We start from the raw sequence: 58,703 nt of genomic DNA on the forward strand, positions 1-58,703 counted from the left end.
AGACTTCTTTTTAGTAAATAACTTCAATTTACATGAAACTGGCAGCCAACGTAGAGAGTGCATCATTTTCCAACATTTTAGCAAATGTTAATGTGGTAAATTTTGTAACTACTTTTATTTTTGCCGATTTATTGGGTGGGAAACAGTAATTCTTTGTATGTTACTATAATATAGTGCTTAATTTTCAGACATGTTGAGGAGAAGGATACCTTTCCTTGACAAACCACACTTAAAATTCACAAGAAATATAGAAGATTGTCCAACTACTTGAATACAGAATATTATTTAAAAAATTTGGAGGAAAGGGTACACCCTCTTCCCGACTTTTTTAAGACGAACCGTTTTACATATGCATATCCGCCGTATTTGTACCTATGAACGAAAAAGCAAGTAGTCCGATTTGTTTGAAAGAATTCAAAGGATATGGTTGACTAAGTTAACGCAAAATGTTCCTACAAATACGCTTCGGAAGGCGCAGCGAAGCGGGCCGGGTTACGCTAGTTCAAATATAAAATGCTTATTACATTTAATTTTTAATTGAAAAAAAATGTTCCAATTTTTATAGTTTAAAAATTACGTACTTCAATTATTTATTTTTTAGCAAAACTAAAAAATCAATTTAAAAACTTGATTATAATTTTTACGGTTCTGAAGTAAGAAACTTTGACGAATACCTATTTAGTAAATTTGTATGTTCCATTAATGCATATTTTTTCTCTTTTTCAGTTCAGTTTACTAACGTAGAAGACCCATGCTGCGAATTGGAACAATAAAAGAAACAAATTGTAGTCCCGTGTAGTCTCGGACTATACCCATTCTATTAAAATAGCAGCAGTTACATTGAATGAAGACTGCAATTAACATGAACTATGACCATATAAATATAATTAGCCATACCGCAAGAGGTTCTGTACTTCCCCACTTTGCAACTGCTCTTTGAAGCTTATAACGTTCATTGTTATTTTTGTCGCTTCTCATTGAATGAAGTGAATTATTGGTGACCCGCATATCACACATCAAATGCCATGGCTGTAGTGGTAGAGCCAATGCTATCCATATTAATTTCATGTTAATGAAGTTGTGATTTAAATTTCATTTCGCTACTCCCTCCCTTATTTTTGGAATTTCTTTTTAATATGTATTTTATTTGACGACTACCAGTCACTATCACTGACCTGCTGAGTTGTGTTGTATTTTAACGCTGTCGAGCCGAGTTGAGTGAATGAAGTTGAATTAATTTATCTTTTGTTTTTATTTTGAATATGCACATGGGTATTTGAGTTCCCTGCACCAAAGATATTGGGTATATTCGACTTTGAGAAAAAAATGGCTTTGAGAAAAAAATGGTCGATTTTTTACTGTTTGGTAGAATGGTAGAATTCGTGATATTTTGGTACATTTTGAAAAATACTCCTCTCTAGCAATACAATTTTAACAAAAATTTTCTATAGAAATAAAATTTTGACAAAATTTTCTATAGCAATAAAATTTGACAAAATTGTCTATAGAAATAAAATTTTGTCGAAATTTTCTATAGAAATAAAATTTTGGTAAAAGTTTCTATAGAAATCAAATTTTGACAAAATTTTCTATAGAAATAACATTTTTTTCGTTATTTGTTTTTTGTTTTGACAAAATTTTCTACAGAAATAAAATGTTGACAAAATTTTGTCGAAATTTTCTACAGAAATAAAATTTTGAAATAAGAAATAAAAGAAATAAAATTTTGACAAAATTTTCTATAGAAAGAAAATAGAAATAAAATTTGACAAAATTTTCTTAGAAATAAAATTTTTACAAAATTTTCTCTAGAAATAAAATTTTGTTGAAATTTTCTACAGAAATAAAATTTTGTCGAAATTTTCTATAGAAATAAAATGTTGACAACATTTTCTATAGAAATAAGATTTTGACAAAATTTTCTATAGAAATAAAATTTTGACAACATTTTCTATGGAAATGAAATTTTTACCAAAATTTATATAGAAATAAAATTTTGACAACATTTTCTATAGAAATAAAATTTTGTCAAAATTTTCTATAGAAATACAATTTTCACAACGTTTTCTATAAAAATAAAATTTTGACAAAATTTTCTAGAGAAATAAACTTTTTACAAAATTTTCTATAGAAATAAAATTTGGCAAAATTTTCTATAGAAATAAAATTTTGTCGAAATTTTCTATAGAAATAAAATTTTGACAAAATTTTTTATAGAAATAAAATTTTGACAAAATTTTCTATAGAAATACAATTTTGACAAAATTTTCTATAGAAATAAAATTTTGTCGAAATTTTCTATAGAAATAAAATTTCGTCGAAATTTTCTTTAGAAATAAAATTTTGTCGAAATTTTCTATAGAAATAAAATTTTGACAAATTTTTCTTTAGAAATAAAATTTGACAAAATTTTCTGCAGAAATAAAATTTGACCGAATTTTCAATAGAAATAAAATTTTGACAAACTTTTCTATAGAAATAAAATTTTGACAAAATTTTCTATAGAAATAAAATTTTGACAAAATTTTCTACAGAAATAAAATTTTGACAAAATTTTCTATAGAAATAAAATTTTGACAAAATTTTCTATAGAAATAAAATTTTGACAAAATTTTCTATAGAAATAAAATTTTGACGAAATTTTCTATAGAAAGAAAATTTTGACAAAATTTTCTATAGAAATAAAATTTTGGACAAAATTTTCTATAGAAATAAAATTTTGGACAAAATTTTCTATAGAAATAAAATGTTGACAACATTTTTTATAGAAATAAAATTTTGACTAAATTTTCTATAGAAATACAATTTTGACAAAATTTTCTATAGAAATAAAATTTTGACAACATTTTCTTTAGAAATAAAATTTTTACCAAAATTTCTATAGAAATAAAATTTTCACAAAATTTTCTATAGAAATAAAATTTTGTCGAAATTTTCTATAGAAATAAAATTTTGTCGAAATTTTCTATAGAAATAAAATTTTGACAAAATTTTCTATAGAAATAAAATGTTGTCGAAATTTTCTATAGAAATAAAATTTTGTCGAAATTTTCTATAGAAATAAAATTTTGACAAAATTTTCTATAAAAATAAAATTTTGACAAAATTTTCTATAGCAATAAAATTTTGACAAAATTTTCTATAGAAATAAAATTTTGACAAAATTTTCTATAGAAATAAAATTTTGACAAATTTTTCTATAGAAATAACATTTTGACAAAATTTTCTATAGAAATAAAATGTTGACAAAATTTTCTATAGAAATAAAATTTCGTCGAAATTTTCTATAGAAATAAAATTTTGACAAAATTTTCTATAGAAATAAAATTTTGTCGAAATTTTCTATAGAAATAAAATTTTGTCGAAATTTTCTATAGAAGTAAAATTTTGACAAAATTTTTTATAGAAATAAGATTTTGACAACATTTTCGATAGAAATAAAATGTTGACAACATTTTCTATGGAAATGAAACTTTTACCAAAATTTCTATAGAAATAAATTTTGACAAAATTTTCTATAGAAATAAAATTTTGACATTTTTTATAGAAATAAAATTTTGATCAAATTTTTCTATAGAAATTATATTTTGCAAAATAAGTTTTTTGTTTGGTAGTGTTTTGGTTAATTTTTCTCCAAATATTGGTAGATTGTATTTGGTTCGAGTGGCAACTGTTCTTTAGTGAAAATAACAAAATGGTTTGTTAAATCTTAGCCTATATTTGAAGTGTTTTTATTTTAAACCCAAAGATTCAAGATACCAGTAAATTTAAAGACGTTTTCTTTAAATCGAAAATGTTTTTATTTACTTTAGGGAAATTTTTCCTTACTCTAAAGACATGCGACTTTAACGGTAAGACACAAAATTCATGTCCTAAATTTAATGAAAAAAATTTTTTTTAACCAAAAGTTTTAAATTTTCTTTTTATTCAAATTTCAATAATTAAAGGAAATTTCTCCTTAATATCGTGTAAATTCTGTGTCATAAAATTTAGGTACATAATCGTTTATATTAGCCCAATATGTGATTCACTATACGACAAGCCCATGGTCATCGGTTCCGCGCCAATTTTGGACCACTTCCGATTCCAAATAGAACTACTTTTTTGACAGCGCTGTTTTTGCTGGGATATTACATACTTAATATTTCCCTTTCCTTTATTACATTGGTACTGTTCATAAATATTCGTTTCAACCTGCCATTTTTTTCTCTGGATATCTGGATATTGTTATTGCTTATTGTAATCTTGTCGTTTTTCTGTCACTTGAAAGTTTTAGTTTGCCTTTGTGAGTGTGTGTGTAAGTTTTCGTACTTTCTTTGGATAAAACTTGTAAGCGGTAACAGTTTTGCTCTACAAAAAAGCATGCAGATATTCACTGAGGATATAGCGAAATCAATTAAGTTCAAGGAAGTGGTAATTAATGCGGTAGTAGTGAGCTTCGTAAATGAATTTGACTATAGACACATAGAAAAATTAGATTTATGGAGAACAAATTAGACCACAATTCAATATACACTGAAGAAAATATTTTAGAAAGCTCAAAGATTTCATATCCTTAAAATGCAAATGCTATTTTTGCTTAGCATCAGGGTTGGCCTGTCACAACTGTCACTTTTGCGACATACATTTGCGACGGTATAATACGTATGTTGCAAAAGTCGTAAACCTACTGTAAAAAACCTAATTTTGAATAGAGGAAATCCTGAGTATTTTTTAATTTAGTTTGACAGCAATCGATGTGAGTTTCTGCAGAAATTTGTGAAAGTTTTTCCACGGTCAAGCCTATTTTCTTAGATGGCATCGAAATTGGTGAGTGTGCAAAATACTTTGGGGTTATATTGGACAGTTCACTTAAGTTCACTTAAAGCTAAGTAAGGACGAGAAAATCCACGGTTACCCTGTACTCGTGCAAAAGACAATAGGGAAATGTGGGGACTGAAACCGAAAATTGTGAACATTCCTAAGAATTGAAACTTCTTCGCACATACAATCGTCTTGCATATCATCGAATTCGCTGCCTAGCTGACGCGACTAAAGTTTTTAGAGTTTGCGACTTTTGTTACTTTTTCTACATTTACGACGTGTATGTGACGTTTACAACTTTGCGACAGTCGCAAACCTAAAAAAGTTTGATACAGACCATCTCTGCTTAGCATAGAGGATACATTCCTTTTAGTGTCAGATTTTTCATCTGCTAATTTTAAAGAAAATAATTCTTAAAGCGTAGGTCATCAACACTCTTTTAATTAACATTTGTTTTTTTTTTTTAATGAAATTTGTACTAATATAGGGTAAATTGCATATCTTAATATTTTATGTTAGGTCAATAAATTTTTGGTGTACAGATCTAATTTATCGATTTTTCATTCTCTTCTGGCGATATATTAACAAAGTTATGGAACACAAAAAAAAATGGAAGTTCTTCCAAAGGCACAACTTTAAAAGCACTTCCAGAAGATGTACTCCCAATGATGTTCTTTATTTTAACTACACAGGAAGTTATTTTCATTCAATTTTTTAAAACATGTTTTTGTTCATATTTTTAATGGATAATTTTAACTTTTTTGTTTCAAATTGTTTAAAAACAGTTTAAGAATTCATAAAAAGGTACAAATTATTAAAAATTTTGTCGAAAAATGCAAGACAAGCATTAGAATCCATTAAAAATTATAAAAAATTATAGAAATTATTTATTTGACAAAGTATCACAGAATTTTTTAATTTACATCCAAAACATTGAATTCGGATCACACCTAAAGAAGTGATGCAAATTCAGTGCACCGGCTGTTGAAATGGATGACTTCCGTCAAGTCCATGTTAAATTCATCGCTTCTGCGTCAATTTTGCACCACTTCCGGAACATTTTCATTGCTTTTTTGGCGACGCTTTTTTTGCTGGGAAATTAAAAAGAAAAAAAAACTTTAAACCTATAATGTAAAATCCTTACAATAAAACTTAGCCTAAATTTGACGCATTATTATCTTTAATTCAAAGATTAAATATCTGAGATAACATCAAAAATGTTTTCTTTGCTTCAAAAATGTTTTTCACCGCTGCAAAACTTTTTCTTTGCTTTATGACCAAATTGCTTTACTTGAAAGACATGCGACTTTAACGGAAGGCCGCAAATTTCAAAGATTCGTGTTATAAATTTAAGGAATAAATGTTTAAAACAACATTTTTTTTATTTTAAAGAAAGTTGCCCTAGGTTAGGTTAGGTGGCAGCCCGATGTATCAGGCTCACTTAGACTATTCAGTCCATTGTGATACCACATTGGTGAACTTCTCTCTTATCACTGAGTGCTGCCCGATACCATGTTAAGCTCAAGACAAGGGATCTCCTTTTTATAGCCGAGTTCAAACGGCGTCCCACATTGCAGTGAAACCACTTAGAGAAGCTTTGAAACCCTCAGAAATGTCACCAGCATTACTGAGCATTACTGAGCATTACACCGCTGAAAAACTTTTTGGTGTTCGGTCGAAGCAGGAATCGAACCCACGACCTTGTGTATGCAAGGCGGGTATGCTAAACATTGCACCACGGTGGCTCCGACCATATACTAACACCACGTACCAAATTTCAACCGGATCGGATGTATTTTGCTCCTTCAAGAGGCTCCGGAGGTCAAATCTGGGGATCGGTTTATATGGGGGCTATATAATTATGAACCGATTTGGACCAATTTTTGAATGGTTATTAGAGACCGTATAATAACACCACGTACCAAATTTCAACCGGATCGGATCTATTTGTCCTAAGTATTGTATAAAATGCGTGTCCTAAAGTTTAGGTTGCGTAATCTTCCATATTACGTCAATTTTATTTTCAGTGGGTAAAAAATTACTTGTAAATTTACAAGCAATAACTGACTAGTTTATTTAAAGATTAATTATTTCTCTTTATTTTAAGGAAAATTTGTCCATCTTCAAAAGGGGGTCGTAGATTTCAAAGATCCGTGTCCCAAATTTAATAAAAAAAAGCAATGATTATATTTTTTTTAAGTTGATATGAATTGAAAAGTTAATTGAAGTTACAAACTTTTCCACCAACTAACTTTTTAATCAAACTCGAATTTTTTAAATTATTAATTAAAAAAACAATCAATTTTTTTAATTGAACTAAAAATATTAAGTCAGCTAAGAAACTGACTGAAAATAGTTACGTTTTTAATTTAATAACGTTTTTAAATTAATTGAGTTTAGCAATCACAACAATTATATTTTTAATTGAATCAAGTACAAAATTAATTGAATCAATAAAAAAACTTGATTGAATAAATTAAAAAAAAAATTGACCACGAAATGAATTAATCAAGTATTTTTGGATTTTTGATCTATGATTGAAGGCATTTCAATTAAAAAATTAATTGAATTAATTAATTTCGTGATTGCAAAAGAATATTTTCCTGTGTTTACAATCCTCAAAATGTTGGTTTTATTACAATGAAAATAAGTATTTAAAACTCATTTTCGCTAATTTCTATTATTTCGGTTTTAACCGGTTTTGAAAAAAAAAGGTTTTTAAAAAAATTTGCATTTTCATCTAATCCGAAATCAAGTTAAAACAAGTAAAGAAAGTCTGAAGTCGGGCGGGCCGACAATATTACACCCTGCACCACTTTGTAGATCTAAATTTTCGATACCATATCACATCGGTCAAATGTGTTGGGTGCTATATATAAAGGTTTGTCCCAAATACATACATTTAAATATCACTCGATTTGGACAGAATTTGATAGACTTCTACAAAATCTATAGACTCAAAATTTAAGTCGGCTAATGCACTAGGGTGGAACACCATATTAGTAAAAAAATAAATATGGGAAACATTTAAATCTGAAGCAATTTTAAGGAAACTTCGCAAAAGTTTATTTATGATTTATCGCTCGATATACATGTATTAGAAGTTTAGGAAAATTAGAGTCATTTTTACAACTTTTCGACTAAGCAGTGGCGACTTTACAAGGAAAATGTTGGTATTTTGACCATTTTTGTCGAAATCAGAGCTATATCTAAATCTGAACCGATTTCAACCAAATTTGGCACGCATAGCTACAATGCTAATTTTACTCCCTGTGCAAAATTTCAACTAAATCGGAGCAAAAAATTGGCCTCTGTGATCATATGAGTGTAAATCGGGCGAAAGCTATATATGGGAGCTATATCTAAATCTGAACCGATTTCAACCAAATTTGGCACGCATAGCTACAATGCTAATTCTACTTCCTGTGCAAAATTTCAATTAAATCGGAGTAAGAGATTGGCCACTGTGGTCATATGAGTGTAAATCGGGCGAACGATATATATGGGAGATATATTTAAACCTTAACCGATTTCAATAAAATTTGTCACACTTAACTGTAGTACTAATTGTTCTTCTTGTGCAAATTAGGGTAAAACTCTGGCTTCTGGGCCATATAAGTCCATATCGGGCGAAATATATATATATATGGGAGTTATATCTAAATCTGAACCGATTTCTTCCAAAATCAATAGGGTTCTATTCTGGGCAAAACACATACTTGTGCCAAATTTGAAGTCGATTGGACTAAAACTGCGACCTAGACTTTGATTACAAAAATGTGTTCACGGACAGACGGACATGGCTATATCGACTCAGGAGCCCACCCTGAGCATTTTTGCAGAAAACACCATATGTCTATCTCGTATCCTTCTGGGTTTTGCAAACATATGCAATAACTTATAATACCCTGTTCCACAATGTGGCGCAGGGTATAAAAAGACGAAATCGGTCAATTAGTTGTGGGTAATAAATCCAAATTTGTAAAAATCGGGCAATATTATTATGTAGAGCTACATGTAAGTTTAAATACGATCAGCTAGTACATGAAAATTTGAATAACATAGTTTAATAAATAAGAGTATTATGGCCAAATATGGCAAAATCGAGCGATGCGTATATATGGGACCTATATCTAAATCTGAACCAATTTGTATAATATTTTGCAGGTATGATTGATACCACAGAAGGTTACCTTGTGTGAAGTCCCTATGGTCAAAAATAAGGTTATTAAGGGAAAAATTTTTCAAAATCGGGCGATACATATATATGGGAGCTATATCTAAATTTGAACCGATTTCGATGAAATTTTGCACATACAGTTAGTGCCATAGAAGATTATATTTAGCCAACCTTGGTTACGATCGGTTGATAAATAAGGGTTTTACGGGCAAATTTGGCAAAATCGGGCGATAGAAATATATGGGAGCTATATCTAAATCTGAACCGATTTCAATGAAATTTTGCAGACTTAAAAGGTGATGAAAAAGTTTACTATGTGCAAAATTTGATGACGATCGGATTGTAAAAAGGCGCAACGTGACCCCATATGTCAAAATCAGGCGATACATATATATGGGAGCTATATCTAAATTTGATACGATTTCTTCCAAATTCAATAGCTTTCGTCCTTGTGGCCAAAAAAACACCCTGTACCAAATTTCATCCAAATCGGTTAATAATTGCGACCTGAATCCTGTGAACAACAAATACATGGACAGACGGACGGACACCAAATAATTTGTTTACAAAAAAAAAAAAACTAAGTTAAATTCAGCGTTAGTTTAACTATGTATTTTTTTCTGTGTAACTGTTTATTTTAGTAAAAGAAAGCAAAATGCTAGAAAATTTTCCTAATTTTAATTATTGTTTGCTTTGACATGAAATAAAAATTGTTTTTTTTTTTAATAAATTTCTGTGATTGATACTATCATTGAAATAAATTCAATTAAAACAATCACGTGATTGCACAAATTTTTTCTATGTACAAATAAAATGATGAAAATATCATAACCCTCATACTAAAGTCTTTAGAAATCACTGCTATAATTTTGATCCGCAGTATTGTGGTTTTGATTTTTATATCAGCCACAATGTTTGAGTATGACGATATGGATTGTATTTTATTTTTAGTTTTGCTTTTTTTCTGCTTTCAAACCAAGCTGGGCTCAAATGTTTTGGTTTCATTTGAGCACAACACACAAACCCATATCAGTACATCTTGTGAAGCGTTCACAATTGCATTAAAATATTCCCCGGTGTTTTACTCTAAATTAGAAAAAAGAAAAAAAAAAAACAAAATTTTAAAACGTTAATTATCCCTCAAACACAAATCTACGCGAAAGGTGTCGATTGTGAAGTTGGTATGTTAGGTTTGATCCATCCATGGATATTCGAATAAACCACTAAATCATTGGAGATAAATAAATTCAAACTTGAAACTCTCGTTTGAGTGTGAAAGTCAGTGAAAATTTATGAGAAATATGAAAGTGAAAATACATAGCAGGAAAAGTTGCGATTAGTCTCATCAATATAAGTGAATAAAATAAATTTTACTTAAAGAAAAAAGTAAAAAAAAATATTAAATCTTATAATATTAAGGTTCGATTGACTTGATTGAGAACAATCAGTTTATTTTTTGAACCAATTAATTTCAAAATGTTAAACAATGAAAACTGTGAAACTTTACGATACAAGCTTTTATAAAAATAAAAATAAATTTATAATTTATAATATAAATTATAATTTACTATAATATATAAATATTATAAAAAATAATATAAAATTTATAATTTATAATCTTGCTGGAAAACCAAAACATAGTTTCCACAAAAAAAGTCGTCTTGTGAAACATTTACCTGATCATTGATCATCAATAGTGTTGTTTGTATATTCATGGATATTATCAAACATTTGACACCTCCTAAAAGATTTAGATTTTCTTTCTATTGTGTATTTCTCACCGAGATATTTAAAACGATTCTATTAACCGCAGTTTTCATTGTCAGGAATGCACAAAAGAATATTTACCGAGATAAGGCTGGGTGAACGGTATCAGTATCAGTTTCAATACAAAAGAAGAAAAAAAACTACTGGAATTTAAATTGAAAACCTCTGAAAGTTGACAATGTAATGAAAGATAAACGTACACCATAATCAATTATAAATTAAACTAAAATAAGTAAACACCGAGGTGTGTTCGGTTGCACCGAATTTCAAATGCACCCTAACATGAATATGATAATTAATTTAAAAATTAAAAAAATCTAGATTTTCTAGTTTCCGTGTCGAACAAAGAGACAAATTCGAAAAAGGTGTCATCCGTCATTTTCGCAGAAAAACTATCACCATTTATTACACCCTGCGCCACACAGTGGATCAGGGTATTATAAGTTATTGCATATGTTTGCAACACCCAGAAGAAGACGAGATAGACACATGGTGTCTTTGGCAAAAATGCTTAGGCTGGGCTCCTGAGTCGATATAGCCATGTCCGGCTGTCTGTGAACACATTTTTGTGATCAAAGTCTAGGTCGCAGTTTTAGTCCCATCGACTTCAAATTTGGTACAAATATGTGTTTTGGCTCAGAATAGAACCCTATTGATTTTGAAAGAAATCGGTTCAGATTTAGATGTGGACTTAAATTGCCCCAGAAGCCAGAGTTTTACCCTAATTTGCTTAAAATTTTGCACAAGAAGAACACTTAGTACTTTAGTCAAGTGTGCCAAATTTTATTGAAATCGGTTTAGATTCAGATATAGCTCCCATATATATCTTTCGGCCGATATACACCCATAGAAAAAATCATGAACGACGCACACTGTGTCCGCTGCGGCAATAAATCATTTTGGACCTGCTCTCCGATTTTGATGATTTTTGCACAGTTGGTTAAACTATATTACAAAGGTCATGTGTGTAAAATTTTATGCAAATATCTCCATTGGTTTTCTGTCCCGAGCAGCGCAAAGTTGACATATGTGAACAAGTCTCAAATAGGTTAGTTTTCTATGACATATTTAAAACATTGTTACTTATAAACTATACACCGGGTGTACCTTATAGAATTTTTTTTCACTTTAAATAGGCATCAAGCATTATGTAAGTTAAAAAAAAAATAAAAATTAAAAAAAAAACAACAAATTATTTTGTTTTATTTTGGGCCAAAAAAATAAACATTTATGATTTTCCGTTAAACTTTTAGTTATGTGCGAAGCAGTGCGAAACATGGAGTCATATACCAAATTAAAGCTGAGGGTCTCAGCTAACAGATTCAAAAAAAATTGTGCCCATATTTGCCTGCGGCCAAAAAAACAATGGAAAACCAAAAAATTACAGTAAAAAATATGAGTTATGCGTTATTTTACGAGTGCATCAACAACTGCGCACTCTTTCTTTCGTTAAAGCTTGTTGTTGTTTTGCCTGTGTGCATGTCTATTACTATAAATAGTATATTTGTAAGATAATTGTGTATAAAGTGCTCGTACACTGAAATTAAAATCATATCAGTTATTATTTTTTTTTTAAATAAATTTTTACATACCATAATGAAAACTTGAGCATGAGTTGGGCTCGAGCTCCAGATGTTCGCACACCAGCCGCCAACTCTATCCACTGAGCTATTAAAGACGTTGGGATTGAATGAATAATAACGTCACTTATTATTACACGCAATGTGTAGAATCTTTTAAAATTATAGCAGTTCTTACAGTCATTCTAAAAATAGAACCTATGTTGATGTGCATTTTATTTTTGCAAAATTAGAAAATATAACGCTATATATATCAGTTATTATTTATGGTTTATTTTTCAAAGGAATGTTATCAGAAGAAGCGCAGGAAGCGAGGAATAAAGACTATAAACGTTATAGGCTATATAACTCGCGCAAGACTGGGCGCTGTTCTACTAACGAAGATGTAATGCATCATTTGTTGATATCCTCCGACCCATACATCAATTCATTAAGAACGAAATTGAAGCTTAAAAAATTAGATTATCACGAAGATGTGAAAATGTTGTTAATAAATTAAATAGAGTGAACTGTACAACTTTTGTATGGGGGTTGTACGGGGGACGGGTGTTACAGTGGGCTGATTTTCTTCATATTTTCAAAACAGCATTTAATAGATGCTGTATGCATTTTTGCGAAAAATAAACATTCTAGTTATAAATTTACAGAAGATATGGCATTTTTGAAATATTATTTGTATGGGAAAGATATATACGGGAGCAATATCTAAATCTGAACCGATTTCAATAAAATTTGGCACACTAGACTATGCTACTCATTGTACTCCTAGTGCAAAATTTCAACCAAATTGGGGTCAAACTCTGGCTTCTAGGGCCGTATAAGTTCATATCGGACGAAAGATATATATGGGAGCTATATCTAAATCTGAACCGATTTCAATAAAATTTGGCACACTAGACTATGCTACTCATTGTACTCCTAGTGCAAAATTTCAACCAAATTGGGGTAAAACTCTGGCTTCTAGGGCCGTATAAGTTCATATCGGACGAAAGATATATATGGGAGCTATATCTAAATCTGAACCGATTTCAATAAAATTTGGCACACTAGACTATGCTACTAATTGTACTCTTAGTGCAAAATTTCAACCAAACTGGGGTAAAACTCTGGCTTCTAGGGTCGTATAAGTGCATATCGGACGAAAGATATATATGGGAGCTATATCTAAATCTGAACCGATTTTGTCGATACTTTGAAATTTTCTTAATTCTATTATATTAGGAACTCGTGCCAAATTTCATTACTCTCGTACAACTCCTTCTATTTTTGGCCGTCGAATGTATGGGAAGGACACACTGTGCGACGTGGTCATTTCGAAACGATCCGTTCATGAAAGTGAATCAACACACATGTGTTGTCAAACTGTCAACGTAAAAATGACACCACACGTTGTCAAAACACGAATTTATAAGCAAAATTAAAAAAGATTTCCTCTACCGTGACTCGAACCTGTGTTGCCTGCACGATACGCGTTAACAGTCGCCTTAGCACATTGCACCAACGGCGCAGTTGCCATAACAACGTCTAACGATTATTTTAAGACTTTTCATGGCCAAAGAAAAACGAATGCCGTTCATGAAATCGTGAACGCCCGTGGACGAAATCGTGAACATTCCGTTTTGACTTTTTGTGAACGTTTCTGTTTCATTTTGACAACATCCGTTCACGATTGTGAAACGCAATTTTTTCTATTAGTTTAGACTAATATGGTCTCAGAAGCCAGAGTTTTACCCCAATTTGGTTGAAATTTTGCACTAGGAGTACAATTAGTAGTGTAGTCAAGTGTGCCAAATTTTATTGAAATCGGTTCAGATTTAGATATAGCTCCCATATATATCGTTCGCCCGATTTACACTCATTTGACCACAGGGGCCAATCTTTTACTCCGATTAACTTGAAATTTTGCACAGGGAGTGGAATTAGCATTGTAGGTATGAGTGCCACATTTGGTTGAAATCGGTTCAGGTTTAAATATAGCTCCCATATATAGCTTTCGCCCGATTTACACTCATATGACCATAGAGACCAATTTTTTACTCCGATGTAGTTGAAATTTTCCACAGAGTGTGGAATTAGCATTGTAGCTATGCGTGCCAAATTTGCTTGAAATCGGTTCAGATGTAATCGGTTCAGATGTTAGCCCGATTTACACTGATTTGCCCACAGAGGCCAATTTTTTGCTCCGATTTAGTTGAAATTTTGCATAGGGAGTAGAATTAGCATTGTAACTATGCGTGCCAAATTTGGTTGAAATCGGTTCAGATTTGGATATATCTCCCATATATAGCTTTCGCCCGATTTACACTCATATGACCACAGAGGCCAATTTTTAACTCCGATTTAGTTGAAATTTTGCGCAGGGAGTAGAATTAGCATTGTAACTATGCGTGCCAAATTTGGTTGAAATCGGTTCAGATTTGGATATATCTCCCATATATAGCTTTCGCCCGATTTACACTCATATGACCACAGAGGCCAAATTTTAACTCCGATTTAGTTGAAATTTTGCACAGGGAGTGGAATTAGCATTGTAGCTATGCGTGCCAAATTTGGTTGAAATCGGTTCAGATGTAGATATAGCTCCCATATATATATTTTTTTCTGATTTCGACAAAAATGGTCAAAATACCAACATTTTCCTTGTAAAATCGCCACTGCTTAGTCGAAAAGTTGTAAAAATGACTCTAATTTTCCCAAACTTCTAATACATATATATCAAGCGATAAATCATAAATAAACTTTTGCGAAGTTTCCTTAAAATTGCTTCAGATTTAAATGTTTCCCATCTATAGATTTTGTAGAAGTCTATCAAATTCTGTCCAGATCGAGTGATATTTAAATGTATGTATTTGGGACAAACCTTTATATATAGCACCGAACACATTTGACGGATGTGATATGGTATCGAAAATTTAAACGAAGAGACAAATTCGTATTTATGATTTATTGGTCGATAGATATGTATTAGAAATAAAGGAAAATTTGAGTCAATTTTACAAGTTTTCGACTTAGCAGTGGCGATTTTATAAGGAAAATGTGGGTATTTTGGTAATTTTTGTCCAAATCGGAAAAGCATATATATGGCAGATATATAGAAATCTGAACCGATTTCAACCAAATTTGACATGCATACTTAGTATTTTAATTCTACTCCCTGTGCAAAATTTCACGTAAATCGGACTACAACTTTGAACTCTGTGGACATATGACGGAAAATCGGAAATGGGAGCAGAAACTTGTGCCAAATTTGTAGGCGATTGAACTTAAACTACGACCTAGACTTTGATCACAAAAATGTGTTCACAGACAGACGGACATGGCTATATCGACTCAGGGACCCACCCTGAGCATTATTGCCAAAGACACAATGTGTCTATCTCGTCTCCTTCTGGTTGTTGCAAACATATGCACTAACTTATATTGCGGATCGATTTATCTGATCCTATAACTATAGACCGATATGGACCTAGTTATGCATGGTTGTTAACGGCCATATACTAGCACAATGTACCAAATTTCAACTGACTCGGATGAAATTTGCTCCTCCAAGAGGCTCCAAAACCAAATCTCGGGATCGGTGTATATGGGGGCTATATAGTATTATGGACTGATATGGACCACTTTTGCATGGTTGTTAAATATCATATACTACCACCACGTACCAAATTTAAACCAGATCGGATGAATTTTGCTTCTCCAAAAGGCACCGGAGGTCAAATCTGGGCATTGGTTTATATGGAAGCTATATATAATTATGGACTGATATGAACCAATTTCTGCATGGGTGTTGGATACCATATACTAACATCACGTGTCAAATTTAAACCCAATCGGTTGAATTTTACTCTCCTATGGGGCTCCGGAGGGCAAATCTGGGGATCGGTTTATATGGGGGCTATATAAATTATGGGCCGATTTCGACCTATTTTTGCATTGGTGTTTGAGGCCATATAGTAACACCACGTACCAAATTTCAACTGAATTATATGAATTTTGGTCTTCCAAGAGGCTCCGGCTCAAATCTGGTGATCGGTTTATATGGGGGCTATATATAATTATGGACCGATGTGGACCAATATTTGCATGGTCATTAGAGACCGTATACTAACACCATGTACCAAATTTCAGCCGGATCGGATTAAATTTGCTTCTCCTAGAGACTCCGCAAGCCAAATCGGGGGATCGGCTTATATGGAGGCTATATATAATTATTGACCGATGTGGACCAATTTTTGCATAGTTGTTACAGACCATATACTAACACCATGTACCAAATTTCAGCCGGATCGTCTGCCAAGTTTCAAGCCGATAGCTTGTTTCGTTCGGAAGTTACCGTGATTTCAACAGACGGACGGACGGACGGACATGCTCAGACCGACTCAGAATTTCTCCACTACCCAGAATATATATACTTTATGGGGTCTTAGAGCAATATTTCGATGTGTTACAAACGGAATGACAAAGTTAATATACCCCCATCCTATGGTGGAGGGTATAAAAATATTTTAAAAATTAAAATTCGTCTTTATCTTTTAAATAGCCGTTGAAGAAAGAATTCGCACTCACCTCAATTAATTGCAAATATCACTCAAACTTTCGACGAGTGTACGTGCTGGTTTTCACCAAAAGTCATCAATTGATTTGTTGGTTGTCGATTGGACATATTTAGCGTAGTAGTGAAATAGTGGGAACATTCTAAATTTGCCATTTAATTGTACTTCATATCTGAATACGTTGCTGCAATGAATTAAGCTAGAGAGTGGAATTTGGTACTATATCTTTTTCATTCAAATTGAAGTTCTTAATTCGAACTATTTAAATTTATTTATTCAAATTTATTTCAATTTATTTGGTATAGCATAATAGGTATGTTTGTGAAATTTTCAAATGAGATCAAATGGATTTTATTAAAAATTTTAAAAAGTCGAAAAGACGGGTTTATAGAACTTTATAACGAAAACTTGTTCAGGTCCCAATGATTTTTCATGACTTCTCTATACAAATGGCCACGTTTATAAGGACCTGAGTTAAAACGAATTTATGGTTATAGAAAATCTTTGTGGTTTCTTTAACACATTTTCAATAAAAATATAATTTTTATAACGAACAAAAAAAATTAAATTTTTTGAAAAGTTAAAGCAATAGAAAAATTAAAGAAATTGTATTTCGATCTCAACTAAAGTACTCTCAAAAAAAGTGACCCCTCTATTTCGCTAAAGCCAATTAAACTTTATTTAAAATGTATTCCTTGAAACTACAAAATTTTCCTTAACAAGTGAAAAAATTACACCGAAAAAAAGTGAACTGTTTTATGGGAGGAATGAACTACATCGCACGAAAATTTAACTAAATTTTTGGAAATTCCACAAAGCGTTTCCTGGTTTTAAGGAAATTTTAATGCCCTGTTGTACTTTTTAACTGCAGTTCACGAAATTACATCATCTCATAGAAGAAACAAGTATATACGGCCGTAAGTTCGGCCAGGCCGAAGCTTATGTACCCTCCACCATGGATTACGTAGAAATTTCTACTGAAGACTGTCATCCACAATCGAATTACTTGGGTTGCGGTAACACTTGCCGATGGCAAGGTATCTTAAAACTTCCTAACACCGTAATATATACCACATAGTCCATACGTGGTATATATTAAACTAAAAAGGACGATTAAATACGTATATAATTAAGTTTAAAGTTTCTATAGAAATAAAATTTTGACAAAATAAAATGTTGACAACATTTTCTATAGAAGAAAAATTTGGAAAACATTTTCTATGGAAATAAAATTTGGTAAAAATTTTCTATAGAAATAAAATTTTTACAAAATTTTCTATAGAAATAAAATTTTGACAAAATTTTCTATAGAAATAAAATTTTGACAAAATTTTCTACAGAAATAAAATTTTGACAACATTTTCTATAGAAATAAAATTTTGACAAAATTTTCAATAGAAATAAAATTTGGAAAAAATTTTCTATTGAAATAAAATTTTGACAAAATTTTCTATAGAAATAAAATTTTGACAACATTTTCTATAGAAATAAAATGTTGACAATGTTTTCTATAAAAATAAAATTTTGGTAGATTATTTTTGGCTCGGTGGCAACCATGATTATGAACCGATATGGACCAATTTTTGTGTGATTGGGGATCGGCTATATATAACTATAGACCGATACGGACCAATTTTGACATGCACGCAAAGAAAAAAAACGTTTGGAAAACGTGTACCGAAAACGTTTTTCTTTTGTTAGAGTTTTTTGAATTGCTTCGAAAATTTTAAACTTTTATCACCAACAAAATTCGTTTGTTACAAAATTTTTATTTTTTCAATAAAAAAAGTTATTTTTGAAATAACAACACAGTCCATTTCGTTTATATCAAACACTGTTCTTTTCTGACTTTAGGTCTTTAATAAGACACATTTTACAGTTCAAAATTTAATATAGTACAATGTAATGTTGAACATTTTTTCGGAATCTTCCGAATATATCTGGAATATATGTAAAAAAAAAAAACAAAAGCAAAAAAAAAAACTTTGGCCGAAGCAGGGATCGACCCCATGACCCTTGGCATGAGAGTCGGACGTAGCTACCACTGATCCACGGTGCCAAACTAAATGTTTGTTTCTGTTAAGTAAACTTTGTTTATTCGGTTCGTGGGCGCCGCAAGCTATGCTATATAAATATAACTTATATGGATATTTATCTATTGATGACCATAACAGGTACATAGCTCAGTGGTTAGTGTGTTGGCTTACAATGTGCATGGTCCGCGGTTCGATTCTCCGTCCAGGCGAAAGGTAAAAAAAATTTTAAAAATTTATAAAATCGTATAATTTCTTCTACATTGTTGGTATTACAGGAAAAGGTGTTAAGAACTAAAAATCCTCGTGGATGTGAGAAAGATGTGAGGGACAATGTAATTAGCAAGAAAATAATGTTTTTTTTTGAGCTAGTCTTTATGAAATTGTTTTTACATCCTGGAAAAGAATAAACGTTTATCACAAAAAGTATATACTTTTCTTCCAAATACACTTCCTTACAGCGAAAAGCAAATGAGAAACGAACTTTGTTTGTCTAAAATTTCGTTTGGGAGGAAAGAATTATTTTTTTGCGTGTGTTTATTAGCGGCCTTATACTAACACCACGTTGCAAATTTCAACCGGATCGGATGAATTTTGCTCCTCCAAGAGGCTCCTGAGATCAAATCTGGGGAACGGTTTATATGGGGGCTATATATAATTATGGACCGATATGGACCAATTCTTTCGTGTTTCTTAGAGACCACATTCTAACACCATGTTCCAAATGTCAACTGGATCGGATGAATTTTGCTCCTCCAAGGGGCTCCGGAGGACAAATCTGGGGATCAATTTATATGGGGGCTATATATAATTATGGACCAAATTTCAATCGGATCGGATGACTTTTGCTCATCTAAGAGGCTCCGGAGGTCAAATCTGGGAATCGGTTTATATGGGGGCTTTATATAATTATGGACCGATGTGGACCAATTTTTGCTTGGTTGTTAGAGACCATATACTAACACCATGTACCAAATTTCAGCCGGATCGGATGAAATTTGGTTCTCTTAGAGGCTCCGCAAGCCAAATCGGGGGATCAGTTTATATGGATGCTATATGTAATTATGGACCGATATGGACCAATTTCTGCATGGTTGTTAGATACCATATACTAACACCACGTACCAAATTTCAGCCGGATTGGATGAAATTTGCTTCTCTTAGAGCAATCGCAAGCCAAATTTGGGGGTCTGTTTATATGGGGGTTATACGTAAAAGTGGACCGATATGGCCCATTTGCAATACCATCTGACCTACATCAATAACAACTACTTGTGCCAAGTTTCACGTCGATAACTTGTTTCTTTCGGGAGTTAACGTGATTTCAACAGACGGACGGACGGACATGCTCAGATCGACTGAGAATTTCACCACGATCCAGAATATATACTTTATGGGGTCTTAGAGCAATATTTCGATGTGTTACAAACGGAATGGCAAAGTTAATATACCCTCATCCTATGGTGGAGGGTATAAATAGTTTTTCGAACAGTTCTCACAAAAATAGTAAAAATGAACTACAGCGTGGTTAAAATGAGAATGATCTGGTGCCTAAGATTTTTTCTTTATTTTTAGTTCATTTTGCTTTTCGAGAAAGATGCATTTCGTAACTGTTAGTTAAAAATCCCAAACATATCTGACAATTTTCCTTAATTTAATGAATCTCAAAATCTGGAATACAATTTAGTTCAATTTTTGCCCGCGATAGTTCATTTTTCCCACTTTTTTCTGTGTAAGGACTTTTTCAATAATAATGTAGAATTTTTCCTAGTGTTTCAGGGAAAATTATATCAGTTCATAGGATTTTCGATTCTCCTAACTCGAAGGAGACAACAGCTCTATTGAAAAGTTTACTTTTGTTATAGAAAAAATTTAGCTTCTGCGAATTGCAGCTAAGCAAAAATTGCATTCGTATTTTAACGACATGAAATGTTTTTGCTCACGACAATATTGTTTTTTTTTTGTTAGTTCAAATTAACACCATTTGTTGGAAAACCTTGGATATGGTTTTGTAAAGGTAATGATCCCCATTAGTGATGCGTACAGTCGTCAGATTCTTGGAGAACTATTTATTTGTATAAGAATAAAACTTGAAAGCCAAATTGTTTTATGGTCCATTCCAGATTTACTTGCCACACCCCCCTGTTCACTGCAATCAATGGAAAATTTGTCATAACTTCCCTAAACTAAGACTATCACTTTTACGACGTTGCAGTCTACAGCTAATAATGACGCTCACTTTGTTTTTGTCGTAATTTATTATCAGTGAAACGTTAAAAGTCAATCACCATTTGACACCATTAAAGCTTATTTCAATATTCCCATTTTACGCCACTGATGGTTGCTTCTTCTATTTCTGTGCATTTGCAGGCAGGGCAGCTAATGGTGATTTGCAAAAACAATACCACTTGGACGATATGAAATAATCGAATGTATCAGTGCTACGAAGTACAAACAAGCGTGAATAACTCCCACAAAAAATCTAGCGGGAGAAAGAAAGAAAGTCATCCAATATGAAATTCAAACGTGCTGTGGCGTTACTATTGGCTCAATTGCTTCTGGCCATCACATTGGCAGGTGGAAGTGTTAGTCCGGGAACAGAGCCAGATACAAGGTATGTATGCTTGACATGCTTAATATCACTGACCATATGTAAGAAAAAAAATATTAGCAAGGGAATTTTTACCTGGGTGTAAACAATTTGAGGTGATATGAGCTTTAGAAAAAAAATTCGGTCAGAAATATTCAAATTTGTTTACGGTAATCAAATAGTCGACCTATGACGCCTTTTCGATATTTCAACTTTTTCGAAATTTTAAAAATGAGATATATAGACATTGTTACACCCGAGTCCGAAAGGGGAGGGATAAACCATCGACGAAAAATTTTTTAATGTGCGATCGACGCTGCTCTGCGCACTGTCTGAGAGTTTCTGTGGGTTAGTTACGGAACAGTCGGAAAGGGAAGAGATAAACCACTAAAATTTGCAAAATTTTATTTCTTTAGAAAAGCTTGTCAAAATTTTATTTTTTCAGAAAATGTCAAAATTTTATTTCTACAGAAAATTTAGTCAAAATTGTATTTCTATTGAAAATTTTTGTCAAATTGTTATTCACATAGAATCGTCAAAATTTTATTTTGATAGAAAGTTTTGTCAAAACTTTATTTCTTTAGAAAATTTTATAAAAATTTTAGTTATATTTTTGTTGTCAAATTTTATTTCTATAGAAAATGTTGTCAAAATTTGATTTCTATAGAAAATTTTTGTTCAATAAAATTTTTTCCTATAGAACATTTTGTCAATATTTTATTTCTATAGAAAATTTATAAATAATTTTGTCAAAATTTTATTTCTATAGAAAATATTGTCAACATTTTATTTCTCGATAAAATATTGTCAACATTTTGTTTCTATAGAACATTTTGTCAAAATTTTAGTTCTATAGAAAATTTATAAAAAATTTTATCAAATTTTTATTTCTATAGAAAATACTGTCAACATTTTATTTCTATAGAAAATTTCGTGAAAAATTTATTTCTATAGAAAATTTTGTATAAATTTTATTTCTATACAAAATTTCGTGAAAAATTTATTTCTATAGAAAATTTTGTCAAAATTTTATTTCTATAGAAAATTTTGTCAAAAATTTATTTCCATAGAAAATTTCGTGAAAAATTTATTTCTATAGAAAATTTTGTCAAAATTTTATTTAGACTATTTTATCAAAATTTAGTTTTTATAGAAAGTTTTGTCAAAATTTTATTCATATAGAATTGTCAAAATTTTATTTCTATAGAAAATTTTGTCAAATTTTATTTCTATAGAAAATGTTGTCCAAATTTAATTTCGATAGAAAATTTGTGTTCAAAAATTCAATAAAATTCAATAAAATTTAGAACATTTTCTTAAAATTGTATTTCTATAGAAAATTTTCTTAAATTTTTATTTCTATAGAAAATTTTCTTAAATTTTTATTTCTATAGAAAATTTTGTCAAAATTTTATTTCTATAGGAAATTTTGTCAATATTTTTTTTCAAAATTTTATTTCTACTGAACATTTTGTCAAAATTGTATTCTATAGAAAATTTTGTCAAAATTTTATTTAGACTATTTTATCAAAATTTAGTTTTTATAGAAAGTTTTGTCAAAATTTTATTCATATAGAATTGTCAAAATTTTATTTCTATAGAAAATTTTGTCAAATTTTATTTCTATAGAAAATGTTGTCCAAATTTTATTTCGATAGAAAATTTGTGTTCAATAATGCAATAAAATTCAATAAAATTTAGAACATTTTCTTATTTCTATAGAAAATTTTCTTAAATTTTTAATTCTATAGAAAATTTTCTTAAATTTTTATTTCTATAGAAAATTTTTTCAAAATTTTATTTCTATAGGAAATTTTGTCAACATTTTTTTTCAAAATTTTATTTCTATTGAAAATTTTGTCAAAATTTTATTCTATAGAAAATTTTGTCAAAATTTTATTTCTATAGAAAATTTTGTCAAAATTTTATTTCTCTAGAAAATATTACCAAAATTTTATTTTTATAGAAAATTGTGTCAAAATTTTATTTCTATAGAAAATGTTGTCAAAATGTTAGTTCTATAGAAAATTTTGTCAAAATGTTATTTCTATAGAAATTGTTGTCAAAAGTTTATTTCTATAGAAAATTTTCTATGAATTTTTTTTTCAAAATTTTATTTCTATTGAAAATTTTGTCAAAATTTTATTCTATACAAAATTTTGTCAAAATTTTATTTCTATAGAAAATATTGTCAACATTTTATTTTTATAGAAAACTAGCGTAACCCGGCCCACTTCGCTGCGCCTTCTGAAGCGTATTTGTAGGAACATTTTGCGTTAACTTAGTCAATCATATACTTCGTGCTGAAAACAAATTCGAAAAGATTTGAATTCTTTCAAACAAATCGGACTACTTGCTTTTTCGTTTATAGGTACAAATACGGCGGATATGCATATGTAAGACGGTTCGTCTTAAAAAATGTCGGGGATCTGTATTCAAGTAGTTGAATACATATTTCTATATTTCTTGTGAATTTTAAGTGTGGTTTATCAAGGAAAGGTATCCTTCTCCTCAACATATCTGAAAATTAAGCACTATATTATAATAACATACACTATATTATAATAACATCCAATAAATCGGAAAAAGCAAAAATAGTAAAAAATTTTACCACATTAACATTTGCTAAAATGATGGAAAATGATGCACCCTCTACGTTGGCTGCCAATTTCATGTAAATTTAAGTTCTTTACTAAAAAGAAGCCTGGCAGAAGCCTGTGCAAAAATCATAAAATTATGTACCGAGTTCCCATTTACGGACAACCCCCTACTTTCAATTTAAGAAAAAAAAAACGGACAAACGGGAACCCTCTCCCCACCTTCGCTCCACTACGACCTGATATCGAACTATCACACACCCTATATTAATTTCACAACTACTCAATGGTCCCTATAAATTCTATCGAAGTAAATCGACAAAGTTTATTTCAATTTTCCTCTTCCCCAACCAGATATGGAAAAATCATATAGTAATTTAAAAATCATGTATAAATGTAATCACCTCCTCCCACGTTCCCTGTAAATTCCAAGATGTTTACATTTTGATCTATTGTTTTAAAGGGACGTTACTTTCCCCGATACAATATCGACAAACACCGTAGTGAATAGCACCCCTAATCTTCCCTGAAAATTCTTGAAACTTTCCTTCAAGTGTGGGGCAAGGAACGTTGCCTCTTCGTTCATAACCTTCCACTACTGCCTTTGTAAATTTCAAGAAAACTTAAGAATTTTTGTTTTTTTTTTCAGTTTTAGAGAAGGACCTCCTCCCCGACAACAAAGGGGAGGTCCCCCTCCGCCAACAAATATCGAAATATAAAGTAGCGGATCTTTGTCTAGATGCCAACACAAACCTTCAATGAAAATTTCAAGCAAATCGGTCCACTTTGGTCCAATTTTCAAAAAGTCCGACAAAGGGGATGTCCCCTTCCGCAACCAGGTGTCAAAAAATGAGGTACTCTATTTTCACCACATGAACGCCCCCTACGATCTCTGAAAGTTTCAAGTAAATCGGTTCAGCCGTTTCGGAGCCAACTCGGAACATACAAACAAACAAATAAACAAACATAGTTTGAATTTTATATATATAGATGTTATCAAAATGTTATTTCTGTAGAAAATGTTGTTAAAATTTTATTTCTTTAGAAAATTTTGTCAAAATTTTATTTCTGTAGAAAATTTTGTCAAAATTTTAGTCCTGTAGAAAATTTTGTCAAAAGTTTATTTCTATAGGAAATTTTGCCAAAATTTTATTTCCATAGAAAATTTCGTGAAAAATTTATTTCTATAGAAAATTTTGTCAAAATTTTATTTAGACTATTTTATCAAAATTTAGTTTTTCTAGAAAGTTTTGTCAAAATTTTATTCATATAGAATTGTCAAAATTTTATTTCTATAGAAAATTTTGTCAAATTTTATTTCTATAGAAAATTTTGTCAAATTTTATTTCGATAGAAAATTTGTGTTCATTCTATATATATAAAACTCAAACTATGTTTGTTTATTTGTTTGTTTGTTTGATTGTTTGTTTGTATGTTCGGAGTTGGCTCCGAAACGGCTGAACTGATTTACTTGAAACTTTCAGAGATCGTAGGGGGCGTTCATGTGGTGAAAATAGGGTACCTCATTTTTTGACACCTGGTTGCGGAAGGGGACATCCCATTTGTCGGACTTTTTGAAAATTGGACCAAAGTTGACCGATTTGCTTGAAATTTTTATTGAAGTTTTGGGTTGGCTTCTAGACAAAGATCCGCTACTTTATATTTCGATATTTGTTGGCGGAGGGGGACCTCCCCTTTGTTGTCTGGGAGGAGGTCCTCCTCTAAAACTGAAAAAAAAAAAACAAAAATTCTTAAGTTTTCTTGAAATTTACAAAGGCAGTGGTGGAAGGTTATGAACGAAGAGGCAACGTTCCTTGCCCCACACTTGAAGGAAGGTTTCAAGAATTTTCAGGGAAGATTTGGGGTGCTATTCACTACGGTGTTTGTCGATATTGTATCGGGGAAAGTGACGTCCCTTTAAAACAATAGATCAAAATGTAAACATCTTGGAATTTACAGGGAACGTGGGAGGAGGTGATTACATTTATACACTCTTAGTGAACAAATCCGAAATCAGTAACTGCAATGGACTGTATATATCATTTAATGCTCCCGGAAAAGTAAAGAAAGAAATGAAAAAAAAGCAGTATTTCAGTATTCAGTTTACAATAGGCAGTTTATTGGCAGATAGCTGCGGCTTACCCTTTTGGTTGTCGATGCACAAGTGAAGTTACATGACAAAGCATCAGTCAGACATTTCTATTTAGTACATACAACAAAGATTTTAATTCAAAGTGAAAGGGACAAATATTAATAAAATTATTGAGTGAAAATGATCAGAGTTGCCGCTTAATGAGAATTGATTTCGAATTTTAAGTTAAGCGTTATATTGACAATTCATGTTAATTCAATGCAATTTAATTCAATTCAATTCAGAATAAATGAAGAAAATACTTAAATCTAATGAAACCAAGTAAAACAGAATAAAATGTTGTTGAACAGAGTTCAACATGCCGGCCCCCTTGCGTGGATGCAACTCAATATCTGCAAACTCCGGATATAATCCAACCGAAGATTGAACTTTGGGCAATCGGCATCGTTGTAGATGTTTGTACCAAGCCTGCGAGGATAATTTTGGATAGCTGGTCGTTGGCAATGCTAACTTCGACATTAGAAGGTCTGAAGAAATGCGGGTCCGCAAGTGGAGTTAGATGATCGTATACCCGTTGAAGTTTCTTTTCAGTTGTTTCTGGTGGAAGAGGCGTATTGAAGTGAGATTTCACAACGCCGATAATTTGCACCTTTGCAGATGGATCATGATATGACTGCAGATTGATGATGCAATACTCCCGATCATTTTTCCTTGTAGTGCGTAGATGTAGACGATCCACAAGAGATCGCAAAATAACAGTTTGAAGCCCAGCTGAATTTAACATTAATCTAGCCTTTTGTGGACCATCCTGTGTTAGTACTCGGGCTAGAGCAGTAGGCATAAAAACATGCATCTTCGAACGTGGACTTAAACGTTCACGCACCATAGGCTGAGACCGGCTTTCGGATTGCCTTTTTTTCGAAGATATGCGGTCGGAAATTTGCAAGCGTTTGTTGAGACCAGAAGACGTTCGTATCGTATGTGTTGGCGGTTTCGCTTGAATTTTTGTGCGGTTGCTAATGTTCCTTTTATGATCATCAATGTGCAACATTGTATGATGGTTATAGTTACACACCATACATGTTTTCCGTGATGGACACCAATCACGAGTGTGTGACGAGCACAGACACTTAAAACAGAATCGCTTCTCCTTTACTTCCTTCCGCCGGTTTTGAACATCCATACGATAAAAAACAGGACAATCTTTTAGAGAATGTCTGTTGAAACAGATGCGGCATTTTGGTATACGTGATGCAATGCTGTAAAGTAAAGTTAGTTAATTTATGAACGGAAGTAAGAAACTAAAAATTTAATTGGCAACTGGTAGAATACAAAGCTTGACTAGTGGACGCACCAACGTTCCATTTTGGGTTTTTAGTTCGGCAACACGAACTTTTGAATCTGGTCCATAGTAAACTTTAGTAACGCGCCCAAGCCGCCAATCAGTAGGGGGTAAATTATCGTCTTTGACAATTACAAAGTCATTTTCTTTCAAGTTCATTTGTTCAGTTTTCCACTTATATCTTTTCTGTAAATTAGTGATGTATTCATTTTTCCATCTTTTCGCGAAATGTTGTTGAATCGCTTTCAGTTTCTGCCAGCGATTAATTAGAGAGATATTTTCAGGTAATTCCTCTGGTACTGCGATTAATGGTGACCCTCTTAGAAAATGGCCTGGGGTTAATGCATTCATTTCCATAGGATCTTCACTTATGGGAGATAAAGGTCTTGAGTTTAGTACACTTTCGATTCGAACCAGCAGAGTAGAAAATTCTTCGAATGTATATTTCAGATTTCCTGCCACTTTGCGGAGATGAATCTTCATACTTTTTACTGCAGCTTCCCACAAGCCACCCATATGTGGGGCATGAGGGGGAATGAACTGCCAAGTAAAATCATGAACATTGTATTTATCTACTAAATGATTTTCTGCAGATTGCAGAAAGTTACGATATTCACGCATCAGAGTACGACTGGCTCCAACAAAATTGGTGCCATTGTCGGAGAAAACCTTTTTCGGAAACCCACGCCGCCCAACAAATCGATCGAAGGTAGCCATAAATGCCTCAGTAGTCAAATCAGAACATGTTTCTAAATGAATGGCTCGTGTAGCAAGACAAACGAAAACTGCTGCATATCCCTTTTGGAGTTTTGCATTTCGCAGTTGAGACGTTTTCAAGTCAAAAGGTCCCGCAAAGTCTATTCCAGTATGAGTGAATGGCAACGAGAAGGTGCATCGCTCGGGAGGTAAGGCCGCCATTATTTGACTTCGGATCCGATGTTTGTATATGGTACAAGTACGACAGTTTCGAATGCAATACCGAACAGCATTTTTCAGACGTATGATATAGTACTCAGATCGAATCGCCCTTAGCATGCTTTGGTGTTCACCATGTAAGAGAATTTTATGTGTAAAGGCGATAAGTAATTTACAAAAACGAGAATGTTCGGGAATTATAATAGGATGCCTTTCAGCGTACGGAAGATCGGCGTTAGCTAAACGTCCATTTACTCTAAGAAGACCGTTTCTATCGAGAACTGGATTGAGAGTTAACAGTTTGCTTTTGGAAGAGATATTTCCACCATTTCTCAAGGCATTATATTCGTGCGAATAAAACTTCTGTTGAGCAACCCTAATTAGTTGAAATTTAACAAATCGAATTTCCTCCGCAGTTATAAATGAATTCCCCATAACAGAAGACCTGTTTTTCTGACAATTCCTTATAAATCGGTACATGTAACAAATAACGCGCATTGCTCGGTTAAAAGCCGAAAATCTTTCCAGTATATCATCAATAACAGTTTCAGTTTGAAATGTTGTAACTTTCCTTTCCAGATCTGGCTCTTTAAATGTTGTGGATTTTGGCCAAAATTCAGATGGTTTTACCAACCACTTCGGTCCATTCCACCAAAGTGTGTTGGACTTCAGTTCAGCAGCAGTACAACCACGAGTTCCAATATCCGCAGGATTTTCACTTGTGGGAACATGTCTCCAAGTAGCATTTCCTACATTATCCAAAATTTCAGTAATTTTATTAGCAACAAAAGTTTTCCAATGAAATGGCGGTTTGCCAAAGTTATTGTTGAATCAGACCATAGATAAATATCAGTAACAGAAATGCTCAGATTTTGCGATACAGACTTCAACAGTTTCGATAAGAGTGCAGCACCACACAATTCAAGACGTGGAAGACTTACAGTTTTTAAGGGTGCTACCTTACTTTTTGAAGCGAGCAGATAAGAAGTTCTAATGTTTTGTGAAGATATCGTACAAATATAAATACAGGCACAATAAGCCTTCTCAGAGGCGTCACAAAATCCATGAATCTGAATTTGTTTGTCTGGAGCGTAATGTATCCAACGAGGAATTCGTATGTTCTCGATATCCGAAAAGTTTGAAATGAAGAAGTTCCATTTTTCCAGTGAATGGGGCTTAACTTCTTCATCCCAGTCAGTCCCATCAATCCATAACTGCTGTAAAAGAATCTTAGCCACAACGATGATGGGAGCTAGCCATCCGGCTGGATCGAAGATCTTTGCGACAATTGATAATATTTTCCTTTTAGTTAATGGAGCGGTTGGGACCGAAATGTTCGAAACACTGTAGTAAAAATTGTCAGCCATGGCATTCCATCGTATTCCTAAAGTCTTTGTTTCACTAGAACCTTCAAGTTTCAAGAAATCTTCGTTCAGAAGATCCTCGGGGGGCATTTTTTGTAGAATGAGCGAGTGATTTGCAGTTAACTTTTTCAGTGGAAAACCAGCCGATTTGAGTAATTCAATTAGTTCTAATAAGTAAGATTCCGTTTCAGATAATGAATGCCCTCCAGAAAGTACATCATCAACATATATTTGATTTTTCAATATTGTTGATGCAGTTGGATGAGTACATTTCGCGTCATCACTCAGTTGTAACAGTGTTCGAATTGCTAAATATGGAGCACAGTTTACTCCAAATGTTACAGTTTTCAAACAAAAATCAGAAATTTCACCCATTGCAGATTGTCGAAACAAAATTCTTTGGAATTTCCTATCATCCTCATGTACATAAATCTGTCGATACATCTTCTGGATGTCACCATTGAAAACGTATCTAAAAAATCGCCAACGCAGTATGACGTTCATTAAGTCATTCTGAAGTATTGGGCCAGTGTGCAAAATGTCATTTAAAGAAAACCCAGAAGTCGTTTTCTTTGAGGCGTTAAATACGACTCTCACTTTTGTGGAAGTTCGCTCAGGTTTGACGACAGCATGATGTGGCAGGTAGTACGAAAAATATTTTGAATTATAACAGATTTCAGTTGATGATGTTGGCTCCATGTGGCCAAGTTTCAGATATTCGGATAAAACGTTTGTGTATTCAAGATCAAGATCAGGTGACTTTCGCAATGATTTCTCCAAATGCAAATATTGTCCTAGAGCAGCTCGTCTTGAAGATCCAAGAATTATATTCGAGGGCAAATCGTTGCGAAAAGGCAATCTCACTTTATACTTCCCATCATATTCCCGAACAGTTGTCTTTTTATAGAATTCCTCACACCAATCATCGTTTGCAGAATATTTCTTAGATGTCGGAACTTCTTCAATCTCCCAAAATTTCCTTACTTCGTCATTCAAAGTATTTGAACTAGTTACAAAGGACGCAAACGAAGATATAGATCGATTTGTTAGTGGACCACTTACTATCCAGCCGAACTCTGTTTCTTGAGCCAATAAGCTCCCACCAATGTTCCTTTGAACACCGGATTTAAGAATGAATGGCAGAACGTCACTTCCTAACAACATATCTATTTGAGCTGGTTTATAAAATTGGGGATCAGCAAGATCAATTTTCTTCAAATCAGACCAATCCGAAATCCGAGAGTGGGTGGAAGGCATAAAATGATTCATGCTCGTGATAACTAACGCAGTTGTACTCAGTTTGAAGTCAGACTTTCGAGACTTTAGTATCAAATTACAGAACTTTGAAGAGTTTTCCAAAACAGTGCCTCCTAGTCCTGAAATTGTCGTAAACGCTTTTTTGGTCGGTATGGAATATTTGCTAACAACCCTATTTGAAATAAATGATTCTTGTGATCCCTGATCAATAAAAGCTCTAATGGTAAAATTTGTTCCCAAATGTTCTAAATCGATCAGTGCAGTTGGCAAAATAGTACAGTCTCCAGAGTGGGCAAAATTTGACTGAACGTACATAACTGGGTCAGAGTACGCAGCTGCAGAAGTTGATGGTTGCTCTCCTTGTTGAGTGCCAACATGATAAGCCGAAACCTGTGTCGGCTGTTCCCTTTGATTCATTTCCCTTGCTCCTGTGGCATTTGAATCGGGATGTAGCAAAGTATGGTGCTGTTGTTGGCATTTTTGGCAAAGTTTTTCACTTTTGCAATTTTTAGAAACATGACCATAGGATAAACAGTTTCCGCACATTTTATTATCAGTAATAAATTTTCGCTTTTGTGGAAGTTGCCAAGACATAAATTTAGGACAGATGCGCAGTGAATGATCCTTTTTGCAAGCCTTACATGGCTTGTAATTCTTCTCAGTCTTCATGTGATAGTTTTGAGATTTTTGAGATGTTGGGGGTGGGTTTGAAGGTTTTCTCATATCAGAGATAGATTCCAACATGTCGAGTCTTTTTGAAATAAACTCATCCAGTTGACTCCAAGAAGGCATTTGCTTATGATCAGTCAGAGAATTCTCCCAAGCTGTTAAAGTATCGTCCGGCAATCTTGATGATACCCAAAAAACCAAGATAGGGTCCCATGACAAAACAGAAATGTTAAAAGTTTGCAGAACAGCCAGACAGTTATTTACTGTGTATTGTAAATTTCGCAAAGCCTTTCCTTTCTCAGAAGTAACCCTTTCAATTTCAAATATCTTTCTCAATTGATGATTGATGAGTATTCGTTTGTTTTCGTACCGTTGTTTCAGTGCATCCCAAGCAAAATTGAAGTTGTCATCAGTCAATGCATATTGCTTAACAATTTGATTTGCCTCTCCGCGAGTTTTTGATCTCAAGTGGAACAATTTCTGTGCAGGAGACAATTTTGGATGTTTAATGTAAATGGCAGAGAACATGTCTCTGAAACTTGGCCATTTTTCATATCCCCCGCTAAAAATTTCAGTATCACATGGTGGCACCTTTAATGAATACCCAGATTCATCAGATGGTTTAGTTCTATCTCTCTCAGGTTGTCGTGTCGAATTTTCCATTTTGGCCTTTTCAATATCAATCAAATCCAAAATCGAGGTCTTACAAGTTTTATATGACCTGCACGATTCATCAAATTTCGCATGAATAGATTCCCTTTCCGTCTTAGAATATTTCTCCTCGCTTGTCATCTCAGTTTCGTAAACTTGAGTTAAAGTATGCCATCGACGTTCTAAGTCATCCAAATCCACTCTTAAGCCCGACAGCGTATGTTCAGTAACGTCGATGGTAGAAAAATTCGCGCAATATGTGACCAATTGGTCAGAGAAAAAGATGAATTTTTGGGTCGACATGTTTCGCAGAATTACTCAGTCAGAAAATAAATAAACGACAGTCCGAAACCCACGAACCAAAATATTTACTGAATAAAATATCGTTCGAGTACAAATTCAACCAATCCTTACGATCAGAAGTCTTTCAGAATATTACAGTTTAATAAACGAATTTTCCAAATTCCAACAAAATATCTAACTTCCGAAATACAGATTAAAATTTTCCTTCAGTAAATACATTCGTAAAATATGTTTCTTTTCATCGAGTGGCAATAATTTCCAAGTAGTTTTACGGCTCATACAGTCGTCTCAAAACAAAAAAAAGGCCATAAGTACAACAGAAAATCGATAACACCGTATAAAGAATTTCAGTTCACTTGAGAAATTGTAAACTAATTGCAGAGTTGTGAAAATTAAGCAAACATTCAAAAATAAATCGCATAAAGTGAATTCCAATTAAACGGCACTGAGAAAACAATTGTCCCAAACGGCGTAGATGTCTGAGGCCACCAATAATAATTTTTGAAAAGATACTGTTGATGGTTCAAATAAAAACCATCAACGAAATCAATGTATAGAAACTGAAAGTTATTCGGTTTCTGTCTGTTTGTCCAAACACAATCGTAGATAATTTTAGTTTCCTCGCTGAAAACTAACCAATGTAGTTCATTCGGAAGATTGGTATATACACTGAAAAAACAGTGAACCCGCCAGGAAAGATAACTTTCGATAAATTTTAGAAAATTTTTAAAAATTTCAGAAAATTTTAACTAAACAGTATTACAAGCGCTGGCATCACTCCGATATGGCAAAATTAAGTAAATATTTTTCGGCAAATTCAAGAAAATTTATTAGACACAACTAAGTTTTTTCACTTGTTAAAGAAAATTTTGAAGTTTGAAGGGAAATCTTGGATTTCAAATTTGCAAGAATGGCTTTAATGACATATGAAGTTCATTTTTCTTTTGAGTGTAGTATGGATATGTTACGTAGCTGCCAAAAAGTTCAAAATGGGTTTTCGTTTCACTTATTACTAACCAAATTCAGGTTCCCAATATTTCGAGATCAATAATATGGCTTAATATCTTTTTTCCAGCAAATAATTATTTATTCACTCTCTCCCGAAATTCGTTTGTCATGTCGATCATTACTAACGAATATTGTGCAGTGTATTAGTATATTACCAACTGGAAAAATGTGTCAGTAATGTTTCCAGAAACTCCCGAACCGAAAAATTAATACAATCTCCAGACAATCGTATTTCTTTTCTGTCTTATCTTGCACGCAAATGCAAATTTTAATACCCCGGGCAATAATGGATTTACAGACAACGTTACAGAATTTCGATTTCTCTTTCCAATTTGAGGTATTTGTATCAGAATCCAAGTTAAACTTGTTATATCAGACAAGTGTCTCTTGCTAAAGACGATACTCTTCAAATTTCCTTTTTCAAAAAAAATGTACAATTCAATGTCGTAATGAAAACAAACCAGTGATTTTTACAAACCTCCTCTCAGTTCTCTTGAGATGTAATGCCCAAACAGTTTAAAATAACTTCAATGTGTTAATTTAAAATCAGATGGTAAATCAAAAATCAGATGGTAAAACAAAAATTTCTTATTTACCGAATTCCTTGTGAGATCTTCGTATGTTAACAGAGGGGATTTCAATATCCTCTCCTAGACAAACTAACTGTCTCGGTTATACAGAAATTGAATAAAAACTAGTCGTTATTGGCAAATGTCGCTCAAATTTTTTTCAGTGTAAATTCTAGACTTGTCCAACTCTTAGTCGCATGAGGTACATTATTCAATTCAATTTTCGTTGACATATAAAATCATCTGGAAAATTTCAATGTAATTCCTACACAGAAAAAATGTGAGCTGTTTTGTTTATTTTTGGGAATCGTACGAAAAAACTTCTTTTATTTTATTTCATATTGAACTTATGTGTATGGTCATTGAACTTTATACCCACGTCTAGTTCATAAACCTTTTCAGACATACTTAAAAAATGTTAGATCTCATTAAGCTGTGGAAAATTTCGACAAAACTACTAGCCAATACTTTTTTCCAATAAAACTAAGTTAAATTTAGCTTTATTTTTACTACGAAAAATTTTTTTTCTGTGTACGAGGAATTTGCCGTAACATTTAACTGCTTTGCCGACAATATATTAATAATAAACATCCAATCAAGTAATGCATATGGCTTAGCAACCCCAATAGCAAGAAGTATAATCTCCCTTTTATTTGCAGGTATTCCTTTTTTCTTATCTATTCTTTTTTCCTCATCTAGTGACAAGTCTACACACAATGCAAATATAGACACTCACCGTAACAATGATTCCGTGGCCATCACCACTCACATACATTCACCATCAACCACTAAATTCCATGACCGTACAGCTCCGAACCGTTATAATTGTCGTCTCCAATATTCAACATCAACCAAAAACACACAATTCCAAGCAAATTCCTCCATAAATAGCAAACGGCAAATATATGATATTTCACACTTCTAGGCAATATTCTTTTATATCCAACGCAGCAATAATTTCAATTTTCCATTTCACAACAATAGAAAATAGCTTCACTTATTTCGAACACTTTTCATTTATATTCAACTTTCTCAATATTAGTTTCAACTTATTTTGTGCCTCCAAAAGTTATTTTCTGTTTAAAATGGTAATTATTTCTTATTTTCTGTTGCAGCCGCCAAAAAATATTTCTTAGTTTCCTTTCCTTATATTTTACTTTACTTTACGAAATCTTGATCAGAATGACTGTCTGTCAATAAATAACCCTTTTGTCAACACGCTCTCTTTTTCTCTTTTCATGTTAGTTTGCATACCAAATGTTGTATAGGTCAGTATTAGCAAACCATAAATGCAATCAGTGTAGAGTTGCCAAATTCAAATTATACAAATAGGTTTGGATGCAAAATTCTAAGGATTATTTTTTAGGCAGAATTCGTTTTCATTAGCAATCTATATCCAAAAAATAGATTGTGGCAATGGAACTAAAAAATGTCTGGATATAGTACATAGATTACCATAAACCAAAATAAGTTACAACTTTTAATAATTCAAGTTGGTATTCCACCAGCAAATATGTGGCATAGACAAATTAGAAGAAGATACAGTTTTGTCATAGCAAACTAAAGCAGCAGAGGACTCTGTCAACAAAATATCATGAAGTTTGCGTTGATGTGCCTCTCAAATGTACTGGCGTTTGCTTCGGAAAATCTCTTAACATCTGAATTTTTCATAAATTAAAAATTAAAATAAACCATATGTGTCAATATTGCTGTTTAACTTTATTCCCGGCAGAGCTGCCTTGAAAAAAATTGATAAATAAAACAATTTTTTCTCATAGCCCTTTACACATTTGTTGTCTCTTCATAAGAGCACCATGCTGAATCCTGTTATACTCAATTATCTTTGTATGTGGCAACGCTTCCAAAAGGTTTGTTGAAAAGACAAGAGAGTGGTGTGATCTTAAAGTTTTTCCTATGGAGGAGGGGTAATGTGAAGAGGTTTTTTTTTCCTTTTGTTTTTGGCGATTATTCTTGATGCTTAACTCCAAATGATTTTCAACTTAAGTGCTAGCTGTTGTTATTAATAATGGTGTGTGTGCGTGACGTGAGGAAATGAGAGTTCAATAATTGCAATAAGCCGAAGAAATACCTTTTCTGTCTTTGAAAAGTATTTATAAATCGGCTACGGTCATTAGCAGAGGTGAAAGAGTAAATATTGAACATGTAAGTGCGAATGTCAACCGCTGAGGCAGGTTGAGGATAGTGATAACTGGTTGCCAATATTTTTTTTTTAAAGTGGGTGTATGTCTCAATACAAATGTTGCAGATGTTTTTGCTTTTTACTTCTGATGTGTTTTGTTTTCGTTGACGGTTCGAACATGTATGAAGGTTGAAAACAACATATGTTGCAGTGAGTATGGTCGATTACAGCTGTAAGTATCAGTATAGTAATAGATGTTGCTAATGTAGATGACCACTGTTAACATAAATTTGGGGGTAATTGTTGCTAAACCAAACTTTATGTTCTACCAAACATTAATGGACGAATGTTAGCAGTACATTTTATGGTAAAATAAAATGTTAAAAATTTAACATCAACTTCGATCTTTCGATGTTATTTGAAGAATGCTCATATCAGAGCAGTGCTGCCGCTAGTGAAAAATTGAGTGAAGTACATTTTGGAAAAAAGTGGAGTATATTGAATAAAATTGAAGTAGCATACATTTTTGAAAACAAAACAATAGAATTCATTTTATTATACCCTCCACCATAGGATGGAGGTATATTAACTTTGTCATTCCGTTTGTAACACATAGAAATATTGCTCTAAGTCCCCATAAAGTATATATTCTGGGTCGTGGTAAAATTCTGTGTCGATCTGAGCATGTCCATCCGTCTGTTGAAATCACGCTAACTTCCGAACGAAAGAAGCTATCATCTTGAAACTTGGCACAAGTACTTGTTATTGATGTAGGTCTGATGGTATTGCAAATGGGCCATATCGGTCCTCTTTTACGTATAGCCCCCATATAAACGAGAAGCAAATTTCATCCGATCCAGCTGAAATTTGGTACATGGTGTAAGTATATGGCCTCTAACAACTATGCAAAAATTGTTCCACATCGGTTAATAATTCAATGATTAAAACCGCTATGTTCATCGTAATTAAAGGAATAGGAAAAACAATTATGTAATATGGGGAAAAATTTTAAAATATGAAGCAGAACAAAAAGTGAAGCAGATTTTTGGAAGAAGGAGTGACGAAGTAAATTTTGTGAAAATGAAGCAAAATACTTCGATTGAAGTAGTAGCGGCAGCACTGTATCAGAGTCCAGATTTTACAGAGATTTATGTCTTTTTCTTTGAAATGCTAGAGACCTGTGCTCTTAGCAATAAATCTCTCTGTTGAACTGCTATGTAGCCGTTGTGTAATATTATGTGGAGTTCGTTAAACACCAAATAATGTTACAAGACAAATGTACATTAACAGAAAATAGCAATGAAAGTCATTTACCCCAGCGTTGAGTAAATCATATGACTATATGCATCCCAAACAGCGGTAATGAAAGCAAATTTGCATTCAAATTAATAATACCAAAAAAGTATTCCAGACCTGAGTTGCCAATAAACTTAAAGCTTCAATTTTTCTACCGATCACAAATTAAGAAACTTTACGTACCTTTTCTCCATGATAAGTATATAGACTTTTCAGAAATTTGTATTTACAGCGGTGGACGTGATCCGATACTTTTCCAAAAAATCGTTTTATTGGCTTCTTTGACGGGTCGAATGGACCATGAACAAATCCGAAATCAGTAACTGCAATGGACTGTATATATCATTTAATGCTCCCGGAAAAGTAAAGAAAGAAATGAAAAAAAAGCAGTATTTCAGTATTCAGTTTACAATAGGCAGTTTATTGGCAGATAGCTGCGGCTTACCCTTTTGGTTGTCGATGCACAAGTGAAGTTACATGACAAAGCATCAGTCAGACATTTCTATTTAGTACATACAACAAAGATTTTAATTCAAAGTGAAAGGGACAAATATTAATAAAATTATTGAGTGAAAATGATCAGAGTTGCCGCTTAATGAGAATTGATTTCGAATTTTAAGTTAAGCGTTATATTGACAATTCATGTTAATTCAATGCAATTTAATTCAATTCAATTCAGAATAAATGAAGAAAATACTTAAATCTAATGAAACCAAGTAAAACAGAATAAAATGTTGTTGAACAGAGTTCAACACTTAGAAAAATATGTTTTTCATATGTTCCGATATAAACAAAGTGTGTTTCGGGCACAATTTTAAAACACAATATATTTAAGTGCAAACATGTAATGTTCCTAAACTAACACTAAATGTTTGGGACATCTATGTTAATATATTAGTATATATTATGTTTGGGGCATAAATGTTTCATAAAAATCATATGTGTGAATGCAAACATATATAAATTTACAAATTTCGACTAAACATACATATGTTGTGATATTTTATCCAAAGCGACAGAGAGAGTATAGAGAATGAAATAGAGATGGAAACCGGGAGAGTTGACGAAAGATATCAACATAACACAGCGAAAGAATCAAAAGAGAACAATTTCTGTGAAACCGCTGGTATGTTGTTTCGGAAAACTGTTTTATGATAAGGCCAAAAATTTGAATGAAATCGAAGTTTCATTATAAAAATTTAATATAGTATAAATATAAATGTGCAAATTAAAAAAAAAAAAAGTTTTCGGTCAGGGATTGAACCCACGACCCTTTGCATGCAAGGCAGACATGCTAACCACTGCTCCACGTGGCAAACAAAAGTATGTTTCTGTTAAATAACGTTATGTTTGCATGGGCTCGTGGGCGCTGCAAACTATGCTATATAAATGTAACTTATAACGATAATTATCTGCTAGTGACCATAACAGCTACGTAGCCCAGTGGATAGTGTGTTGGCTTACAAACTGTATGGTACTCGGTTCGATTCTCCGTGCAGGCGAAAGGTAAAATTTAAAAAAATTATAAAAGTGAATAATTTCTTCAACATTATTTGTATTACAGAAAAAGGTGCCAAGAACTAAAATATTTCGTGGAAGTGAAAATTACGGGTATGTTAGGCAATGAGAACAATCGTCTTTGGGAAAAATTGTTCCAAGTATATAATATTTTTGGGCTCAAAATGCTTCCAAACATATAATATGTTCACATAAAACAAACATATTAATGTTTCGGCAGTATCCAATAATATATGTGCTTCCTGCAAAATATGTTTGGAACATATGTTAAAGAAGCGATTTTTTTTGAGGGTGTACATGATTTTTAAATTACTATATGATTTTTCCATATCTGGTTGGGGAAGGGGAAAATTGAAATAAACTTTGTCGATTTACTTCGATAGAATTTATAGGTTGTGAAGTAGTTGTGAAATTAATATAGGGTGCGTGATAGTTCGATATCAGGTCGGAGTGGAGCGAAGGTGGGGAGAGGGTTCCCGGTTGTCCGTTTTTTTTCTTAAATTGAAAGTAGGGGGGAACTCGGTACATAATTTTATGACTTTTGCACAGGCTTCTGCCAGGCTTCTTTTTAGTAAAGAACTTAAATTTACATGAAATTGGCAGCCAACGTAGAGGGTGCATCATTTTCCAACATTTTAGCAAATGTTAATGTGGTAAAATTTTTTACTATTTTTGCTTTTTCCGATTTATTGGATAAGAAACAGTAATTCTTTGTATGTTATTATAATATAGTGCTTAATTTTCAGATATGTTGAGGAGAAGGATACCTTTCCTTGATAAACCACACTTAAAATTCACAAGAAATATAGAAGATTGACCAACTACTTGAATACAGATCCCCGACATTTTTTTAAGACGAACCGTCTTACATATGCATATCCGCCGTATTTGTACCTATAAACGAAACAAGTAGTCCGATTTGTTTGAAAGAATTCAAATCGTTTCGAATTTGTTTTCAGCACGAAGTATATGATTGACTAAGTTAACGCAAAATGTTCCTACAAATACGCTTCAGAAGGCGCAGCGAAGTGGGCCGGGTTACGCTAGTAATTCAATAAAATTTAGAACATTTTCTTCAAATTTTATTTCTATAGAAAATTTTCTTAAATTTTTATTTCTATAGAAAATTTTCTTAAATTTTTATTTCTATAGAAAATTTTGTCAAAATTTTATTTCTATAGGAAATTTTGTCAAAATTTTATTTCTGTAGAAAATGTTATCAAAATTTTATTTCTATAGAAAATTTTGTCAAAATTTTATTTCTATAGAAAATTTTGTCAAAATTTTATTTCTATAGAAAATTTTGTCAAAATTTTATTTCTATAGAAAACTTTGTCAAAATTTTATTTCTATAGAAAATTTTGTCACAATTTTATTTCTATAGAAAATTTTGTCAAATTTTATTTCTATAGAAAATTTTGTCAAGATTTTATTTCTATAGAAAATTTTGTCAAAATTTTATTTCTATAAAAAATGTTGTCAAAGTTTATTTACATAGAAAATATTGTCAAAATTTTATTTCTATAGAAAATTTTCTCAAATTTTTATTTCTATAGAAAATTTTCTCAAAATTTTATTTCAATAGAAAATATTGTCAAAATTTTATTCTCCAGAAAATATTGTCAACATTTTATTTCTATAGAAAATTTCGTTAAAATTTTATTTCTATAGAAAATTTCGTCAAAATTTTATTTCTATAGTAAATTTTGTCAAAATTTTATTTCTATAGAAAATTTTGTCAAAATTTTATTTCTATAGAAAATTTCGTAAAAATTTTATTCCTATAGAAAATTTATTTATTGTCGAAATTTTACTTCTATAGAAAATTTTCTCAAAATGTTATTTCTATAGAAAATTGTGTCAAAATTTTATTCTATAGAAAAATTTCTCAAAATTTTATTTCTATAGAACTTTTTTCTTCAAAATTTAATTTTTATAGAAAGTTTAGTCAAAATTTTATTTCTATAGAAAATTTTGTCAAAATCTAATCTGATTTTCTATTTTCTCTAGTGACCAATGGATATGTACCTCCACTGAGTTATGCCAAATCGATAATGCGGAAAATATCGGTGATGCCAAACGTTATGAAAGTCAACATGATTGTCGCATGTCTTGTGGTAAATATGGTGCCATATGGCCTATGCCTACGGGTAGCTGTGTCCTAGGCAACGAGCGAATTCATTTCGATCCATGGAAAGTACGTTTCAATGTGGTAGCAACCAGTTCGGCCGTAGCTCATTTTATTCGTGAAACAAATAGAATATTTGTCAGTAACATTATCAAGGAATGTTTGAGAAATTGTACCTTGGAACAAAGTAAAGAAGTCCTTATCAAAGCTACCGTCAATTCCACAGATTTAACATTGGACTGGTCAACGGATGAATCATATCAATTGACAATACGTACAACAGGTGAGTGGATTTAAAATTTACGAAAAATTTCTCCGAATCGGAAATGAATGCTTCCGTGCAATTAGAATGTCGAAAATAGCTAAGTTTATAATGAAAAAATCAGCTGTTTTTGGCGCTTACGTCCTCCACTCATAGGTGGTAAACTTGGTAGAAGTTCACATTATCGGGAATAAATGAATTCGTCTACTCAAAAATGATTTCGCGGTAGAATTTCGAGAAACATTTCGGAGTTAGTTCGGTAACAAAAGCTTCAGGATTGATTGTATCTACGATTATGGATGTCAATAGCCTTTCGGGTTTGGTGGTAGTTTTGAGATAAGCTTCAAGTATAGGCAGATTGAACTGCAGGCGATTGAACTGCAGGCGATTGAACATCTATAGGCCAATATCCAATATTTGAAGTTCACCCTCAACGGTTGAACATATGACTAAAATTTCAGTGAATGAATTCTCTAGACTCTAGACGTCGGGTAAGTCCGAAACACCAGTAAATAAACTGCTGGCCGAAACTGCTCCTCGAGACCTGAGTGATGGAATATTAGACGTAAACATTCCGTGCCGGTCGGTAGCAGAAGTTTCAGGAGTGATTGTATCTTCGATTATCAGGCCTCAGTATTGAGGACGATGGTTGGTCGGTGATAGAAGCTTCCGGAGTGATTATTTATTTATTTATTTATTTATTTACACAGCATAGTTAGCAGCTGGTTAGAGTAAAATAAAAAGTATGACGCTTATAATATATTAAAAATAAAACAAATAAAATATATCAAATATATCTATATAACCTATTTTAGAAATTGTAGGGACAATAGAAGATTTATAGGCAGCAACGTTAAAATAAGGAATAATATTGCAACAAGAATTGGGAATATAGGATGAAGCTGGAGTAAATTCATTACGGAAAAACTGGGATACCAGGGATAGAATTGGTGTTGTATTAGACGAATTATGGGTCAGGAACTAAGAGAACCAGGAACATGGTGATAGCAGGAATAAGGACAGCAGGAACGTATACAGGAAATGACGCCAAAGGACAGGAGCATAATAGGTATATTGAAAGGAAGAAATTTTGGCAATTACAAGTCAGGAGCCAGGACGAATCAGGAACACAGCAGTATAAGGAAATGGAAAAGAAATCGGAGATAATAATATCGCTTGAACGGGAGTTATTGCAGGAACATGGTGATAGCAGGAATAAGGACAGCAGGAACGGATACAGGAAATGACGCCAAAGGACAGGAGCAAAATATATTATATATCTTCGATTATATCTTCGATGTATGTCAATACCCAATCGGACCTGTGGCAAATCATCAAAAGAACATCTCAGTCGAATTGAACAGTTAAACTGCAGGGAGTGAACTGCATTCGAATGAAAGTTAAATTTTAACCGTATGGAAGAACTAAACTATATGCTGAAACCCAATATGCAGGCAGGCCGAAACATCAGTGATTGAACTCCACATTCTAGGAGGAGGGTCATTAACAAATTCAACATACAAATTGGAAGTAAATAAACTGGTCGAAACTTCAATATATGAACTATGGACCAAATTATCAGTGTTGGAACTGTTCCACAAGACCTCAGTTATGAAAGTTTACCTCGGAAAACTCAGACAACCACCAATAGTTTCTGGTGTGTGGTTTTCGGCCATAGATTTCCGGTATTCGCCGAATAATTTCGATGAATATTCTAGGCTTCGGTACTGAGGTCGGCTACATAAATTTCAGGAGTGATTGCATCTTCGATTAGGAAGGAAGGTCAATAGCCAATATGACTTGGTGGTAGCTTCGAGGTAAGCTTTAGGTATGGTAGTGACTTCGGGTAAAGGTCATGCAATTACTATGAACGGGAAATTTTGTTTTTCTGGGGTAGAACTGCAAGTCTCATAGTTTGAACTGCTGACCGAAGTCTTATCAGTGAACTGCGAAATGATTGAACTGCAGTCGACAGACAGGCCGAAATTTAATGGGCGAACTGAACCAATGACCGAAACCCAATATTTGAAATGCCGGCAACTAGAATCCTCAATGATTCAACAGCAGACCAAAATATCAGAAATTGAACTCCACATTCTAGACGGAAGGTCATTCCGAAAGTCACAGATTCAATCTCAAACTGAAACCTTAGTTAACAAAACTGCTGGTCAAAATACTCTAAACTAAACTCACAGTGAGGGAGCCACCGTGGTGCAATGGTTAGCATGCCCGCCTTGCATACACAAGGTTGTGGGTTCGATTCCTGCTTCGACCTAACACCAAAAAGTTTTTCAGCGGTGGATTATCCCACCTCTGTAATGCTGGCGACATTTCTGAGGGTTTAAAAGCTTCTTTAAGTGGTTTCACTACAATGTGGAAAGCCGTTCGGACTTGGCTATAAAAAGGAGGTCCCTTGTCATTGAGCTTAAAATGGAATCGGGCAGCACTCAGTGATAAGAGAGAAGTTCACCAATGTGGTATCACAATGGACTGAATAGTCTTAGTGAGTCTGATATATAGTGTTGATGATTCTGAGCGGTGTTTGCAGCTGTTAACTCGTAATACACCCGTCGATATGTGACAATGGATGAAACATGGCTCCATCACTACACTCCCGAGTCCAATCGACAGTCGGCTGAGTGGACAGCGACCGGTGAACCGTCTCCGAAGCGTGGAAAGTCGCAAAAGTCCGCTGGCAAAGTAATGACCTCTGTTTTTTTTTTTTTGAGATGCGCATGGAATAATTTTTATCGATTATCTTGAGAAGGGAAAAACCATCAACAGTGACTATTATATGGCGTTATTGGAGCGTTTGAATGTCGATATCGCGGCAAAACGGCACCCTATGAAGAAGAAAAAAGTGTTGTTCCACCAAGACAACGCACCGTGCCACAAGTCATTGAGAACGATGCCAAAAATTCATGAATTGAGCTTCGAATTGCTTCCCCACCCACCGTATTCTCCAGATCTGGCCCCCAGCGAAATTTTCTTGTTCTCAGACCTCAAAAGGATGCTCGCAGGGAAAAAATTTGGCTGCAATGAAGAGGTGATAGCCGAAACTGAGGCCTATTTTGAGGCAAAACCGAAGGAGTACTACCAAAATGGTATCAAAAAATTGGAAGGTCGTTATAATCGTTGTATCGCTCTTGAAGGAAACTATGTTCAATAATAAAACGATTTTTGACAAAAAATGTGTTTTTCTTTGTTAGACCGGGGACTTATCAGCCAAACTGTTACATCGGGCTGCCACCTAACCTAACCTAAACTCACTGTGTCGGAACTGCTCCTCAAGACCTCAGTCATACAACTGTGGGTCAAAATCTCGGTGACGGACTTTCAGTCCCAGACTTCAGACAACTAAAAATAGTTCTCAGTGTATGATTTTAGGCCATAAATTCTTGGTATTGAAGGAATATTACAAGCCTCAGTATTGAGGTCGAAGTTAGGTCGGTAACATAAACTTCAAGAATGATTGTAACTTCATTTATGGAGGTCAATCGGACTTGGCGGTAAGCTTCTGCTTCAGTAGTAGCTTCGGGAAAGAGTCGTGCAATTGCTACAATTGCAACCAAGTCTTTTCGATCATCAATGGGACATCTGCAGGCCGATGTCTCAGCGATCGGAACTGCAGTCGGTAGTCAAATCGAAACAGTTTGACCCGTAAGGAAAAACAGAACTGCAGACGGGTCAAAATCCCAATTATTGAACTGTAGCAAGACTAATGCCGCAACAATTTGAACCGCACATTGTAGACGGACGGTCATTACGAAATCTAATCTCAAGCAGAATCCTCAGTAAATACACTGTAGGCTGAAATATCCATATTTGAATTGAACCCCGAGACCTCAGTGGTGCAACTTTAGACCGAAACCTCAGCAACCAAGAATAGTTCCTGTTGAAGGGATATCGGCCATGAGATTTGATGAGAAATAACTATATACACTGATCTGGCTTGTCTTTGCCGTACGATTTAAATGCGGACATAACATTTATGTCCGCGTATAAGCATTTTTGAATTTTGATTAAATTAAGGTCGGGATTCTAGATTATACAATCTTTCTTCCTTTTCTAAATTGCAAACAATTTGTTTACTTTTTTACATGCCAATTATTTCCAGGTACTGCCACATTTGTTGATATAAAAGCACCAACTGTTTATGGAGCTCGACATGCCTTTGAGACACTAAGTAATCTAATTACAGGATGTAAGAGGTAAGTTCCATGGCACATGTAGAAGTTCTTGTCTCATACAATTGTTTTCTATAGCAATGGTTTACTAATGGTGAGCACGGCTCGAGTAACAGATCGTCCTTTATATCCTCATCGAGGAGTTCTATTGGATACCTCGAGAAATTTTATGCCTATACAGCAAATACGAAATACCATTGATGCCATGGCAGCATCCAAATTGAATGTTTTCCATTGGCATGTGGTAGATACCCACAGTTTTCCATTGGAAATAACCAGGGTACCAGAAATGCAAAGGTAACACGAATATCTTCAGGGACTTTTCCAAATGACAATGTGTGTATTTACAGATTTGGAGCATATGGATCGGATAGCACTTACTCAAATGTCGATGCTTTAAATTTAATTAAATATGCTCGTTTGCGGGGTATACGAGTTCTTATCGAAATTGATGGGCCCTCACATGCAGGCAACGGTTGGCAATGGGGACCCATGGCTGGTATGGGCAATATGGCGGTATGCATCAATCAAAAGCCTTGGCGCAATTATTGTGTCCAACCCCCCTGCGGCCAATTGAATCCCTTGAACACCAATATGTATTCCATAATGAAGGAAATCTATGAAGACATTGCTGAACTTGGAGCTCCTGAAGAAACTATTCACATGGGTGGTGATGAAGTGTATATCCAATGCTGGAATAATACCCAAGAAATAACCAAACAAATGCGTGAAATGGGTTATGATCTATCGCTGGATAGTTTCTATAAATTGTGGTCAGATTTTCATCAAAAGAACCTAGAATCATGGGATGATATAAATACACGTCGTTTTCCCAATCTGCGAGAACCAAAACCTACAATTGTATGGTCAAGTCATTTAACCGATCCCGAACATATTGAGAAATATTTACCCAAAGAACGTTTCATAATTCAGACATGGATTTCTGCAGATGATCCTTTAAATTCGGTACTACTCAATAAGGGATACAAAGTGATTCTTTCCACCAAAGATGCTTGGTATTTGGATCATGGTTTCTGGGGCCGTACACAGTACTATAATTGGGCCAAGGTTTATAATAACAAAGTGGAGAAAAATCCAAATATTTTGGGTGGAGAAGTGTGTATGTGGAGTGAATATGTCGATCGAAATTCTGTGGGTAAGTATTGTGTGGTGGATTTTTAATATAAGCTGAGTACTATGCTCAGTTTTCAAGCTGAAAACCAGCTTGTGTTCATGGTTACTTTTTTTAATTAATTAATATAGAAATATAAAATTATTTGCAATCAATTCCTTGGATCTTTTCTTTCCATTATTTGGTAAGACTTGATCAAAATATAATCGTCTTCATACATATTTTTGTACTTTTAGTTTAGTGTTTTGGTGAAAACTCGAACATAGTACTCACCTATAGGTGGAAACCACTATGGGTAAAAAGGTTGGAATGCTTTCTTTGCATACAAGTTTTTCAGCAAAAGTTTATCTCCTCTATTTTCACACATAGTGTGACACGCGGTTCGCGACCAGGGTTGCCAATTTTGGTCCAAAAAATTAGTAAATTTTAAATTCGGTCCGATGGTCGGACCAAATGGAATTTGGTTGATTTTGGCCTATTTACGTCAAATCGGTAATTTTTCAAAATTTTTAAAATTTTGACAACATTTTCTATCGAAATAAAATTTTGACAAAATGTTCTATAGAAATAAAATTTAGACAAAATTTTCTATAGAAATAAAATTGTGACAAAAATTTTCCATCGAAATAAAATTTTGACAAAATGTTCTATAGAAATAAAATTTTGACAAAATTTTCTATAGAAATAAAATTGTGAGAAAAATTTTCCATCGAAATAAATTTTTGACAAAATTTTGTATAGGAATAGAATTTGGACAAAATTTTCTATAGAAATAGAATTTGGACAAAATTTTCTATAGAAAAAAAATTTGGACAAAATTTTCTAAAGAAATAAAATTTTGACAAAATGTTTTCTATAGAAATAAAATTTTGACAACATTTTCTATAGAAATTAAATTTTGACAACATTTTCTATAGAAATGAAAATTTGAAAAAATTTTCTATAGAGATATAATTTTGACAAAATTTTCTATAGAAATAAATTGTGACAAAATTTTCCATCGAAATAAAATTTTGACAAAATTTTCTATAGAAATAGAATTTGGACAAAATTTTCTATACACACAAAAAAAATTTTCTGATTCAATCACGAAATTAATTGATCCAATTAATTTTTAATTGAAATGTCTTCAATCACAGAAATGATAGTATCAATTAAAAAATTAATTGAAGGTCAATTAAAAAGTTAATTGATACTATTATTTTTGTGATTGATTTTTGTTTCAATTAAAAATTTTTTGAATCAATTAAATTTTTAATTGAATATTTTTTAAAACTCAATTAAAATTGTAATTGAAAAAATTTTCGTGACATTTTTTTGTGTGTAGAAATAAAATTTTGACGAAATTTTCTATAGAAATAAAATTTGTAAAATTTTTTATATAAAAATAAAATTTTGACAACATTTTGAGAAAACTTTCTATAGAAATAAAAATTTGACAAAATATATACATATGTAGAAATAAATAGAAATAAAAATTTTGAATTTTGAAAAATTTGACAGAATTTTCTATCGAAGTAAAATTTTGGAATAATTTTAACTTTTAAATTATATTAATTTAATTTGGAATTTTGGTCCAATTGGTACGAATGCTGGTACGAATTTTGGTCCAATTTTGGAAAAATGTTGGTCCAAAATAAAAATTCATTGTTGCAAAGCTGTTCGCGACTGAATGTCAATGAGAGCTTGAAGTGCCAGACTGCCACATATGGAAAGCCAGCAAATGGGATAGTGTTGCCATCGCTTGTCTAATTTTTGAACTCACCACTAGGCATTGTTGTTGTCTGGCCTCGTGAAAATAATTTTTTCTTGAAATAACGGACTATTCGAAACCGGAACTTTTTACTATGGTGACATAAAAATTTACTATGATGGGAAAAATTTGGTAGTTTACTTAACTCATTTCTTGGCGGGTCGCCAAAAAAATTTATTCTAATTCCGACAAATGGGATGGTGTTACCATTGTTTCAAAAGTGTTAAACTCCCTACAACGTTTGACCACGTGATAAGTATTATACACTCCACCTCAATATGTGGAGCAGTGATGCCAATTTGGTGCTTTTAGCGTCAAATTTAGTGATTTTTGATTTCTAAAAAGCACCAAATTGCCTTTTTGGTGCCTTTTCAAAAAAAGCACCAACTTGGTGCTTTTTGGCATTTTCATTTAGTGCTTTTAGTGTTTATTTTTTTTAATTTTGAACAGTATTAAGTTTAATTGATACAAAAATTTGGATTAGACTTTCAAGAGCTTAAGAAACTCAACTTTATTACCAAATATAGAATTTGATTGTTATGAAGGTGGTATTGATAATTTTTGTAATTATTATTGTTATTTAGGGTATTCTGTAGAACTTGATAAATATGTCATTAAAAACGTTTGTATTAAATTCACAAAAGCACACACAACTGAAAGAAGCAATAGACTCCTTCCATATATTAATATTTTGAAAGTTGAAAGACATTACTGATCAAAATTAATTGGATTAAAGCATTACAACTAATCAAGGTGTATACTTGTAAAGCGGTTCATAAATTCATAAAATTACAAATTCAATACACAAAAGTTCTATAATACATCTTCGGAAGATTTTTTTTAATTTTTTGTAGTAGAACATTTTGTGGTGGGAATTGGTATGTTAGAATTTATAATATATTTTTGGTGCTTTTTGGCCTTGTGGAGTATACTAACCACGGTTGCCAATCGTGCCAAAAATAATCTACCAAAATGTTAAGAAAATTTTACTAGAAATCTACCAAATAAAAAACTCCTATTTTGGTTTTTGGTTACTATTTCTACAAAAAGGGAGAAATTACTCACAATGAACTTTGATAGTAGGACCTAAAACGAAAACTAAAAATTTTAAAAATATTGAATTTATAGAAAATTTTCTCAAAATTTTATTTCCTTAAAAAATTTTGTCAAAATTTTATTTTTTTTTTAAATTTTGAGAACATTTTAGAAAAATTTGTAAAAATTGTATTTCTTTAGAAAATTTTGTCAAAATTGTATTTTTTTTAGAAAATTTTGTCAAAATTGTATTTTTTTTTTTTTGAAAATTTTGTCAAAATTTTATTTCTATAGAAAATTTTGTCAAAATTTTATTTCATTTGAAAATTTTATTAAAATTTTATTTCTTTTGAAAATTTTGTCAAAATTTTATTTCTATAGAAAATTTTGGCAACATTTTATCTTTATAGAAAATTTTGTCAAAAATTTTATCTTTATAGAAAATTTTGTCAAAATTTTATTTCTTTAGAAAATTTTAATTCTTTAGACAATTTTGTCCAATTTTTATTTCTATAGAAATTTTTTTACAAAGTTTATTTCTATAGAAAATTTTGCCCAAATTGTATTCCTATAGAAAATTTTGTCCAAATATTATTTCTATAGAAAATTTTATCCAAATTTTATTTCTATAGAAAAATTTATCAAAATGTCATTTCTATAAGAAATTTTGTCAAAAAAAATTGTTTTGCTTTAGAAAATTTTGTCAAAATTTTATTTCTTTAGAAAATGTTGTCTAAATTTTTATTCCTCAAGGAACCTCTTAGTTGGAGAGGAATATTTTGCAAAATCTACCAAAACATCAAGAATTCTACCAATCTACCAAACAGTAGAAAATCTACCATTTTTTATAGAATTCTACCAACAGTGGCAACCGTGATAGTAACTCGCAATGAAATTCCAAGTCTAGCGATGTCCATCCTTTCTTCCGCCCGTCCATATGTTGAATGAAACGAAAACCAGGTTGTTCTCACAGCTAATTTCTTGAATCAATGAATTTAAAAATATGAAATGTTTCGCAATCAATACTCTGGATCTCTTTCATCCATGATTTGTCTAAGTTTGATAAAAATATAATCATCGAGATATACATATATCTTTGAACTCCAAATTAGAAAATGTTAGAAAATATAATTCCTTACTACTACTCTGTTTTATTGGATTTCTAAAAAACGTGTATAAACACAACGATAGCGAATGTCGGCAGACGAATACTTGTTTACATTCTTGCCTTAAATTTTTCTTGCGGCAGATATCTTGAGACAGATTTTTATAATGACAAATAACATAAGGAAATATTCTTGTTTTTAGACTCTAATTTCTATAAACAACATATAATGAATATAAAAATAATGTGTTTGTTTGATTTTTCAATTATAGAGGCTCGAATTTGGCCCCGTGCTGGAGCTGCTGCCGAACGTTTGTGGACAAATCCTAAAACAAGCTCATTACAAGCCCAATATCGTTTCTTCCGCTACAGAGATCGTTTGATATCGCGTGGAATACGACCAGATGCTGTTGTACCGAAATGGTGCATCCTTAACGAAGGACATTGTATGTAAATCCACGAAAACGTATTTACAGAGTCCATTTATTTTTAGAACTTTTGATCTTCAGAATTAAGTGCCTTTATATAAACAAAAAAAATGATTTACAATAAAAAATATTTATTACAATTTTATTCCAAATTCAAATAAAGTTTTTCATTTTCAAAACAATATATCAACGTACCGTATGTGCATATCGGTTCATTATTATATATAGCCCCGGAACAATTTTTTTCTGTCTAGTAGAAATTTAGGGTGATATGATCTGAATATTATACTTCGATTTGTAAATTTAGAGCTAAAGCTCAAGATTTGAAATTGAGGGAAAATGGCGAACTAAGGTTCCACGGGATTAGGTAAATATTTATTTATTTTATTTATTTCATCTACCGGGCTCTTAGCTCTAACAGATTACATATATGTATATAATATAAATGGTAATAATAATTTATACATTATTATCCTGCAAAATTTTGAACAATTTCTTCTTAAATATAAACCTATTAGTAGTAACATCCAAATCATGGCAAAAATTATTGAATAAATGTATACACCTACTTAATGGCTCATTCATTCCATAATTAGTTTTATGAAACAGTTCTTCTAACAAGTTGTTATATCTCAATGACCGCAAGGGGGCATGAATAGGTAGAATCGAAAGCAGTTCTTGTGAATCGATTCTTGAATCTAAAATATCCTTGATAAATAATACATTCTGCATTTTTCTTCTATCTTCTAAGGGTAAAATATTTAGGATTTTGCAACGCGTTGAATAATCAGGCATCATATTAAGAGGGAAATGGCTCCTAAGCGCATATTTAGAAAAACGTTTTTGAATCTTTTCAATTCTCCGAATACTAGCATCATAATAAGGGTGCCAAATGACAGAACCATACTCTAAATGAGATCTTACTAATGCTCATATAATACTTTTAAAGTTACGAAATTGACGAACATTTTAGAGTTTCGTTTTAAAAATCCAAATAAGGAATTTGCCTTTGAAACTATGAAATCAATATGGGATTGAAATGTCAAAGCGCTATCAAAGTATACACCCAGATCTTTAACTGTTGAAACACGAGTAAAAATATCCGAATCATTATATGCGTAGTTAAAAATAATAGGAAAACGCTTACGGGTAAATGTAATAATATTGCATTTCAAAAAATTTAAGAGAAGATTATTATTATCACACCACTTTAAAAGACATGCTATTTCATTTTGAAAACTTACGCAGTCGCCAATGTGGGATGTACTTCTATATACCTTTAGGTCATCTGCATATAGAAGACAACAGCTGTGTGAGAAAATCTTAGGTAAATCATTTATAAACAATAAAAATAGCAAAGGGCCTAAATGACTACCTTGCGGTATGCCTGATTTTAAATGAATTTGGGTCGAAAAATAATTTTCTAATTTTACATAAAGAACTCTGTCGGTCAAATACGAATGAAGCCATTTAAGTAGACTGGAATGAAATCCCAAACTACTTAATTTTCTCATAAGAATAGGATATTGAACTTTATCGAAGGCTTTCCTAAAGTCTGTATATAGTACATCAACTTGCAAACCTTTCTCAATATGGTTTATACAAAAATTAGTAAATAAGCATAAATTTGTAGTTGTCGATCTTCCATGAAAAAAACCATGTTGACATGTAGAAATTGAATTCTTCAATAAATAAAATAATTTATCGTTTATAAGTTTATCAAGTAATTTTGGAATTACACTAAGTTTAACTATAGGCCGGTAATTCTCCACTTGGTCTCTTCGTCCAGATTTAAAGACGGGGGATATATACGCTGTTTTCCACTCTATTAAAAAATGTCCCTCACGCAGGGACTGGTTAAATATTGTCGTAAGACCATATGCAAAAGGAAAAGCACAATTTCGAATAAAAGATGGAGGTATGAGGTCGAGTCCTGGGCTTGTGTTAACATCCAGTTCGTATATTGCATGTAAAACATCGGATACTGTTAATTGAAGAATTCCAAGATCCGTAATCGCATCAACGTTTTCCAAATAGCTGGTGGAAGTATGAGAACTGGTAATAATCTCATATACCGATGAAAAATAAACACTAAACAGTTCGGCGATTTTATCTTTTCCAGAAGCTTGTGTAGTGCCAAGGGTCATAGTTTGAGGAATACCATTTAGCTTTCTCTTTGAATTGAAGAATAACCAAAAACTCTTTGGATTAGTAAGTATAGCAGATTCCGTCTCCGCAACATAACGTCCATACAGAAAGTTAGACAAAAACTCAAATTCCCTTCTTAATTTAAAGAATTCATCTTTGTCAATTTGTAATCCAGAAATTTTGTAAATTTTGTACGCCTTATTTTTCCGATTTTTTAGATTCATTAGCCTGCGGTTAAACCACGGGTATTTGTAAGTAATTTTTTTCTTTCTTAAGGGAACATATCGACTGAAACATTCTCCTAGAATAGATTTGAATATTTCATACATGTCAAACAAGACCAAGCCAGAAAACATTTGCTCCCAATGCAAAGAATTGAGAAATAAGTTAATGGCTACATAATCTGCAGACTTGAAGTCGTAATAGTATTCCACTGCATCAGTTGCAACATCCATATCATAAAATCGGATAGAAATTTCTAATGCTTTATGGTGCACAGATTCATTGGTGAGAGGCGTGAGACATCTACTGACTGAAGTCGCATAACCTTCACAAACAAAGATAAGGTCCAGAATTCGGTTTATGTCGTTCTTTATATCGTTAGATTGGATGAGCCCAAGCGAGTAAAGCGTATCCACGAAAAAACTTTCAATGTTGGTAGTGATATTAAAAGGTTGTAACATTTTTTCAGTCTCACAGAATTCCCAAACAATATTGCCCAGGTTGAAATCTCCGAGAACACATACAGTTTGATGATCTTGTAACGACCCCATTATGAACTCCACATTCAACAAATGGAGCTTATATACTTCATAAGAGCTTTGTGGAGGAACGTAGCTAAGAATAAATAAAAATTCTCGTTTTCCATATAGATCCGGTGAAGGTAACTCGACTTGTACACATATTTGTTCAATATTGAAATTGCTGTGAGGTAGATTTATTTCCTTAGATGCAATATTAGACTCTATGGCCAAAAGAATTCCTCCACCTTTTGTCATATTATTTGTAAGCACTCGATCTCGTCTGAATACAATATAGGATGAATCGAACAATTCAGATGATAAAAAATGTGTATTTAGCCATGTCTCAACCATGGCAATAATATTGAATTGGTGTAAGCAAGTAGATAAAAAGAGGTCATTTGTTTTAGTTCTCAGTCCTCCTGCATTATGGTAGTAGATAGATAAATCCTTTCCATTTAATTGACTTTGTTTGGAACACTCTCTTCGGTCTCTGGAACGTTGACCAAAGGTATCTGGTTTTTTGGTTTTGAAATAAAATGTGACAATTTTACAGATAAAGGCCAGAATTGATTGTTGAAAACTTTTGACAAAAGAGGCTCAGGAACGCCTAGTTTAAAATTAACGAAATGCAGCTTGGTGAGATCAGCGTCTTTTTTTACCAGCTTAACACAAGTAAACACATTTGCATCAACATGTAATTTGTTTGCAATAAATGACTTAATCGCTTCTGGATCAGTATCCACTTTAAATTTAGAGACATGTAAATATTTCAGTCTATGCACAACATCAAAAGCATCGCATGCAGAGTCAACACCATAAACATTTCGTTTATTTTGTTTTGGTTTGCTCTTTTTCTGCTTTGTTTTATTTCTAACTGTCACCCAACCATTAGCTGGCTCATCATTGTTGTTTCCATTTTCATCTAAAGCATCTTCGAACCTCTCACACAGCTCCACCACTTGCTCGGTCGACGAAGAGGCAAGAGGGGCTGATGAAACCGGTTTATGCTTATCTACAAGCTGAATGTTGTAGTTTTGTTGTAAAGAGCTCGATGTAGATAATTTGCTCCATATATATCAACGAAAAAATAAAAACGTCCCTTGTTGTTGAGAATGCAATGACAACTGATTATTTGCTGAACGATGGATCTCAGGCTTCTGGGCAGAGAATGAAGCCGCCGAGTCGCGCCGCCGATTTCAGTCGCCGCCGACGATTTTTGACCAGTCGACGCCGCCGCCGAATATATCGACTCATCTCGACTCAAATTTAGCCGCCAATTAATCAAAAATATCGATTTAAATCAGAAAAATGTATTACTAATTGTCGTATTTTATTCCAAAATTTTGAACCTTCCACCTACAATCAATCTATTTCACACTGCTATAATAACTTTGCAAAAAAATTTGCTCAGAAAATTTGAAGTCAATGTAAATTTGATTGTAAGATTGGTTGTACAACTAATCTCATTACCATTCGAATAACTTCAAATTGATTTTATAATGGATAATTGTCCACCGCCGAATGGACAAATCTATATCGGCTTAGCCGTCAAGCCGCCGCCGCCGGAGACAAAAATTTAGTGTCAGCCGCCGCCGACAAAAATGGGTCGGCTTCATTCTCTGCTTCTGGGCTAATGGGTCACTTTATTTATTACCTTCCCACAACGAATACTTATGTACATTGGATTTACCGTTAGGAAGAAAAAAAGAGAGATGTCGGTGAGATCATAGACCTTATAATACATCTCTTTCCACTATTCTCTTTCAAAAAATGTGTCAGTTCCAAAAATTAATTTTCTGACATTTCGTTTTGATTTTTTCGTAAAGAGTCAGTCCCAAACATTAATTTTCGCGCATTGTTGTTCGTAAAGAGCAACGCTGCACAAAATTAAATTACGTATTTTCGCGGTTTTGGTCACAATTTTTTGTTCAAGTATGAACTTTTAATATATTAATTTATTTATAAATCCTCTGTATCATAAACGTTCTAATTTTGTGTAAAATTGGCAAACTACAAAAAGAACAAGTAAGGAAAGTCTAAAGTAGGGCGGGGCCTACTATATTATACCCTACACCACTTTGTAGATCTAAATTTTCGATACCATATCACATCCGTCAAATGTGTTGGGGGCTATATATAAAGGTTTGCCCCAAATACGTACATTTAAATATCATTCGATTTGGACAGAATTTGATAAACTTTTACAAAATCTATAGACTCAAAATTTAAGTTGGCTAATGCACTAGGGTGGAACACACTTTTAGTAAAAAAATATAGGAATAATTTAAATCTGAAGCAATTTTAAGGAAACTTCGCAAAAGTTTATTTATGATTTATCGCTCGATATATATATGTATTAGAAGTTTAGGAAAATTAGAGTAATTTTTACAACTTTTCGACTAAGCAGTGGCGATTTAACAAGGACAATTTTGGTATTTTGACCACTTTTGTCGAAATCAGAAAAACATATATATGGAAGCTATATATAAATCTGAACCGATTTCAATCAAATTTGGCACACATGACTATATTACTAATTGTACTCCTAGTGAAAAATTTCAAGCAAATTGGGCCAAAACTCTGTCTTCTGGGGCCATATAAGTGCATATCGCGCGAAAGATATATATGGGAGCTATATCTAAATCTGAATCGATTTCAACAGAATTTGGCACGCATAGCTACAATGCTAAATCTACTCCCTGTGCAAAATTTCAACCAAATTGGGCCGAAACTCTGGCTTTTAGGACCATATTAGTCCATATCGGGCGAAAGATATATATGGGAGCTATATCTAAATCTGAACCGATTTCAGTCAAATTTTGCACACTTGACTATACTACTAATTGTACTCCCAGTGAAAAATGTCAACCAAATTTGACGAAAAATTGGCTTCTGGGGCCATGTAAGTCCATATCGGGCGAAAGATATATATATGAGCTATATCTAAATCTTAACCGATTTCAATCAAATTTTGCACACTTGACTATACGACTAAGTGTTGTGTTTGTACAAATTTTCAAGCAAATCGGTATAAAACTGTGGCTGCTGGGTCCATATTAGTGCATATCGGGCGAAAGATATATATGGGAGCTATATCTAAATCTGAACCGATTTCTTCCCAAATCAATAGGGTTCTATTCTGACCCAAATTAGGAACATGTGCCAAATTTGAAGGCGATTGGACTTAAATTGCGACCTAGACTTTGATCACAAAAATGTGTTCACAGACAGACAGACGGACGGACGGACGGACAGACGGACATGGTTATATCGACTCAGGGACCCACCCTGAGCATTATTGCCAAAGACACCATGTATCTATCTCGTCTCCTTCTGGGTGTTACAAACATATGCACTAACTTATAATACCCTGTTCCACAGTGTGGCGCAGGGTATAAAAACGAAAGAGATTGTAAGCGTGCTCTTATTTTTCTCATTTATTCTTAATCTTCGGAACTGTGTCAAACTATGTTTGAACATAGTTTGACACCCATGGCTTATCTACACCCATAGGAAAAAGTCTGCTAAAAAACAGCAGTCGATTTCTGCTGTTATATTTTTGTACTTCAGGGCCTAATGAACAAAAATTTATAAAATTTTTAGGTTATAAAATTTTCCCCAAAGCATATTTAAGAACCAAAAGTAGGTTTTGGTATATTTTTGCTCTGTAATATACTTACAAGCTCCTAAATACGATCAGCAAACATTTTGTTTGCTGTTACACCTCAATTCGATAAATATTCAGATTTTTGGTCAAATACTATAGATATTCATAAAATATTGTGTTAATTATGTTAGGATAGCTCCTAAGTTGACAATTTTATTTGTTTTAGCCAAAAATAAAACATGTGTTAGTGTAATCGAGCTTAAAAAATAGCAGGAAATGTTTGCTATTTCAGCAAACAGTGACTGCTGTCCCTTTTTCAACAGACTTTCTGCTGTTTTAGCAGACTTCTGCTGTCCCTATTAACAAATTTCTTTGGGTGTATGTATTATAAGGTCTATGGATGAGACTACTTTATTGATGAGTGTGATGTTATATCGTCGATGGCGAAGAAAGGAACCGAAAACTTAGACTAAACTTGACAGATTAATTCAGAATTCAAAGGGGAAAAGGAGTAAAGCAAATAGAAAACAGAGTTGCTACTTAAAATTATGACAGCATAAACTCGAATCTATTACATATGAACAAATAGTCTAAAAAAGAAATTCATTTTTATTTTAATTTATAATAGGTATTCAATATCAATTTAATTAATTTCAAATTAATACAATTCAAATACATTAAAAAAAAATAAATAAAAATAAACCTACCACCGATCAAAATTTAAATGAATTCATGTCGTTTGATCATTACATATACCCCCATGTTCCGATATTCGAAGTAGCAAATCGCAAGAATTTATTTTTCTTATAACAAAAAAATATTGATACTCTCTTCAATCACGGTTGACACAGCTGGAAATAAAATTTTGACGAAATTTTCTATAGAAACACAATTTTGATAAAATTTTCTATAGAAATAAAATTTTGACAAAATTTTCTATAGAAATAA

General features: G+C 32.5%; 3 protein-coding genes across 4 annotated transcripts; 1 reads left to right on the forward strand and 2 right to left on the reverse strand.

Moving 5' to 3' along the window:
* Positions 1 to 10,005: 10,005 nt before the first annotated feature.
* Hexo2 (beta-hexosaminidase 2) lies at positions 10,006 to 51,419 on the forward strand. Of its 2 annotated transcripts, none has more exons than XM_075302828.1 (7): positions 10,006 to 10,164; positions 21,287 to 21,530; positions 41,238 to 41,638; positions 45,735 to 45,828; positions 45,883 to 46,101; positions 46,155 to 46,960; positions 51,102 to 51,419. In XM_075302828.1, exons 2-7 carry the CDS (start codon positions 21,430 to 21,432, stop codon positions 51,281 to 51,283), a joined length of 1,803 nt encoding a protein of 600 aa, XP_075158943.1. In that variant the 5' UTR covers positions 10,006 to 10,164; positions 21,287 to 21,429; the 3' UTR covers positions 51,284 to 51,419. The 2 variants fall into 2 exon arrangements, with proteins under 2 accessions (XP_075158943.1, XP_075158944.1); XM_075302829.1 differs by lacking the exon at positions 10,006 to 10,164 and adding an exon at positions 17,178 to 17,196.
* On the reverse strand, positions 26,193 to 38,450 carry LOC142229775 (uncharacterized). Its single transcript, XM_075300353.1, has 2 exons — positions 37,893 to 38,450; positions 26,193 to 27,454 (listed from the first exon to the last, which is right to left on the reverse strand). Exons 1-2 carry the CDS (start codon positions 37,901 to 37,903, stop codon positions 26,581 to 26,583), a joined length of 885 nt encoding a protein of 294 aa, XP_075156468.1. The 5' UTR covers positions 37,904 to 38,450; the 3' UTR covers positions 26,193 to 26,580.
* Positions 51,420 to 51,716: 297 nt separating the features above from the next.
* LOC142231432 (uncharacterized) lies at positions 51,717 to 54,499 on the reverse strand. Its single transcript, XM_075302039.1, has 3 exons — positions 53,733 to 54,499; positions 53,070 to 53,633; positions 51,717 to 52,074 (listed from the first exon to the last, which is right to left on the reverse strand). The coding sequence occupies exons 1-3, from the start codon at positions 54,497 to 54,499 to the stop codon at positions 51,717 to 51,719; spliced, it is 1,689 nt and encodes a 562-aa protein (XP_075158154.1).
* Between the last annotated feature and the right edge of the window lie 4,204 nt (positions 54,500 to 58,703).

Source organism: Haematobia irritans, chromosome 3 (genome assembly GCF_050003625.1).
Source record: "Haematobia irritans isolate KBUSLIRL chromosome 3, ASM5000362v1, whole genome shotgun sequence".
Lineage (NCBI taxonomy): Eukaryota > Metazoa > Arthropoda > Insecta > Diptera > Muscidae > Haematobia > Haematobia irritans.

Coding starts and splice junctions, on each gene's coding strand:
- Hexo2 (XM_075302828.1), top strand. CDS start 21,430: ATGAAATTCAAACGTGCTGTGGCGTTACTATTGGCTCAATTGCTTCTG. Junction 21,531..41,237: donor GGAACAGAGCCAGATACAAG/GTATGTATGCTT, acceptor TATTTTCTCTAG/TGACCAATGGATATGTACCT. Junction 45,829..45,882: donor CTAATTACAGGATGTAAGAG/GTAAGTTCCATG, acceptor TGTTTTCTATAG/CAATGGTTTACTAATGGTGA.
- LOC142231432 (XM_075302039.1), bottom strand. CDS start 54,499: ATGGTTGAGACATGGCTAAATACACATTTTTTATCATCTGAATTGTTC. Junction 53,634..53,732: donor GGCTTGGTCTTGTTTGACAT/GTATGAAATATT, acceptor GTTTAACCGCAG/GCTAATGAATCTAAAAAATC. Junction 52,075..53,069: donor TTAATAGAGTGGAAAACAGC/GTATATATCCCC, acceptor ATATGCGCTTAG/GAGCCATTTCCCTCTTAATA.